Below are 70,787 nucleotides of genomic sequence, written 5' to 3' on the forward strand. Positions count from 1 at the left end.
AGTTCAGTAGTATTAGTGATTTGTTAGTATATTCACATTATTGGGAAATCAATCTCCAGAAGTCTTTTCATCTTGCAAAACTGAAACTCTATACCCATTAAACAACATCTTCCCATTTTTCTTTTTTCCATCCCCTTGCAATCACCATTTTACTTTTGATTTTAATGAATTTAACTGTTCACTATATCTTATATAAGTGGAATCACATAGTATCTATCTTTCCATGACTGGTTTATTTCATTTAGCCTAATGTTCTCAAGGTTTATCCACATTGTAACATGGGTCAGAATTTCCTTTCTCTTTATGCTTGACTTATATCCTATTGTACATATACTCCATATTTTGTTTATCCACTCAACCATCAATGATTACTTGAGAGATTACCTTAGTTTTTACCTAATGTCTTTTGGTCATTCCAGGATCCGATCCAAGATGCCACACTATATCTAATCATCATATTTTCTCAGGCTTCTCTGGTGGTGACAGTTTCTTGAACTTTACTTTTTCTTTTTTCTCTCCTTTATTTCTCTTTCTTCTTTTTCAGTCATTCATTTTTTATGACTTGGACAATACTGAAGAGTATTGGTCAGATACTGTATATAATATCCCTTTATTTGGATTTGTCTGATATTTTTCTCATGCTTTGAATAGGGTTCCGTTTTTTTTTAAGGAAGAGCACACAGGTGAAGTGTCATTTTAATCACATCTAGAGTACATACTATCAACATGACTTATCATTGTTTATATGGATCTTGATCATCTGGCTGAGGTAGTGTTTATTAGATTTCTCTAAAGTTACCCTTTCATCCCTTTCCATACTGTGCTTGTTTGGAGGGAAGTCACCATGCCAGCCTACATGTTAGGAGTGCTTATGCTCACCTTGAGAACACAGTATCTACATAAATTATCTGGGGCTCTTCTGCCTGAGTGATTTGTTAAGAATAGTTTTTACACTTTTCAAAGATTGAAAAATTCAAAAGAAGAATAATATTTTATGATTTGTAAAAACAGTTTGAAATTCAGATTTCAGAATCCACAAATAAAGTTTTATTGGAATACAGCTATGCTAACTCATTTACATATTCTCTATGGTTGCTTTTATATTACAACAGTAGATTTGATTAGTTGCAACAGAGACTGTATGTCCTTTGACATCTAAGATATTCACTATTTGGCCCTTTACAAGAAATTTTTGCCAACACTTTATCTAAGGTTTACAATATGGATCTTTAATTTATGGCAGTTTTCCTCCAATTAACATTATATCACTTTGTGTAAAAGTTAGAAACTTAGTGTAGTCCCATTTCCCCCTCAATACTTGGAGCCATTGTTATACATATCATTCTACATGTTGCAAGCCCTACAATAAATGTTATTCTTTTTTTATTTAAATAATCAATTGTCAGGGCACCTAGGTGACTCAGTGGTTAAGCTTCAGCCTTTGGCTCAGGTCATGATCCAGGGGTCCTGGATGGAGTTCTGCATCAGACTCCTTTGGGAGCCTGCTTCTCCCTTTGCCCCCCTCTCTGTGTCTCTCATGAATAAATAAATAAATCTTTAAAATAAAATAAAATGTCAATTGTATATTAAACAAATTTTTAAGTGAGAAAAATATATTTTATATTTAACCACTTATTTTCCATTTCAGCTTCTACTCATTCCTTTGTGTAGATCCAAATTTCCATCTGGCATCATATTCCTTCTGCCTGAAAAACCTTAACATTAGTTATAGTGCAAGCTGACAAATGATAAATTTCTTCACTTTTGTGTGTGTGGAAAATTTTATTTCACCTTTTTTAAAATATTTTCACTAAGCTTAGAGATCTAGGTTGATGGTAACTTTTTTACTCACAACTTAAAAAAATTGTATTCTATTGTCTTTTGGCTTGTGTAGTCTCTGACAACAAAGCTGTGATAATTTTATCTTTGTCTCTCTGTACATAATGTCTCTTTTCTAGCTTCTTTTAAGATTTAATTTTTTTTAATTTTTTAAAAATTTATTTATTTATTTATGATAGTCATACAGAGAGAGAGAGAGAGAGGCAGAGACACAGGCAGAGGGAGGAGCAGGCTCCATGCACCGGGAGCCCGACATGGGACTCGATCCCGGGTCTCCAGGATCGCGCCCTGGGCCAAAGGCAGGCGCCAAACCGCTGCACCACCCAGGGATCCCTAAGATTTTATCATTGTCACAGACTTTTAGCACTTTGATCATAACAGACCGCGCTATCATTTTATTGTGAGTGCTGAGATTCTTGGATCTTTGGGTTTCTAGTTTTTGCAAATTTGGAAAATTTGGGGTCACTATTTTTCCATTTCCCCTCTCTTTCATGGTTTCCACTACAAGTATGTTAGAGCACTTGATCCCTCTCGTAGGTCACCAGTTCTCTTATGTTTTCAGTGTGCTTTTTTTTTCTCTCTGTGCTTCCTTTCAGAAACATTCCACTGATATGTCATCATATGGTTTCAAGTCTACTGCCCTCTTCTGCAATGTCTAATATGCTGTTAATCCCATCTATTCAAAATATATTCAAAACACATTTAGATTGTGTATGTTTCATCTCTTCAATTTGTCAGTCTTAGGGTTGTTTCTTTGAAGTTATGTGACTCTTAAGATTTATCTGTTTTTAATTTTTAGCAAGTTAACGACAATGTGCCTAAGTATGGTTTCATTGTACTTACCTTACTTGGTTTGATTCTTATGTCAAGTATAGAGTATTTTTGGCTAGTATGTTTTTGCCAGTAATATTATTTCTACCCTATTATTTCTCTCTTTTCTTTTTTGGACTTCTGATATAAATATATGTTAAAACTTTTATTGTGTTGCATCTAACATCAGTGCTGTTTTCTGTGTTCTGCACCTTTTTGCTTCAATATAGGTATTTTCTACTGAACTCTCTTCCAGCTCACTATTTGTTTCTTCTGCTCCATCTGATGCCTTTAGATCTGTGTAATAAATTCATAATTTTAGTTATTGTATTTTTTCCATTCTGGGATTCTGTTTCATTCTTTATTGTTCATTAATCCCAATTCTTTTATGAAACTCTACAGCTTTTTATCTATTTTGTTACACAATATAATCTTCTTTTCAAACTGTGTCTTAATGAAAATAGCCAAATTTGGGCATCAGAAGACCTTCCAGCCTACCTAATGTATGATCTCTGTAGTTCTGAGAAGCAAATACATAATTTAAAACAATAAGGCTTATGTCTGGGGTGTGTGTGTGTGTGTGTGTGTGTGTGTGTGTGTGTAAAGGTGACAGTGGATAGCTAAGGACTTGCTGATGGATGAATGAGAATGGGGGGATATGTGTATAAAAATGCTAATCAGTTCTGAGCAATAATGAAAAGGTTTTACTACTGATCTTTATAATTGTGAAGGTTTCAACATTTGATCTGAGCTCAGAATTGAAAAAACAACAAAGTATTTGCTTCATTTGAAGCAATCTCAAACTTATATGGTCCCAAATATAGTTAAAGAACTCTTTTCCTGACTTATCTGAGAGTAAGTTGCCACCATCTCCCAAATACTTCTGTTTCCTATGAAGAAGGACATCCTCCTGGAAAACCACAATACCACCATCAAAGTCAGGAAATTAACACTTGAACATTACTACCATCTAACCCACACCTCTCATTCACATTTCGCCAGTGATCCCAGTAATGTCCTTGTAGTAAAAAGATCCAGTACAGAATCACATGGTACACTTGGTTTTCAGATATCTTTAGCATCCTTCAATATGAAATGGAGTTTCAGTCTATTCTCGACTTTGATGACATTCTTGTAGATTATAGGCCAATTATTTTGTAGATAGTCTCAACTTGGATTTGTCCAATGTTTCCTCAAGATTAAAGTTGAGCATATCATGTAGGAATGTCACAGAAGTGATACCATGTCTCTCTCATTGCATCCTATTGAGTAGTACATGATTGTTATTTGTCCTATTACCATGATGTTCACTTTGACTACTTGATTAAGTTGGCGTCTGCCAGCCTTCTCTACTGTAAAATTACCCTTTTCCCTTTCAATTGATAAATATTTTGCAGGAAAGCACTTTGGGAATATGTAAATACCCCATTCTTCAACAGACTTTCCATGTACTCATTTATTTATATCAGTATGGAGTCATAGATCCTATTTTATTCAAAATATTAGAATCTATTAATATCATTAATTATTTTGATACTCAAAAGAACCAAATCTAGCCAGTGGAAGTCCTTTCCAGCTGGCTTCCATATTCTTTTGACATGTCTCCATCATTCTTTGAATACCTATTTTTAGAAGGGCTTTATTGAGTATAATTCACATACCATACAATTCACCCATTTAAAGTGTACAATTCAGTGGTTTTTAGTGCATTCACAGATCCGTGACGCCATCACCACAGTCAATTTTAGAACAGTTTCATTGTCTCAAAAGTAAACCTTGTAATCTTTAGCTAGCATCCTTGTATCCTCCTGTCCCCACTTTAGCCCTAGGCAACCACTAATCTACTTTCTGCTCTACACATCTCCCTATTCTGAATGGAATCGTATAATATGTGGTGTTTTATAATTGGCTTTTTTCACTTAGCATAATATTGTCAAAGCTCATCCCAGATGTAACATGTATAATTATTTCAGTCCTCTTTATGGCTGAATAATACTCCATTGTACAGATATACCATGCTTTGTTTTCATCAGCTGATGGGCATTTGAGTCATTTCCATCTTTTGAGTTTTGTGAACAATGTTGCTATAAACATTCCCGCACAAGTCTTTGTGTGGACATGTGTTTTTATTTCTCTTGGGTATGCTTAGAAATGGAATTACGAGGTCATATGGTAACTCTATTTAATCATTTTCGAGTACTTCTTTATTTTCTGGCACGAGATGATTCAGGCTTGTCTTGTACTTTCCCTGCCCCAGCCCTGTAATCAGCCATTTCCTGCAAGGAGTCCTGGTTTCTTCTGGTGGACAACAGTATTTAGAAATCAAGACTTTAGCATAGCATAACCTATAGAGTTGTCGAATCACTGCGTTATACACCTGAAACTAATGTTAACTTTGTCAACTACACTTCAATTTATAAAAAAGAAAGAAATCAAGACTTGGGTGCTAGCTATGCTCACTGTTATTAAGACGTCACTGCTTCCAAACCCTCTCAGTGGGTTAGGAAACATATGCATGTATACACATAAATGTACATGCATTGACACACACGATATAAACACCTGTATACACACTTACATCAACATTTATTTCTATATCTATTTATTCTGAAAATCGCAAGTTCTCACCAATACCTCTAATCCCAACCCAACACTGTAGGGGTCATTCTAGTTTTCTTCTTTCCCATATTTGTAACATCCTTTGACAACATTGAGAAACATGGCTCATTCCCTCAACATATTCACTTACTGGTTTGGTCCCACTATGGATAACCAATGGCCCATTGTGACTGCTCCCTATGCAGACCTCTCTTCAGCGTTCCTGGGCTCCAACATTCTGCCTCAGGCCACCACCACAACCTATTCCCCTACATGGACATGCTTTTCACACCTCAACAGGCTCTGACCTCCCATGCTTTGGATGCCTTGCCCCCACCCCCTTTTCAAGCATGCCCTCATGCCCTGTGGACTCCATTTCCTGGTGCTTGGCCACTACCTTGGTCAAACGACCCTTTACCCGCTCAGGGTCCAACCCATCTCCCTCACCAAGCTGGCCCCCACGTGAATATCTTCCTTATCTTGTTTGGGCTTTGATATTTCACACCAGGTTGCCTTCCTCTTTGGATGCCCTCCTTTTTCTGCTTGAGCTCTGAAATTTGGGTGAGGCCATCTGTTTGTATGATTGAGCTTTGACTCTCTTCTTTCTTTCTCTTCACCCTCCCTCCACCCCCACCACTGTCTGCCCTGTGCTGGCTGTCCCCCCAAGCAGAGAAGCCCTCCTTACTTCACTTGAGCTCCAAAACCTTTGCTGGACCATGACATTCCCCACCTCTCACCCCCAATAACATCTACCTTGCTTGGCCTATCTTAAATCTTCTGGACTGAACTGTTCTTAAAGGAAAGGGAACCAAAGGGAAGAGGAAAAGAAAGAGGAGGGCAAGAAGAAGGAGAAGGAGGAGGAGGAAAAGGAGGAGGAGAAAGACAGCTGCCTGACAAGTTTTTATTGTAAGGTGGACGTTGCATGTGACAGGTTGTAGAGGCTCCGGTTGATGTCATCTTCTTCCACAGAGAACTTCAGTTCCTTCTGCAGACTGAGTCCCTTCCAGGGTCCCAAGGGTAAGCCAGATTGGAGCAGGTTGAGGCATGAGCTCACTGGCCACTGAGACAGCCCTTATAAGAAGTGTGCTGGGAGGGAAGGAGGACCAGGAAGGCGATGTGGGGCTTCAGGAGCGCAGCGTGGTGAGAGACACTAGCCTGTGTCTGTGGGCGGACAGAAAGGAGGCCTGTCCAGTGGGAGGTGTGGGCAGCACCCGGAGAGCCAGGGAGGGAAGCTGGGGCAGGAGTGTGGGGCCCTGAGCCTGGGGAGGCAGGCTTTGGCCAGGAGAGGGTACCACCTCATAGGGTGAGGAGAGGAAACGCTCAGGCCTGCCAGGTCTACCGGCCTTTGGCGGGGACACTGCACTCATCTCTGTTCATCTCTGTGCAGCTGCTACTTCCTGCAGTAGCTGAGGTGAGCTCACTGCAGAGAAGGGTAGCCCAGGGTGGGGGAAGGAGGGAGAGAGAGCTGGATGCATGGGGTGGGTGGGCATGTGAGGGGGTGTCATTGAAGGAGGGAAGCTTGGTGGCAGGAAGGAGCACAAGGAAGGGAAGGACCTGGAGGAGGTTATTAATTGGAAGGGGGCTTGGAGGTCCCATCTCTCTGTCTAGACCGGGAGCACCTGAGAGGGGTAGCTGTCCCTTCCCCTCTAATAATGGTCCCAGCACAGAACCTTAGAGTGGAAAGTGGCAAGGTGGCTACTTTTCTCAGGCTTTTCCAGGGCTGGGGAGGGGAGAAGCCAGAGTGTGAGCCCTTGGCTTTCTGCCTCGAGGCGGGTGTGGGGAAGTGAGGGTCCCTCCCCCGGGCTCCCCTCCAGTCCCCTCCTCTCTCCCCAGTTAGGCCTATGGCCCCTGGGATCCTGGAGTAAGCCAATGTCCTGGATGAGGGTAGGGCGGGGAGGAAGTAGAGGTAGGGAAGGGGCTGGGGGCTTTCTCTCCCCCTCCCTTCACATCCTATGGGTCAGGCAGGGGGACCAGCAGCCCCAGGCTGGATTTGTTTCCCATTTTGCTCTTGGCTCTTGTGGTGGAAAAATCGAAGCTCTCCCCCTGGTACAGCAGAGGCGGAGAGTAGGCTAGAGAGCGTGGCTGGGAGGCTGTCCTGGCGGGGAAGTTGAGGGGCAGGCGGGGCCTGGCTGGGAGAGACTGCCCGCCCCCCCCCCCCCGCCCCCATACCCCCCCCCCCCCCCAGTCCCCTCTGCTTCTACGTGGCTCTCCAGGCCCAGGCTTAGGTCCTGCAGGGCTGAGGCAAAGGGGGCGGGGCCTGGGAGGAGGCCAACGCTGGCTGGGGTTCAGCCTCAGGTCTATAGCACCCATCCCCAAGCTTATCTCCTAAACAGTCTCCAAAGAGTCACTTAAAGTCCCCTTGATGTCTTAGAAGGAACTACTGAGAAGCTGCAATAGGAGGGAGCTGAGTCAGGCCGGGCTGGGGCTTTATCCTAATGGGGAGGCAAGCTGTGTGCTCAGAGGGTCTCCCAGGCAGTCACTGGGCATTTCTGGACACCTGAAGGCACAGGAAGACTTTCTGTCCGTTATCCATGTCACCTTCATGACCATCTCAAGCAGCATAAGCATCCTCATTTTACAGGAGGGTAAATCGAGGTTCTAGGAAGTCAAGGTTTGCAGAGCCTCTAAGTGGCAGAGTCAGGATTTGAAACCAGTTATGTCTGGCTCATTGGATGGTGTTCTTTCCCCAGCACTGGAAACACTGGAAAACCTTCCTCCCCAGGGCCTAGAGTCCCCCGAACAGCTCTTAGTGGGCTGTCCCACTGGGGAGAGAACCTGTGGGAAGCCATAGGGTGCTTTGGGCCATGCCCCTGCCCCCGCATGGCCCTGCCATCTCTCCCACGGACCCCAGCACCTTATGTGGCAGAGAGGAGCCTGGGGAGATCTCCCACCCTCTTCTTGTGGAGTTAGCACCACCCCCACTCCATTTTTCCAGCCACCCCAGTCCCTCACCCAGGCCCCCTCTCCAGCCTGGTGGAAAGAGGAGCCCAGAGAGGAGCCCAACCACTTTCCCTCTGGAATCTGCTGCCTCGGCTTTCGGATGGAGAAACCATCTGGAGTGTATTACGGGCGGTAGAGAAAGCCGAGAGCAGGAAAATGTGAGTTGGCCCCCAAGGCTCCCGTCTACAGGAAGAAGGGGCTCAGGGCTCTTCAAAGGATGGGCCAGCAGCTGCCCCCACTTCCCCCCGGGGCAGATAAGAGATGTGCCGGGGAGCAGACAGCCTATGGGAGACAGCACCCAGGCCTCTGGACACCACCACGGAGCCCTGTTTGAACCTGCTTATCTTACCTACTCTCCCATTTCACAGATGAAACTGAGGTCCAGAGAGGGATAGTAACTTCCCCAGGATCACACAGCAAGTCATGAGGAACAAGATGGGAGTGAGAGCCCTTGCACATATATGTGTACCTATCAACGGACTGGATGTCCCCCCAGTTGGGGGTAGGGCAAAAGTTGAAACAAGGGGGCAGGCTAGAGACTGGATGATTTTTCTCTCCCTCAGCCTCAGATGAGTGAAGCAAGGGGTCTTCCCTCTTTCTGGGTGAGGAATATCCTCCACTCTTTCTGTATCTCTACTCCTTGCCTCCCAATCCCACTCTGGCCCCTCTTGCTGCCCTGCCCCCTGCCTGGTTCCGGGGGTCCCCTGAGTGCCCAGGTGAGAGGGTGAGGGCCCTTTAGGCTCTTCCTCTGGGCCCGGGAAGCCCCTCCCCTGCGCGGGCCCCAGCTCCAGACGTGGCAGGGCCAGCAGGAGTGAGGTTTCTCTGCTCCCTCCCAAGTGCTGCGCTGGCGGCTCCCGAAATAAAAATCAAATGTGGGCTTGGCAGAGGGACGGGGTGGGAGAGCAGCCGGCAGCGAGTGGCGGCAGCGCTGGGCTTCATTCTTTCCATTGTAACTTCACCTCCTAACCTCTGGCATTTTAATTATTCTCCTACCCGCTTGCTTCTGCACAGGCCAGAGGGTGAGCTCACCCTTTCCTCTAGCCTGTGAGGGGACAGCCGCTGCCTGGACCCCCAACCCCCAGCCTGCTCCCAGGAAGCTCGGGGGGGGGGGGGGGGGGGGGGGGGGCGGGCGGGCACAGGCCTAGATGCTTCGTTCTGCTTCTGCAGTCCCTGGTCCCCAGACACCCAGCCTGGCACCTAAGGTTCCATGTGTGAATCACTAGGTCTTCACACCCACGGCTCCACTAAATGGTGGCCATGGTCTTCAGCCAATGCCTTCCCGGCCCACCGCCCATTCTGTGGACGCCGCAGCCGTGCCCAGTGTATGTGGGGCAGGGCCTAGGACCTGGGCCGGGGCTCCCAGTCTGCGCTTTTGCCAAACCCACGAAGAGGGCAAGAACAGCTCAGCCCTGATCATTTGCCTCATCTCCCCAGAGTGTCCATTTTTTCCCCCAATGGTAAGTGATTTAAAGCATTATTTTCATATTAAAACATACAAGGACACAGTATGAGATAGGAAGTAAAATGGCCTATGAACTTTTTTGTAATTCTTGGAGAAGATCTCCACTTGGGACTGTCCACAGTCCCCTGTGCCTGGCCATGAAGCATGAGACACTGGACATATCTGTGTGTGGCCAGTTTGTTCCGCCCATGGGCTGCTGCTGGAGATGCTGGTGGGTGAGGGTGGGCAGCCTTGGCCCATCCGGGAGCCAGAGGCCTATAGCTGGAGGCCTCTGCTGCTTCTTGTTCCTCCTGAGGAGGTCAGGTGCCACAGGCCCACGGCAGCCTCACCTTGGACCCCAGGGCCAGCACCCCAACCAAGGCCTCCTGCTTGCCCCCAGGTCCTGGGAGCTCTCCCACTCCACTGCCTCATTGCCCAGCCCTGGAGGGGCCTTCTGCCTTCTTCCTTCTTGCCCTGTCAGTCTCCCTGGGATGAATGTTCTACCAATAAGGAGTTCCTGGGCACCTATCCTGGCTGTGCCAGGCCTCGCTGTGGGCAGTTACAGTTTCTGGCCCAGCAGAGCCTCCAGAAGCAAGGAGTGAAGTGCAATGCAATGCACTCAACGCAGGGAGTGTCTCATGGTGGGGGAGCTCCAGGCCAGGGCAGCCCCTGGGCGGGAACTCCAGAGAGGAAACTCCTGACCCAAGCTCAGGGAGCAGAGCATCAGGAAAGACTTCCCAGATGAAGTGCTGCTGGGGAAGAGTCCTGAGGGAGAGTGTGGCTGGTCTCAGGAGCAGCCCCTGCAAAGGCCCAGCGTGAGAGAGAACCCAGCATGGAAGATGCTGGAAGGTGCCCATGTAGAGGCTGGTGGAGAGGGAGGAAAGCTAGGGGGTGCAGGGGAGATGCAGGAGTACTCAGGGTGGTGGTGAGAGGCGGTACAATGGCAAGATGATCAAATGCATGTTCTAGGAAGATTTCAGGATGACCCATGGAGGACTGACTGGAAAGTGATCAGAATGGTGGTGGGGTGGCCCCTAGGAGGCTGCCACAGAGGTCCAGGTAGGAGGTGACAGTGGCCAGGCCCAGGCCAGAAGCAGCAGAGTGGAAAGAGGAGCCAGATGGACCGAGATTTAGGAGGCTGGAAGTCACAGGATTCTGCAACAGATGGGCAGAGGGATAAGGGCTGGTTCCTGGCTTTCTGGCTTGAACATCTGGCTGGGTGGTTTGCTGCGGAGCATGGTGACTTTCATACACCTGCACGCCATCCAAGGGGAGCTGCTCACCGGGTGGCTGGAGGTGGGAAGGGCCCCTGGAGAGAGTGCAGAGGGAAGAGGCCAGGCCCAAAGCCAAGGGAAGACAGAGTAGACACAGCCTTCTCAGGAGCTGGAGAAGGAGCAGCCAAGGAAGGGGCTGCCAAAGCCCCCGAAGGAGGTCTTCTTATAAGCCAAGATGTCAACGGCCACACAGATGAAGCAGGCTGAGGCCCCGAGAAGGGACACGTGGTCTAGGGACCAAGAAGCGTTTGCCTTTTTTCTGACCCTCTGTCATGCCTTCTCCCTGACCCAGCCTCCCTGACTCTCTGTTCCTGGTTCCCCTCCATCCTCTCCATCCCCAGCCTCCCCCACTCTTCAGTGCCCTTCATTCTTCCCTGGGCCCTGTTCCACCTCATTCATTCTCTCTCTCCCAAAGGCTCAACCTCTTTCTAAGAGGAACTCCATGCCACCCCTGCCCCACTTGGGTCGTGGCTGCTGTCCCTGGTTCCTGAAATCACCTACCTCCACCACCAACAATGACATACACCATCACATACACCTGTCACCAGAGAATCACCCAGAATCAGAAGCTGGGGCAGAGAGGAACATACACGCCTCCTCTGGCCTCCTGGGTGGCTCACAGTCTCCTAGATTAAACCCTAGTGGGGTGCCAGGCTCCAGGCCAGCTCTAGGCCAGCCTGGCCTAAAGGAGGGGGACTTCTGGCCAAAAGGAGGGGACTCTGGCCTAAAGGAAAGGGCTCTGCCTGGGATCTGAAAGGACTAGCAGGATTTGGTCAAGTGGCCATAGCAGCCAAAGGAACCATAGGAGGAGGGGAGGGTGAGAAAAGGTGTGCATGTGGAAAGCAGACCACATTTGCACCGCAGCCCCTAGCTCAGGGTGGCTGCTGACCCCCAAGAGGGGGCAATAGACTGCAAGGTGTTAGAGCCAGAGCATAGAGGTGTGGGGTGCTGAGGGAGAAGACCCCCGACTGTGTCCACCGCTGCCTCCTGACCTGGGGCTTTCTGACCTGGCGCTGTTTCCTTACAAATTCCCTCCAAATTCCTTTGTTCATTTGGGAAATATTTATTGTGCTTCTCTGTGCTAGGCAAGTGCTAAAGACACTGTGAGGGACAGAATAAAGTCTCTATGGCCCCACAGCCTAAGTTCCAGGAAGAGACATAAACAAATAAAGACTAAAAATGAAGATCATGATAGGGGTTGCGAAGAAAGTAATGACTGGCCACTGTCTGACATTAGAGCCTGTGACCGAGGGCTCCCTGTGGGTAGAGCCTGTGTCTCCTCCATCAGACTGGGAGCTCTGCGCCTCTGTGGAAGGGCAGAGAATGAAGCATCCTGGAGCAAGACCTGAGCTGCTCAGAGAACTCCCAGGAACAGCCGCTTGCTTAGCCCTGAGAGCCTTTCCTGGCGGGGTCCCCTCTTGCAGTGCCCACAGGCCGACTGCTGTGTCCACCACAGCCACCACCACTTCCTTCAGCAGCCACTGCTTTGGTGCCTGGTGGCTAGAGGAGGGCTGGCACCCATGGGCCGGAGCCCCCAGCTAGCAGGTGTAAGGGGGTCCAGGGAGGGCTCCAAAGAGGGACCCAGGGTCCAGGGGTGGCGGCAATCTTGGAAAGGAACCCCCCTCTTCGCAGATAAGCCTGAGGGGGAGGGCTTCTCTTCCCCCTCCCGACAACCCCCGCCCCATTAAGCCCTTAAATTAACCTCAGCCCCACCCAAGCTGGAGAGAGTGCCCCAGAATAAATCGTAAATTACATGCTGCCTGGGGGCAACCACAACTCTCCTTCTTCCCTCTCCAGCAAGCAGACCCACCCTGCCCACTGCTGGGGGGCCTCCCCCCAAAATGGCTATTTATACAGCTCCCCTCTTTGCTGTCTGGCCCTGTTGTCCTTGGGCAGGTGAGGCCCAAGCAGGCTGCACAGCTCTCCTAGGAGGCCGAAGTGGGTGGGGGAGGCTGTGAGACCCTCTAGGGTCTGACCAGTGTGTGGGGATATCATTTATAGCTCCTGGCAGGATACTTTGGAGGTGCTGTTCACAATCACACCCAGACAATGGCATAAATCTGGATCCTGGACACCCTGGGCATCTGGTCACCCAGGAATGGGGCCCAGACTGCACTCTTTCCGAGTGCAGGTTTCTCAGGAATGACAGAGAGAGAGAGAGAAAGGGAGGGGGGTGTGCCTTCACCCCATGGTTGCCAAATGAGTAGTTCTGAAGATGGGCACCCCCCTCCAACCTGGCAAGAGCAAGACTGCTCCAGCTCCAAGGACCCCAAGCACATGGGGGATCCTGGGGCAGGGGAGCGGACAAAGAAAGTGGGAAGCTGGACGTGGTTATTTTGGGACCACAGGCCCAGGCCAAGGACCTCCCTGGAAAAGCCACCTTGCATTCTGGGAACCTATTTCTGGACTGGGGCTGCTCCCCTCAAGGAGTACAGAGAAGGGAGGGAAGGGAAAAGGCAAGAAAGAAGGAACTCAGGGAGCCAGTGGGAGATCAAGAGAAACAGTGCACACACACAGGAACAGAAGGAAAGGGAAAGACCCAGAAACACCGAGGTGCTGGCACACAGAAACTGGGAGGAGAGGGTGGGCCCAGGCCTGGCATCACTCGGCCTACCTCAGCCTGGAACCCATGGGCCTGGGACGCCTGCCCCCTGCCCCATGGACCCCTCTGTGCGGCTCTCCAGGAGGGAGGGTGAAGGGCCTCCAGGTGGCTCCCAGAGGGAGACTCCCCTGCTGCTCCTCCATGCCCCAGCTCTGCCCTGTGCCCCCTCCCCACCCTCACTGCCTGGGGGCTTCATGGGGGCTGAGGCTTCTCCTGCCTCTTTGCTGCCCTGCAGGTGGGGGCATCAGTGGGTTCAGAAGGTGGATGGAAACAAGTGCCCCTTTCATCGTGGACTCAGCCGCAGAGGGAGGGAGGGGATTGGTGCTGAAGGAGGGGGTGCAGGGGTTAAGGAATTGGGGAGAACCTGCAGCAGAGGAGCAAGCTTCCCGGCCTGAGTCCCTAGGAGCAGAGAGTGAGAGGGCCCAGGGATCAGGCGGTGGGTGTGGTACTGCTGGGTCTGGAGGACCAGGTACCCATCCAAGTTTATACCTCATGTGTGTGATTTAGGGGACAGGGCTCGCCCATGGACTGTGAAGAGAGCAAACAGGACAGCACAAGAGGAGAGGCCAGTGGGCCACCACTGAGGGGACATTTGTATTCACAAATAAAGTGGGTGACAAGAACTGTGCTGAGAGCTCTTAAAGGAGGGTAGGTGGGCCCCGGCAGGGTGGGGGGCGGATAGAAGATTCCACTAGTGCTGCCTGGGAGGGGTGAGACCCCTGCAGCATGGGGGGTGCTAGTCACAAAAGCCCCCCCTCTTACAGGTGATGATATGTTGTCTCCCTCTTAAACTTGATTACCCGTCTGCTTACCAGGTCCCCATAACCACAAGCCTGCCCAAAAATCCTGTTTATGGGGTCTGGGGTATTGGATCTGCCATTCAGCTGGAGGAAGCAACCCAAACCACAGCAGAGCCTGGAGTGGAGAAGCAGTGCCCAGCGTGGCGGGCACCGGCTCAGACACTTAGTGCCCTGTTTATCCTGGCATGGGCAGCTGGCACAGGTGGGGCTCTCCAGGGAGCGGCCAGAGGCGCAGCCAGCAGACCCACCTGGAGGCCAGAAAGGAGGCCAGGACTGCAGAGCTGGGGGAGGGGTGCAGGGAGAGCCATCCAGCATAGCTGCAAACCTGGTCCTCGCACTGCGGCACACGGGGTGCTAGTGGCCCAAAGCTCAGCAACCTCTCCTCTGTACTATAAGAGATGATCTCACCAGCCAAGCCAGGCGGGGGCCCAGGGACTGGGGAGGCTGGAGGAGGTGGAGGAAGTCCCAGGACTCTGGAGCCCTGTTCTGTGTGCCTGGGCACCTCTGACTCCCCAGGTCCGAGGGACTGCCCCACAACACCCAAAGGCACATGGAGCTTCACTTAAACACATGCCATCACAGCCCCCCACCCTGCCAATCACTACACAGATGCTGTCCCCACATTCTTTCTCCATCATACAGACCTAGAAGCCATGCCCCACAGCCCACCGCACCTGACATGCACAGGGTCTGCTAACACTCAGCTCACAAATACAGCTCACACGTGTCAGATGCATGACACTCACTCCAATACCCCCTACCCCACATAGAACCTACACTCCTGCAGCAAGGTCACACACACACACACACACACACACACACTCTCTCTCTCTCTCCTCTCAGTACCCAACACCCCCAAATCAGCCAAGAGAGGTCTAACATTTCAGTCCTGAGCTTCTTCCTACCTCTCCTCCCCCATCTCCATCCTCCCTCCCACCTCCTCTACCTGCCCCCTCCCCACTCACTGTACCCCACCTTCTGCCTCTGCCTCTCAGTCTCTGGGCGACTTCCTAGCTGGGTCCCTTGCCCTGGAGTCTCTTTCTCGCCTCTCCCCATCTGCATACAGGTTGCACATCTGGGCAGCCACTGGCAGCTACCACTCCACCAGCTCAGTCTGGGGGCTCCAGATGAAGGGGAGCAGCAGCTGGCCTTTGTTGGAGGGGCCTCAATTCCCCCTGCCTGTCATATCCTCTCCTCCCCCCCTCATGGACCGCCCACCCCTCCCCATTCCCGGCTGAGTCATCCCCACATCTGGAACCTCAGCACATCTGGAAGAGCTGAAGTCTGTGCAGCCCATTCCACGTGGACACCCCTCCCCCCAAACTGCATTTCACTCCCACCCCTAACAAAAGCTGGGGTCTGGCCCCTCCACCCCACCTAGCCCAGGGCCCCAATCACCTAGAGGGCGGGCAAACAGCCCAGTGCCAGTCTCTGCAACAGGACATCCATTGAGCACAGGCTCTCTCCCAGGTGGCAGTAATAACCTTGGCCACTTGGTGCCCACTGCACTGGGCAGGCAGGACAGCGCTGGCTTCGGGGGAGGCCAGCCCCAGGCTGGGGGAGGCAGGCGAGCCAGGCAGTGAGGAGGCAGTGGTTTGGCCCAGCAGGCAGAGGGAGTTTATCCTGGCGCCAGGCCCTGAAGCCAAACATCCTTCACTAACCTCGCAGACACATCAAAGCTGGCCAGGAAGGGGCCCTTCGGTAGAGGAAACCTGCAGTCTTGGCGGCCTGACAGCCTGGCTCGGGGCATAGGACCACCCTGTCCCACTCAGCAGCCCAGGCTCAGGCCCTGGAGCTGCAGGCAGGTCACTTCTCCCGCCTCCCGCCTCCCCCAGTGCTGCGGACAGGGTGATTGCCCTGGTGAGGGTGGCACGGCTGGCACCGGGACTGAGCTCCGGTCCCTAGGACCAGGCTGCCTCCCAAACCTGACCCTTCCCACCCTGCGGGCAGGAGAGGCGGAAGGGCTCACTTGTTGCCCAGCCTGGAGGAGGGCATGCTCAATTGCAGGGGAATTGACTTCAGGCCCCAGGCCCCTTGTTCTGGAAAGGACCTCTCTCCATGGAGGAGGATGGATGGAGGGGGCAGGGGGCTTCGCCATTGGGAGAAGAAGGAAAAGAGCAGCCCAAGTGGAGTGGGAAGACAAGAACTGGGCTGCGAGCCACGGGGCCTCTCTCCAGGGACAGCAGGGGCTGGAGCCGGAAGAGGGGCTGGGAGGCGCTAACAAGGGAGGGAGGAGGTGCTAACAGGGCCACTGTGGTGAGGGGGATCCTGCAGGCCGCCCCTAACGGCTGGCCTGGCTCCCCTAAAGGCGAGGCGGAGGGGGAGGTGTGTGCACACGCCTGCACATGGGTGCATGCACACCACTGGGGCCGAGTCTGTCCTGGGACGGGGCCAGATGATGTGGCTGCTTAGAGGAGCTACGGTTTGGTTTGCAGAAGAATGTGGTCTCTGCCCACCTCACTTCCTGTGCCCTTCTGCTCGCCTTCATGCTTTGCCTGACCCCCAAGTTCTTAAGACGTGTGTGATCAGCTTCAGGGATGTCTCAGACTGTCTTCTCTGCACTTTAGTCTGAGCTCCCAGGCCCAGGAGAGGCCCTCTGGTTGGTTGCTGATGAGCCCAGATCAGCGCCCAGCCGTAGGAGGGGCTCCTTTTTCCCCTATTTGCCTCAGGAACTCCCAGCTTCTTTGGGACTGGGAAGTTCTTCTGAAGTCGGACAACAATCCCTGGTAACATCTGGATGTGCCACAAAGGCACCAACCAGCGGGGTGCAGGAGATCCCTCTTTCAAGGGGCCAACTAGGGCAGAGCTAGAAAGGGGGAGATACTAGGGGATTCCCAACCCCTTTTTTTCCTCTCTGGCTACAGGGTTCTCTCTCAAACAGCACAAGGCTGGGGGTGGGAGTGAGGCTGCAGAGAAGGGGAGGGCAGAGAGGGGACTAGGGCTGGGGGGCAGGTCTCACTTGGGGCCCAGACAGCCACAGCTTGCTAGCTCAACCTTCCCACCCCAACTTTCCACCCCACATCTTGGAGGTTTTCTCTCTCTCCACCCCTGGCCGTGCCCCGGAAACCTACACTTTGGAAGGATAATGGCTCCCAAATGCGGTTTTTGTCTCTGCTAAGCCTCTGGGAAGGTGTTGGTTGAGCTCCTCCAGCTGCTCATTAGGATAATAAGCTCCCTGAACCGTTAATTGTCAGGTGGCACGCCTCCCTCCACCCTCCTGGCCCGCAGGTTGGTGGCTCTGACTTGGGATCAACTCATGAAGTCACCTCCCCACTCCATGCCTGCCCATCACCCCAAGAATGAGTGAGGTGGACTTTAGTTTCCAAAGGAATGCCGGGAAGAAGGCTCAGACCCTGGTCCCATGGCCAAGAATTCCTGTTGGCAATCCAACTTGCATCTTGCCCCCTCCTGGAAGGTGGACAGTGAACCAAGCATTCCTTGCAGCTCGCCCTGTAGGAGCTGCTTGATCCCTAGGGAGCCATCTTACTCACTTAGAGGGTATGTGTACACTAGAGGGGGGCGGGAAGCAGAAGAGATGGATTGCCCAGAACACCAGCTGGTGGAGATAAGAAGCCCAGTCAGCCTGGGCGGACAACCCGCCCCCCAAGATGAGTGCCCCCCACCAAGGGTTTTGGGAATTCATTCCCTATCCCCTTAGAGAAATCTGGCCCCTGACCCTGGGAGGCCCCCAACCAGTTTCATTTCAGTGACAACAGAGCCAGTGTTTACTTGGAACAAAGCGTCATGGGGAAATGAAAGATGAATCAGAACTGGGCCAGCCCCCACAGCCTGGTGGGAACATTAGAACATGTATACACATCTTCTAGGGAGAATGGCCAAGGGCCAGCAGAGAGGCCCAGAGAAAAGGCCGGGGTGTGAAGATCCTGGAAGGCTTTCTGGAGGAGCTAGTATTTGAGCTGAGCCTTGAAGAATGTGTAAGACTTTCTTAGGTTTTGGGGAGGGGTCTGGGGACAGGTGTTCTAGGTGGGGGGAAACTGTCTACACAGAGGGAAGAAGGGAAAGAGGGGAGCAGAAGGGGTCTGCTGTGTGGCTGGAGAACATGTGGGCCGGACACAGAGAGCATATTACAAAGCAGGTGGGGAGCCACAGTGCGTGAAGACAGTGACAGTGAAGACGCCTGTGACAAGCACAGTCCATAGTCCCCCCTGGACTCTCAGCCTGAGGGAGAGGTGGACACCACAAGAAGGCCAACCCAGGCAGTGCTCAGTTGGCGGTGGGGGAGCAAACCAGGAAGAGAGAGAATCACTCAAATCTCTGGTCCCAGCACCACTGCTACAAACTGTCCCCTCTGGCTCTCTAGGAAGAGTGGTCAATACCAGGTCACTCTCCGTGTTAGGTCATGGGCCCTGCCCTCTCTCACCTGGCCCTTGGGTGGGACCCAGATTCACTTAGTGGACAGCAGAGGGGGCTGGATTTCAGGACCCCACCACCACCACCCAGAGAGGGTTCTCAGAGGGAAGCAAGGCCCTTCATTCCTTGGCATCTCTGCCTCTACATGAAATGGAGAAAAGGAGCTTTGGGCACCTTTCCTCTGCCAGGATTTAAATGCTTATTTCTTGTTATGATTCAGCTAACATTTATTTACGTCACGGTATGCCAACACTGAGCAGTTTATGTCATCCTCACGATGACCCCCTGTGACAAAGGAGGTACTGTTTATCCACCCCCACTCCCTCCACAGAGAGGCCAGAGAGGCAAAGAGGAGGTTCATCTCTTGACTAAGGTCACACAGCACACGGCAGTAAGTGGCACCCGTACCAACACAACACAAGACCGTCTGTCCCTCCCTGCAGGCAGAGCTAGGCTAGAGCAGAACATCGTTCTGCATTCTGTGGACTTTGAAAAGAAAGATCCTGGCCCAACGCCCTAAGTCATTATGGGAATTGGTGTCCGCTGCAGTCCAGGGGGGCACTAAGAGGAAAAGAGCTCAGCCTGGCTCTTCCCCCTCACCCAGGCCAGGGCAAGACCTCCCACCTCACTCAGGCTCCTGTGGAGTTCTTTCCTCCATTGCAGCAGCTCCCGGGCAGCTCCCTCCTCCCAGGCTGCTTCTGAGTGTGGGGTCTCCAGACCTGCATGGTTCTGGTCCTGACTCAACCCCAATGTCCCGTGTCACTTGGCCTTCCCAGCCCTCTGGGCTCCGGTTGGCTTCTCTGAGAAGGGAGCAAGTGGACCAGCTGACCTCCAAGACCCTTGCAGCTGGGCCCTTGCAGGACGCAGACAATCAGCTCCTTCTTCAGTGAATGGGCCGGGGAGGCAGCGAGTGAGTATGAAGACATTTGGACTTTGCTACTTTTGGGAAACCCCAGATGGAATTTGGCGTGGAATCTAGAGCGACCCACTGACTGCCTGCCGCCTCCGGCCTCCCTGCGCCTGTGTTCCTGCACGCCTAAGCACACACGTGCATGCGTACGGCTACTTCCCTCCGTGGCCAGACGAAGGGGCCAACAGAAGATGGTGTCCCCGTGCAGGACCCTCCTGCCTCCAACAAGAAAGGGCCCTGTCTGGGGCCCCACTGTGCCCCTACCCCAGCCTTCCACATCCACCCCTCAAACTCCTCCATCCCGTTCTCAGTTCTGCCATTTCATTCCCCAAGATACCCTCTTCCCCTAAACACACCCATCTTTCCATACCTTGGTGGGACTCCAGGTCTAGGCAGAGTGGCAGGGGGTCCGGGGCTTGGGTGTAGGAGGAACACGGCAGGGGCAGGAGGGAAGCCCAAGTTAGCAAGAACCTCACTAAGGAGCAGTGGTGTGGGTATTGCTGGGAGAAGGCTCCAGCACTCTCTGGATTAGGCCCCTCTTGGTAGAGGGGCTACCTAGGGCCAGAGCCAACTTTGTGAGCAGGAGGGCCGGAGCCAACTTTGTGAGCTGCCCCTGCCCATGACCTTCTCCATGCTCAAAGTCACCAGGAACTGGAAATAGAGGCCATTGTGTGGGGCCAGACCCCAATTTCACTTGGATTAGGAGACTGGAAGATTTGGTCCTTAAGAGCAGAGCAAAAAGGGCCAACAGATAATGAGAAACAGAGATAGGGAAAGAGGGGCCCAGAGAGACCCGGGAGTTGGTGAGAAACAGTCAGGGAAACACAGGACCAAATCAGACACAAAGGAAATAGAAACACACACACAGAGAAACAGACTCCCAGGGAGACAGTGATTCACAACCAGAGATGGGAAAAGGAGCAAACACGCAGACGTGGAGAGGAGCGTCGGAGGCAGCGCCGGGGAGAACAAACAGGAGGATGGACCGGGAGGGATGGCGAGGGACCAGGAGAGGTTACGGAAGGCAGAGATGAGGACAGACATAAAGAGCAAGCGGGGAGAGAAAATGAAAAGGCAGCCAGAGGAGGAAGTTCTGTGCGTCCCTACTACGCTGGGGATCTTTTTCGGTGGCAAAGTCAGATTGGAGACGCGGCAGGAGACGCCTAACAAGCTGGTTGCTGAGCCTCCCCGGGAGCCCTCCCCGTCTCCCCGGGGCCGGGAGCAGCACCCCACCCAGCATCTCCCCTCCGCCCCCTCCCCGGGGGTCCGGGCTCCATCTCTCCAGCTCCGGCACGGGGCCCCCGCGTCTCCTCCGTGTGCGGGCATCTGGCTGTCGCCCGGCGCCTCTGCCCCCCGGAGACGGCCTCCCACCCCGCCCACCAGCCTGCTCCCCCAGGGCGGGCGCTCGCGGGGCCCCGGCCCCAGGTCCCAGCCGCGCGGCGCTGGGCTCCGTGGGAATCCGGCGTTGGGCGATGCTGCCACCTGGCGGCCGGACCCGGGAAGCGCGGCGCGCCCGGAGGGCTGGGGCGCGGCCGCCGAGGGTCGGAATCCGGCCCTCCCAGCCGGGACCGCCTCCGCGGGGTCTTTCCAGGAATCCGGATGGGCCGGCTCGGCCGCGCCCCTGTTCCCCCGGCTTCCGCTTCGCCCCGGGGGCCGACCCCGGGGGCCCATCCCTGAATCCTGGGCCATAATTTCCCCTGGAGTCAAATAGAGGAAGTGCACTAACACGTGCCCCCGGCGGCGCGGGGGACCCCGGGGGGACACAAACGTACTAGCGCTGTGGCCCTGAAATCTACCAGCCGCCTGTCCCTCTGTTCTTGGCCAGAAATAACGGGGACACGTCCCCCCCACGCGCCCTACAGTGCCGTCTGCCACCCCCGGGCCTCCGCCTTCCTCTCCCGCAAACTCTGCCCCCCGCAAGCGCAGGTGGGAAGCGCTTGCAGCGGCAGCTCGCCCTGCCCGCATCCCTCCCCCAGCGCCCCCACCCGACTCCCGGCCTCCCTCAACCCCGGGGCCGCGGAGGGGTGGAGGAGCGACGACTGGCCACGAGTAGCTCTAGAACTGATCCCACTTTTTTTTTTTTTTAAACCAGTTAATCTCTCCTACCTCCCGGTTCCGGAGACCCAGGTCTCCTCTCCTCCCCTCCCCTCCCCGCCCCCTCCCTGCCCCAAGTCCGGCCCCTCGCGGGTGCATAAGCTCCGCCCCCACCCCGAGGCGGGGCCCCATAGGTGGAGAGACGTGGGAGAGGTCGCGGCCCCGCCTCCCCCCTCCTCCCCCTACACACGGAAGCTCCGTGGCCCCCATGCCAGGATGTCCGACACCTGGGTCCCCGGCCTCCTACCCACCTTGCTGCTTGGCCTGCTGACGGGCCCCCAACAGGTGAGCGCTTGGGAAGTGAAGCTGTAGAACTTTCGGGGCCCTACCCCTGTGGGGTCAGGGGCCTACTTCTGGAGCCCGGTCACCACCTTCCATTGTCAGGATTTCCTCGTGACCCGTATGCACTTAGCGACTTCCTTTCTCTTTTTGCCGGGGAGGTGGAGGTGGCGGCAGCGGAGGGAGGTCCCGAGAAGGCCTGGGTTCCTATCGCCTGTGGGGGACTGTGTGCAGGAACCTGGCCCCCGCCCACCACCCTCTGACACCTAGTGCTGCACCGTGAGCGGGACTTTGACCTTCCTATTAGTCTGGGCTCGTCCTTGCCGCTTCTTCCCGCGGCGTCAGGACAGGGACTAGGGGGACCGAGGTCTGGGCGCCTGGCCAGCCTGTCTCCCTAATTCTGTTCCTCCAGTGCTGGGTGACCTTGGGGGAAGCTCTGGCCCTCTCTGGGACTGTGTCTCTGCTTGTCCCTTAGGGGAGAGAAGGCTCCTTCCACGCCTTCTAGGAGTGGGCGTAGGATTCCAGCCTGTGCAGAATTTGATCTGGCTGCCTGACCCAGTGCAGGGCTGACCTCTGAAATCAGTGATTCTGAGCGGGAGGTAGGGTTTATGCACCCCCTCATTCCTCCCGTTCCTCTGTTAAACTCTGAATTGTTGGGCGAGCCCTGTCCAGTCCTGGGATGGGAGATTATCCTGGCAACTGACATGAGTCTAGTCTAGCCTAGAACAGTCTAGAATTTTTCACTTCTGGTAAGAATGCCAGCGACGTCCCAGGCCCCCTCCCCAGAACAGGGCCCCATCACACAACTGTGCTCACTCCCCAGCCTCTGCCCCTGGAGCCCGGGTGCTCCTTCCCAGCCGGAGGCAAGCCGTTTGTGCCAGCACTCAGCTGAGCATCCTCTTGATTTCTCCCAGCAACGTCAGGGGCCAGGTGCTTATGATGTCCCCACTGCGCGGCTCAGTAAGCTGAGGTTCTCCACGACCACACAGCCGCTCAATAAAACTCAGGCTCAACCACCTCGGACAAGACCACCCCCAGGTTAAAGGGGGGTAAGAGAACCTCTCCAAACAGCAACTCAGGATTCACTTATTTTACCTGTTCATTGTCTGTCCGTAGCTGGGGGCCAGGAGAGCAGGGAGAGGCGGGGTCTGGAATCTGAAGGGGGAAGAGGGTGCCTGAGTGTCTGGACACCTTGGTCTGCTCCCAATTCTGCATTTGCCCCTATGTGTGAAGTTCCCCCTCTCTCTGGGCCAGCCTTCCTGCTCTAGTCCCAGGGGTGCCAAGGTTTGTGGGAGGGAGGCTTCCAGGTGGAGCTGAGCCCAGAAATGGAGAATCAGCCCAAGTGTTAGGGGCTGGCATCAGTTTTCTTGGCTTTACTGTCGTTAGCAATTGAAAGGTGATTGAATTATTTTAAGTAAAGGTATGAAGACGCGGTATCTTGCCAGAGTCGGCATCTTACCCTTACGCTGAGGTTATTGGTCACCTGGAGGTTGGAGGGGAGTGACAGATAACTTCCCATTCCCTCCTGTGTTCCCACCCCTGCATTCCCTGCCCCCCCCGCCCCCACCCCCACAGTCTGGGAGCAGCCAGGAGGAAGTGAAACCAGGTAATCAGCGACTGCTCTTTCATTCATTCTGCCAATATTGTGGTGGTTGGATTTGTCACCAGTGATGACAGGCAAAAATCCCTGTCCTTCTGGGGTTTACATTCTTCTGATGAGACAAACAGTTAACAAGATAAAGGGAAACATATAGGATATTAGTTGCAGGTAGGAGCTCTGCAGAAAACTTAAGGAGGGGGAGGGGCAAGGAATGCTTTGGGGGACTAGACGTAATTTTAAATAAGATGGACAGAGAGGGAGGTGTGGGAGCCAGCCTCGCAGATACCTGGGCTAAGCATGTTTCAAGGAGGGTTTATACACATCATTGCTAATCCGGTTAAATTCTGGACCAATACCCTGGATGCCCTACAGAACTGGTGCAGAAAAAGGAGGGAGGGATGGTGAAGCTGGGTCCCGCAGAGGAGGGTCTGGGTGGCTTCAAAGAGCAAGGAACACGCCCCCACACACACCCCTAGGGAACTGAAAGATGAATGGGGTTCGGCTGACCATGCAGGCAGGAGGAAGAGGGCCTGCCCTTGCATGCGGGTGTAAAACAACTAGGCATGTTCAGGGAACTCCTACCAGCTGTGTGTGCAGGGGGTACAGCGGGGAGACACTTGTGGCTGGGGGTCCAGGCACCAGGGAGACACTGAAGGGGGAGCTTCCAGCATGCTTTTGGGTGATCAGATTTGCTGGATAGGAACTTGCCTTTAGTGTGGGGAGTGATTGGAGTGAGCAGGAGGAGAGGTGCTGGTGCTCTGGTCTGTAGAGGAGGCATGGAAAGGAGATAGATTGAAGGGGTGATCACAGGCACGTGCTTCCAAATCTGGGGGTGAGCAGGTGTGGTGGAGGGGTGTGATGTGGAGAGAAAGGAGAGCTGGGGGCACCCGTATAAGCTGGGGCTCCACTCACAGACCTTCAGTGATATGAAGAAGCAGGCTGGGGGAGGATGTTGATCCACAGGGGACCCGCTGCAGGCTCTCAGGCACCTGGCGGCATGTGCTGCATAGAGATGCCACCCCTCGGTTTATGACCACCCCCCCCTAACGTCCGCCTCTTTTCTTCCACAGGCTGCAGCCAAATGTGGGCTCTTCTTGTAAGTCTGGGATTTGGGCTAGAACTTCCAGTCTGGGGAGGAGACACCCCAAATCCTGCCCTGTCTGCCTTCATGGAAAGGGGGCCAGAAAGGCACCTCATCCATCACATTCCCCCCACTTCCCGCCCTCCTCCTGCCAAGCAGGGCAGAGTTGCACTTGTGGGCCTGTCTGGAGTCTAATCTCCACCCCTCTTTCCATCTTCTAGGTCTCAGGCTGTCTCTCCTCCAGGAGTACCCGCCCCCAGGGGATGGGGCAGGCAAACTGTGCCAACCTTAATATATAAATGCCCAAAGGCCTGAGCGAATGAGGAGGGACTGAGGGGGGCAGCCCCTGAGCAGGTGAATGTTTCCATCAAATCAGCCCTGGATGTTCCAGGAACACCGTTTCCTTCCCACCTTTTACTCCATGGGCACCAGCAAGGGCTCCTCGAGTTCGCTCTAGGACAGCCCCTACTGCCGGGGACTGTGGGCAGGAGGGCCCTGTCCCTCTCCTTAGAGGGCTCTTGCAGGCACTACAACATGCCATCCCCACACCTGCCCAGTGAGGTCAACAGGACATTCATCCCACCCATTTTATAGATAAGGAACGGAAGACCCAGAAAGAAGTGTGACTTGGCACAAGTAGTGAAGTGAGCCTGGAATCCAGATCCTGGGTCTCAGACCCAGCTTTGCCCCCAGAGCCCAAGGAGGGCTCCTCCTTCCCACCCTGCTGGGGCATGGCTTGTGTATGAGTGTATGAGTGAGTTGTATGGAGGCTGGGATCTTTTTGCCACCTTGGTACCAACAGCCTTTCTTTGCCTCCCTCCAGCACCTGCCCCAAAGGATTCAAATGCTGCGGTGACAGCTGCTGTCAAGAATATGAGCTCTTCTCCAGTCCTCTGAGGTGAGCCCAGGGCCAGGGCATAGTGGTTGGGTTGCCTGAACCTCCTGCCCAAGGGGTGGTGCAGGTTGGTGGGGGAAGGGATGACAGGGACAGCCCAGAGACTCAGGGAGATGTTGGTGGTTCCTTACTCCAGGATTTTTGTCATCACCTTCCTCATCATCATACCCCTTTTGTGCATCTGCTGCGTGGCTAAGCGGTTCTGTAGCAACTGTGGAGACCAGGAGCAGGACCCCCCAGTGGATCGTGAGGAGCCCCCGGATCCGCCCTCTATTGCCCCCCCAGAGAGGGTCAGGACGTCCACCTTTGAGCCCCCACCCCCCTACAGCGAGGTGAGTGTCTCTGTCCCATTCCTTGCTCTGTTCCTCAGCTGGCCATACCTCCCTATTGTCCAGATTTTTAGAGCAACCAGTGACAGCGAGGCCCTCCTTCCACCAGGCCTCTGGACCTAGAGAGGGCTCTGCGCCACCGTCGTGTCACCCCCCTCCCTGGGAAGGATGCACAGCCAGCACTTGAGTGGTGATGGCTGGTGCCTGGCCCTGAGAAGACTCTGTGTCCCCTCTTTTACCTGCAGATCATTCTGAAGCCTGTCCTGCCCCCCATGGAGCCACCCCCTCCCTACAGCTTCATGCCTGAGGAGCACCCTGGGGTGCCCAGGGGCATCGACAACCCAGCCTTCTGAGCCAACACCCTCCTGGAACTGCAGTATCAGCCCCTCCTCTGCAGTACCTCCTGGATTAAGCCAAAGACTCCTGGGACTCCTGTGACACCCCCACCCCTCCTGCCATGTCTCTGCTGTTCTTGGTTTTAACTTATTGTTTTTCCTGTCCTCTTCCACCTCAGCTGCCTCTCTTGTCCCAGGTGCTGGCCTGGAGTGTCAGCCTCCCCTCAGCCCCCATCTCATGCTAGAGGCTGCCAGGAGGAAGATATCGACACTTGAGGTGCCTTGAGGTACCCACCGGTAGGGTGGGCTACTCTGAGGAGTGGAGAGAACCCTGTTTCCGAGGGGTATACAAATCTCGAGATCTTGTAGAGGGCACTCCTGTTCCTGGGAGATTGCACTGCATGGGCTCTTCGCCACCTCCAGGTCTACTTGAATAGAGAAGACCCTGTTGTACCCTACCCCCCACATGTGTACTCACTAAATTTTACCTGGTTGTCACTGGGAGTCCGCCTCTGGCTGTGTAATTGGGGAGTGAGCCTAGGCACTGCTGGAGGACTGGCAGGGAGGAGGTCACTGCACCCCAAATCCTACCATTGATGTGTTACTGATGAGCCTGGGTGGATAGTACATCTGTGAACCACCCTCTGGGAGAGGATCTTTGCAGATGCTTTGACCCAGACCCAGGTCATGGTGCTAAAGAGCCTGGACAGGGAGCTGGGGATCCCCTGGGAGCGACTGTTCTGTTCTTCACCATCCTATCCTCCCACTGCTCTGCCCGGTGGAGCTCAGCTCCCTGCCATTCTGGCCACGGGGATGGGGAGGGGGTGAGGGGAAGGGGGTGGGGGAAGCTAGCCATCTGTGGGGTGGGGCCTCCCACATCTGCCCCACCCTAGAATCTTCTGGGGGAAGAAGAGGAAAGGGCAGATTCTCCCTCTCTTCCAGCCCTGTGTGTGTTCTGGGCACTCCCACCTCAGCTCATCTGTGGGGTTAACCCCTAAGAGGAAAGAAGCATTCCCCATTGCACCATGGGAGAGAGTCCTCTCGAGGAGCGTTCATCCCCATGGGGCCTGCAGCGAAGCGTGGAGCTGGGGGACTAGCATGGGGTCCACGGCGGGAGAGAGACCCTCCACGTCAGCGTCTCAGGGCCCAGGTAGGGCTGGACTCTGATGCCGTGACCCTGCCTCTGCCCTGCAGCCCGTGCGTGCCAGCCTTCCTCCGCAGATGGGCACAGCAACAGCACTGACTGAAGCTCCTGGGGAGATCGGAGGTAGGACTGGCCCTGCTGTGCTGGCTACAGGGCTCTCTCAATAATACCCATTCTTAGGGTGTCACAGTCCAGGCTGGTGGCAGAGCCAGGAGCAGGGAAATGGCACAGCCAGCCCCGAAGATGCTAAGAACAGGGGGTGCCTGACTGGGGCTGGGTACAGAGCTCCAGAGGGAGCACAGTAGTTGGTTGAGGATAGTATCGTGTCAGATGGAGTTGGCAGTTAGGAGAATGAGCACAGTCACAAGAAGGTTCCCATGAGTTTCAGGGATTGATGAGGGGGAGGAAAAAGAAGATATACGTGCTTTGTGCAAGGGTGGCGGCTGGCTCCAATTAGAGAGGTCACAGAGCTGATGTTGCCCTCTCTGGGTAAACACCTACCTGGGTGGGAGGATGTTAAAACAATAGGCTTTGCAGACCTGGAGGAGGTCGCCTTCAGCCCCGACGCCACCTCCTTTTCATCAAAGATGGCATGAGGCCTTTAAATCTTCCCCAGATGCAGCAGAGTGGCCTGAGGGAAAGTAAGTGGTCATCCTGAAAACTAGCATCGCTGGGACCTGGTGGCAGAAGTGGCCAGTTCTAGGTCTCTCTGCTTGTTGTTGTGGGAGGGGGGATTGTGTGACCCTAGAGGGCAATCTAGCAGCATCTTTTCGCCCCATGGATCGTTACAAAACTCCTACTCTGTGTCAGGCACTATGCTCAGTGCTGGGTATCCATTCTGATGGAAAATGCACATGACCCAGCAATTCCACTTCTGGGAATGACCCTCCAGAAATGCTCATACGGAAGAGCTCAGAAAGATGTCCATTGCGGCAACATTGTAGCTGGGGGGGGGGGGGGGGGAGGTAAATAAAAATACGCTAAATGTCCATTGATGGGAACCAATTAAATACACTGGATCCTTCCATATTGTGAATGCAATGCAGCCTTTTAAAAGGATGATGAAAGAGATCTGCCACAACCAACTGGCACAATGCTCATCATTTATTATCACGGAGGACAGGGAAGTTGTAGAATAATGGTCTATGATCTCAAATTGTAACTACATACTCGATCGTGCATATATATATATTTTTTTTTTCATTTGCAAATGTATAGAAATGATCTAGAAGGATACGAACCAAACCATACCCACTCCACTACTTCTAATAGTGGTTGGCAATGTGGGGTGGAGGGGCTGAGGTAGTCAATTGTAAGGGAGGTCTTTTACTTTGTATGCTTTGTCATATTTTTTACAATAAGCAAGCATTACTTTCAAAAAAAATTGTCATGGAAAAATAGACAGCTTTAGAAGTTCATGAAGACTCACCTTGTAGACTTTGATCAATAGCAGTTCATATATTATCAGCCCCACTATGAGGAAGAGGCGGGAAGAGCTCTGACATTTGGCACACACATGACATGTGCAGCCGAGGATGAGATCAGCAAAGGGCAGGAGAAAGCCTGGACACCTGCCAGGGGTTTGAGGACATGTGATACCCACATGTTAACCCGAGGCTGTTCTGTGACTGGCTGGCACTCCGGACATATCCGATGTCTGCCTGGTTGGTTGGGTGGGTATGCATTTTCTCAATGACTGAGAATTCATCCTTTGCGCTTGGTTTAAGAGCTTGAACCTAATGAAAGGATAATGAAAGATGGAATCATGGGAAGGATGGATGGATGAATGGATGGACGAATGAATGATTAACTGGGCAAATGAATGAATCAATGACAGAACAAGTGTACAGATCTGCCACCAGACATTTGTAAAGACACATGTGGCGTGGTTAACAAGAAGGTGCTCCTTGTGGCTGTAGACTTCCATCTGCAGGAGACTCTCCAGAGGATGGGGAGTACAGGGAAAGCTGTGGGGCAGGGGAATTGCTGGAGGATTGGGGGAGGGATGACACCAACAAGAATCTCCTTTTACCCCGGGACTGAGATTTAGAACTCTGGCTTCCGGCCTTGAAGTTTCTGCATTTGGCATTTCCGGGTCTTAGTTTCTCTGTACAGTGAAGAGGTTCACCCCTTCTGGCTCTGGTAGGATGTAGCTCTTGGACTCCCACAGGGAGAGGACTGAGGAAGTAAGAGAATTCAGGGATCCCCCTTGATTGTAATAGCCTCACCTCTACCCCTGTATCAGCTGCACACTCCAGTGTGTCATCCCTGGTAACCTCAAACTTCTCGTTCCCTATCCTTCCAGCTCACGCACCACAGTAGCCCCAAGGCAGCAATCTGAGCGTACTGAGACCTCCAAGCCTTAGCCCCTCTGCAGTGCCAGCCACCACGACGTCCTCACTGTCCTCCTTACCCAGCCTGGAGTCCTTGATCCAGCCTGATAATCACTGCCCTGCATCTAATCCCTTTACCCCCTTCTCTGTCCGTTGTGCTCACCTGGCAAAACCCCACACCAAAGATCTAACCAATGTTGGATCCAGCTCAAGAACCAGCACACCTGTGCAATTGGACTCACTTTAGAATCAAAACTTGCAGATCCCATGTGGGCCCCCAACTCTTCCAACATGCCTTAGAAGCTTCCCATCCTCATTCTTGAGATGACTAATTTATACTGTCTACTCTCTCATCTCCCACACTCCCAGCCTCAATTTCAGCTGGTGATGGTATCACCAGAGACAAAAATAGATACAATCACAGAAGAACTTGCCACACACCCTCCCTTCACCTCTGGTGATATCCCCCGGCTGGGCTCCACCCCTCGTGCCTTCTCAGACCTTGTTCCCGCAGTGATGCTGCATCAGCTATTTCTCCCACACTGATGAACCTTGGTTATTATCTTCTGGGCATAAGTGCCTCATCACCCATCTCAGAGAAGCCCTGCCCTGATACCCTCATTCCTGCGTCTGCTGTTCCACGCCTTTTCCTCCACCCCCATCCCCAGCCTATGCCATCCCTCTCCAGCCAGCCCTTTGTCCCCATCATCACCTGCAATGGCTCTTGTCCACAGCACCAGTGACCTACATTTTGCCAAAGCCGAAAGTCAATTCTCATTTACTCAGTCTGTCAGTGGCATTTGACACACTTGGTTGCTTCCTCCTTGAAAAACTTTCTCTTCTGGATTTCTCTGACACCACCTTCCAGGAGTTTCCTCCTATGTGCCCACAACTCCCTCTCAGGCTCCTTCCTGTTCCCCTCCTCCTCCACCACCTCTGAATGTTAATTGGCCTGAGGGACCTGACTTGGCTTTGGCTCTGTCTTTATCTTCATTCATTCCCATAGTGACTCTCATCTGGTTGTGTGCCTTCAGAGACCATCTGTTGTCTGATGGATCTCAAATCTTTATCTCTGGCCAGGGCTTGTCCCTTGAACTGTGGACTTCTGTCTTTAACTTCTGTTCAACTACCTGACACCTCCACTTGGATGCCAGGTGAACAAACCACAGCCACGACTAGGCTCTAACTTCCTTCTATCCTGCCCTAAATCTAAGTCCTTCCTAAGTTGTCCCATCCTAAATAGGTGGCAGCTGGCCAGTTGTTCAGGCCAAAAACCAGTGATTGTGATTTCCCTCAGTCTCTTCCCTTCTCATCCTGCCTCCAGATTAGACCATACGATTTTTTACCATTTCACTGTTTCAGCCCTAGACCAAGACATGGTCAAGTCTAGCCTAGGCCATCTCAGTGACATTCTAATTGGCTTCCTGCCTCTGCTCTTGTGTCCATTTTGCCCCTGCTGTTCATCCTACGCATTGAAGTCAGGGAGACCTTTCTAAAGCACAAATAAGGGATGCCTGGGTGGCTCAGTGGTTTAGTGCCTGCCTTTGGACCAGGGCATGATCCTGGGGTCCCAGGATCAAGTCCCACAACAGGCTCCCTGCGTGGAGCCTGCTCCTCCTCCTACCTATGTCTCTGCCCGCCCCCTCTCTCTCTCTGTGTCATGAATAAATAAAATCTTAAAAAAAAATAAAGCACAAATAAGACACATCGTTCTCCTGCTTGAAAGCCTCTGTTGGTTGCCCATTGCAGTCAAAATTAACTCCAAATCCCTGACTGGAGCCTGTAGGACTTGGCAGGTGTGGCCCCTCCCATCCCCTGTCAAATCACCTCCTACTTCTCCCCTCCCTCCTCACTGTATTCCAGCCCCAGTGGCCCTCTCTCTGAGCCATGACTGTCCCAAATTAACCTGGCTCAGGGCCTTTGATGGCCTTTCTGCTTGGAATTGTCATCCTCCAACTTTGCCCACAGTCTTCACATGGTGGTCACCTTTTCATCATTCTGGTTCCAGTTCAGCCATCACCTTCTCCAAGAAGCCTTGCCTGACTACCCCCACTCTATTCTTCACGATGCTTCCCAGTGCTGGAAGTCCTCTTATTTATTTGTGTGCTTGGGTGTTTACAATCTAGTTCCTCCCTCTGGACCCAGACTCCTCAGGGACAGTATTTTGCCAGGTTCACTGTCCCATCCAAAGTCTAGAATAATGCCTAGCATGTAATAGGCATCATTCTTCATTGGCTGACTCACCCGGTGGCCATAGTGGTCATGGACACCTTGAAAGCAAAGCTCAAACTTTCCTGCAAGAGAAAAGGAGAAAAACCCAGGTTAAGGACCTGGTCAGGTGTCATTTATTTCACCCTAAAACCCGTTTTCCTTTTTGTAATCCCTGTGGAACTTCAGGATCCTATCATCCTATGGGAATTTGAGAGAAATGTTGATATAGTCCAACCTCATCTTATTATAGATGAGATGGATAAAGTCCAGAAAAGAGAAGTGACTCATCCAAGGTCACACAGTTGGCAGGGTCAAAAGTTGGATTTAAAACTCAGTCTCCTTAGGGCACCTGGGTGACTCCTTCAGTTAAGTGTCTGACTCAATTTCCCCTCAGGTCATGATCTCAGGGTCATGAAATGGATGCCCACATTGGGCTCCACACTCGGTGGAGAGTTGGCTTGAGATTCTCTCCTCTTCTTCTCCCCCTGCCACTGTGCATGCACTCATGCTCTCCCCCTCTCTCTCTCTCTCTAAAATATAAATAGAGGGATCCCTGGGTGGCGCAGCGGTTTAGCGCCTGCCTTTGGCCCAGGGCGCGATCCTGGAGACCCGGGATCGAATCCCACGTCGGGCTCCCAGTGCATGGAGCCCGCTTCTCCCTCTGCCTGTGTCTCTGCCTCTCTCTCCCTCTCTCTCTGTCTCTCTGTGTGACTATCATAAATAAATAAATAAAAATAAAAGGAAAAAAATTTAAAAAAATAAAATATAAATAGATCTTTAAAAAGGTAAAAGTCTCTTCAAGGAGATAGAGATGGAGAATGAATTAGCAGGTGCCAATGGTCACAGGTGACATGGGGATAAGAGTGAGAGGGAGTGGGTGTCACAATCAAGGAGTGGCAGGAAGGATGTCTTTGCCATGGGCGACGGGCTCTGTACCCTGTTTGCAGTGGTGGTTACAACAAATCAACATGGGTGATAAAGTAACACACACACACATTGTCCCAGTGTCAGCCTCCTGATCTTGATACTGTGGATAAGATGTAGCCACTGGGAGGAACTGAGCAAAGGGAACTTGGGACCTCTTTCTACTGTTTTTGTCACTTCGAGTGAACTGGTAATGATTTCAAAATAAAAAGATTATAAAAAAATCGGTTTCCTGCCTCCACATTCAAGAGCTTTTTTTTTTTTTTTTTTTTTTTTTTTTACATTATTAAAGACCATCAGGTCAAATTTAGGTTCAGTTTATGTGCTCAAGGTCCAATACAGAGCCCCATTAATTGCTTTTTATAATTTGCAGTTCATATAAACTAGTAATTTGGGTGTAGAGGGATGTAATTTGCAGATGCTCCACTGCAATGGCAAATGCAAAGTTGAATGGATGGATCTTCTCCCTCCTTCATACCTGACCATGACTTTTCTTGTAGCCAAGTTCCTGCTCACACTGAGACACAGATAAGAGGAAAAATTCTCAACTTCAGGGATGAGTTTCCTGGTCATCTGGGTGCACGTCCGTGGGGCATGATGTATGCATATATATACATGCAGTTACCAATTTATATAATTTGAAGACTTCTGAACTATAACATAAGTCTTACTCTTCCATCTCTTATCCCTACGCATCTTGTTTGTGCCATTTGGTTGTTTTTCTTGTGGTTTCGTTTGTTTTCCCACTTTTGTTTCCAATTTTTAAAAATTGTGGTAAAAGATACACAAAATTTACCATAACCATTTTTAAGGGTACAGTTCAGTGGTATCAAATGCATCCATGATGTTGTACAGCCATCACGACATCTGTGTGGGGACTCCATCCATATGCATAGCTCCTGTCATCTTTAAAACTGTATCCACTAGAGAGTAACTCTCCATTCTCTCGCCCTCTCCCCTCCCCCAGTCTCTGGCAACCACCATCCTGTTTTTTGTCCCTGTGACTTTGACCCACTCATATGTGACTAAGTACTTCATATAAGTGGAATCATATAGTATTTGTCTTTTGGGTCTGGCTTATTTCACTCAGTATAACGTCGTCGTCGTCAAGCTTCATCCTTGTTGTTTAGTGTGTCAGAATTTCCTTCCTTTTCAAAGTTGAACAATATCCCATTGTATGTATATACCACATTTTGCATATCCATTCATGTGTTGATGGAACTTGGGTTGCTTCCACATTGCAGCCATTGTGAATAGTGCTGTACATACCGCTCTTGCTGTCAGTTCTTTTGGGTATATGCCCACAAGTGGAATTATTGGATCATATGGCAATTCTATGTTTAGCATTTTTTTAAAAAAAGATTTATTTATTAGAGTTTCTTGGCTACAAGAAACTCAACCACTGAGCCACCCAGGCGCCCCTCCTTCTGTCCATTTTAAAATCAGGCTGTTTGGTTTTTTTGTTTTAGAGTTTTAGGAGTTCTATGTATATTCTGGATATTAATTCCTTATTAGATATAAGATTTGTGACTATTTTTTCTAATTCAGTGGGTTGCCTTGTTACTCTTGATATCATCCTTTGATACACAAAAAATGTTAATTGCCACAAAGTCCATTTTGTCTATTTTTTTTTCCTCATTTTTTGTACCATTGGAGTCCCATCCAAGAAATTATTACCAAATCCAAAGTCGTGAGGCTTTTGCCTTCTGATTTCTTCTAGGAGCTTTACAGTTTTAGGTCTTACATTTAGGTTTCTGACCCATTTTGAGTTAATTTTTGCACACGATGTTAAGTATGGCTCCAACTTCATTTGTTTGCATGTGGATATACAGTTTTCTCAGCACCATTTGTTGAAAGACTGTCCTTTCCCCTATTGAATGGTATTGGCAGCCTCGTCAAAAATCATTTGACCTAGGATGCCTGGGTGGCTCAGTGGTTGAGCGTCTGCCTTCGGTTCAGGGCATGATCCCAGGATCTGGGATTGAGTCCCACATCAGGCTCCCTGCGAGGTGCCTGCTTCTCCCTCTGCTTGTGTCTCTGCCTCTCTCTCTGTGTCTCTCATGAATAAATAAGTAAATCTTAAAAAAAAAAAAGTCATTTGACCCATATGTGAGGGTTTATTTCTGGGCTCTCTATTCCATTCCATTGGTCTATGTCTGTCTTTATGCCAGTACCACACTGCTTTGATGACTATAGCTTTGTAGTAAGTTTGGAAACGAGGAAGTGGGAGTTCTAGGCTTGTTCTTAGTTTTCAAGACTGTTTTGGCTCTTTAGAGTTCCTGAGATTCCATGGGAATTTCAGGATGGACTTTTCTATTTGAAGAAAAGATCATTGGCATTTTAAAATTTATTTGAGAGAGAGTGAGCATGGGGGGAGGGGCAGAGAGAGAGGGAGAGAGAGTCCCAAGCAGACTCTGCACTAAGTGTGGAGCCTGACATGGGGCTCCCTCCCTCGACCTTGAGATGCCTTTTATTTCTTTTTCTTCCCTAATTTCTCTGGCTAGAACTTCTAGTACTATGTTGAGTAAAAGAGGCAAAGGCAGACATCCTTGACTTCTTTCTTATCTTAAAAGAAAAGCTTTCAGGCTTTTACCATTGAATATGATATTCCCTGGGGGTTCTTTTTCTCAAACCCAACTGATTTAATAAAACTATTTGACAACAAAAGGAACAAAAGCATCAGACTGAATTTCAGGATGCAGCTATAAATTTAAACTAATTCTGTGTTTGTGATATCACCATCCATGCTTCAGTATAAAGAAAGACCCAATGTAATAGTGGATCTTTTTGTACTCTTAATCCCTTTCACCTATTTTACCCATCCCTCTACCCATTTCTCCTCTGTTTGCTCTTTTCTGTTTGCTCAAAACACCAGTTTGCTCTTTTTGTTTAAGAGTCGGAGGCGGGGGGGGTGTATTTGTCTCGTTTTTTTCTTTGTTAATTTGTTTTTTATTAAATTCATATATGAATGAAATCATATGGTATTTGTCTTTCTGACTGACTTATTTTGCTTAGCATTATAACCTCTAGATTCATCCATGTTGTTGTAAATGGGAGGATTTCATTCTTTTTTATGGCTGAGTAATATTCCATTGTTTGTCTAAACCACATCTTCTTTATCCATTGATCTATCGGTGGATACTTGGGGTGCTTCCATAATTTGGCTCTTTAAAATAATGCTGCAGTAAACAGAGGGGTACATATATCCTTGTGAATAGTGTTTTTGTATTCCTTGGGTAAATACCCAGTGTGAGATTACTGGATCCCATAACTCTATTTTAAATTTTTAAAAGAGCCTCCGTACTGTTTTCCAGAGTGGCTGCACTAGTTTGCATTCCCACCAACAGTGTACGAGGGCTCCCCTTCTTTTCTGCATTCTTGCCAACATCAGTTGTTTACTGACTTGTTCATTTTAGCCATTCTGACACATGTGAGGTGATATCTCATTGTGGGTTTGATTTGCATTTCCCTGATGATTAATTATGTTGAGCATCTTTTTATGTGTTGTTGGCCATCTGTATGTCTTCTTTGGAAAAATGTCTCTTCATGTCTTCTGCCCACTTTTTAATTGTTTTTTTTTCTTTGGTATTGAGTTTGTATAAGTTATTTATACATTTTGGATACTAATCCCTTATTGCCTATGTCATTTGCAAATATCTTCATCCATTCAGTAGGCTGTCTTTTGGCTTTGTTGCTTGTTTCCTTTATTGTGCAGAAGCTTTTAATTTTGATGTAATCCCAATAGTTTATTTTTTTTTGTATCCCTTTCCTTAACAAACATATCTAGAAAAACATTGCTTTAGCTGTTGTCAGAGAAATTACTGCCTGTGCTCTCTTCTAGGATATTTATGATTTCAGGTCTCACATTTAGGTCTTTAATCCATTTGGAGTTTATTTTTGTGTATAGTGTAAGAAGCAGTCCAGATTCTTTTGCATACTGTCCAGGTTTCCCACAACCATTTGTTGAAGTGACTATCTTTTTCCCATTGCATAGTCTTGCCTCCTTTGTGGAAGATTTTTAAAAAATATTTTATTTATTTATTTGAGAGAAAGAAAGCACGTGTGTGTGCAGGCATGTGCATGCATAAGTGGGAGGAGGGGCAGAAGAAGAGGGAGAGGGAGAAGCAGATTCCTTGGTAAGCTCAGAGCCCAATGTGGGCCTTGATCATGAGACCCTGAGCCCAAGTCAGATGCTTAACCAACTGAGCCACTCGGGGGCCCCTTCTTTGTCAAAAATTAACTGACCATATAATTGTCAGTTTATTTCTGGGTTTATTTCTACCCTGTTTCAGTGATCTATGTATCTATTTTTTTTCTGTGTGTCTATTTTTGTGCCAGTGCCATACTGTTTTGATTACTACAGCTTTATTATGTATCTTGAAATCTAGGATTATAATACCTCCAGTTTTGTTCTTTATCAAGATTGATTTGGCTATTTGGGGTCTTTTGTGGTTCCATACAAATTTTATGATTATTTGTTCTAGTTCTGTGAATCCTGTGGGTTTATAATATATAACTTTTATTATGCTGAGGTTGTTTCCTTCTAATTCTAGTTTGTTGAGGCTTTTTATCATGAAAATCTGTTGAATTTTGTTAAATTCCTTTTCTGTACCAACAGAGATGATCATGTGTGTTTTTTCCCTTCATTCTGTTAATGAGTGTATTACATTAATCAATCTTCATATGTTGAAGCATCCTTGCATTCCAGGAATAAATCCTATTTGATCATGGTATAAAATCTTTTTATTCTGCTGCTCAGTTAAGTTTGCTAGTATTTCACTGAGGATTTTTTAAAAAGATTTTATTTATTTATTCAGGAGAGACAGAGAGAGAAGTAGAGACATAAGCAGAGGGAGAAGCAGGCTCCCTATGGGGAGCCTGATGTGGGACTCTAGCCTAGGACCCCAGAATCATAACCTGAGCTGAAGGCAGATGCTCAACCACTGAGTCACCCAGGCATCCCTCATTGAGAATTTTTGTATTGATGTCCATAAGGGATGTGGGTCTGTAGTTTTAGTATCCCTGTCTGGCTTTAGTATCAGGGTAATGCTGGCTTCATATAATGACTTAGCAAGTGTTCCCTCCTCCTCATTGTTTTTGGAAATTCTTGAGAAGAATTGGATTAATTCTTGGAAGTATTGAATAGAATTCACCTGTGAAGCCATCAGGTCCAGAGCTTTTTTTTTTGCCTAAAGATTTTGATTACTGATTCAAACTCTTTCCTAGCCTAATAGATCTATCCAAATTCTCTACTTCTTCATAATTTCATCTTGGTAGGTTTTGTGTTACTAGGAGAGGCCCTCCCCTTTGTGCTTCTGAGATCAGACACAACCATCAGCAGTCAGTGCACAGATTTCTGATATTTGGATGACAGGGTCCTTTTTGCCCACCAGTGTTCTCACAAGCTATGTACAAGACTCTCTAGGAACACAGGCACAGCTGCCCGCCACCTGGCTGGGGGGTGGGGGATGGGAAGCTGCTATTGTGCTTAATGCTGAAATTGACTGAAATTAACTGTAATTTACTGCCCAAGCCTTCCCCTGGATCTTGCAAGCCATTAATGGACTCCAGAGTTCCAAAGTAGTTACATCAACAGTCATTGCCAGTACAACTGTTGTCTAGGTGAGGAGATAGATTCCTGCTGCTTCCTGCTCCATTATCTTCAGAGAATCCTCTCAGCAGGATTATATTTTAATCGTATCTGTTTGAGCAAATCAATTGTGTTAGCTGAGATTTGACCAATAATTTATTCAAAACTTGCTTTAGTTTCTGCCAACATTTTCATAGAACAAAAGATGTTAAGAACTTTGATCAGAGACTCAAAAAGACAATGTTGACTGTTTTGACACAGCAATAGCAGAACTTTCATTAACAATTAAACCCCAAACTTATTATACTGCACAGTTTCCCATATGTCCTGTCCCCTAGATTTTCTTGGATCTGTGTGCACCTGCACCCCACTCCCCACTCACATAATCACCTAATCATAGGATTAGGGAGCAACATTTTTTACTACGTGGCTCTACAGCTGACCTGTTCAGGGTGGACACTCATCCAATCTGGGCCCATCAGAGAGCCCTTGCATGACAATTTTGGATCTGGAACTCAGTTCAGTCTGTCTAATCACTGGATTGCTCAGGGAGCACAGCTGTTAGGTGGAGGACCTGGGTCACTGGACCCACATTGGCCACTACACGAAGAAACCTGGTGAGTGGGAAAGAAGCCCACATTCAAAAGAAAGTGGACACAGGGATCCCTGGGTGGCGCAGCGGTTTGACGCCTGCCTTTGGCCCAGGGCGCGATCCTGGAGACCCGGGATCGAATCCCACGTCGGGCTCCCGGTGCATGGAGCCTGCTTCTCCCTCTGCCCCTCTCTCTCTCTCTCTCTCTCTCTCTCTCTCTCTCTCTCTCTGTGTGTGACTATCATAAATAAATAAAAATTTAAAAAAAATTAAAAAAAAAAAAAAGAAAGAAAGTGGACACAGGAGACAGAAAGTCCCGATGACCATCAAATGCCTGGCTCCATGTGTTCCTGAGGTCCTGCTGGCTTCCCATAGTCTGGCCACACCACTCTTCTTTGGCAACCAATAACTAATAGTCCCCCACTTTGCTCAAGCTAGTGGGAGTTGGTTTATTGTCATTTGCAACCCTAAGAGCCCAGAGTAACCTCCTAGACCCACCCTCTCACTTTACAGAGGAAGAAACAAATTCTGAGAAAGGCTCTGACTTCCCAAAGGCTACGAGGTTAGTGAGTGACTAGGCTAAAATTAAATCTTGAGTTTCCAGACTGCTGCTTCCATGTGTTTCTAAACAGCTGCCGCTACTGCAGTGCCATGTGACATTTCTAAAGCCTGTAGATTTCCAAAGTCCTCAGTTGGAGGGAAATGCCTCTGTACTTCCTCCTATCTGCAAAATAAAGGGAAAAGGATAAAAATAGGAGACCACCAAAACATAACTAGAGACCTAGGACCTGGAGGGTTGGCACAGGAAATTGAGAATGGGAAGAACAAAGTCAACCTTGTTAGAGGTAGAAACTCAAAGGACACCACAGTATCTGTGGCTGAGCTCTCACACAAGGAGGATGGGATCAAAGGAGATCTTTATCTCTTTGCAAAACTCTCATGCAGGATTCAGATGAAACTGAGCCAATAAATATCCTCCTAACCAAGGCTAAAGGGAGACTCAAGACCCATTCCAGGCTCAGCTCCCAATCCTTCCACTCTTTGAAGTTCATCCTTTGTAAAATAAGATGGCTTGGTGGGGAGGTCCAGATGCCTATCTCGGCAGAGTTGCACAGCCTCGCCAGCCCTGTGAGGTCCTATAGTTGAAGATCCCCTGTTCCCTCACCCTACCCTCCACAGGCCTCTTTCCTGCTTTCCACCTCCCAAGCACCACTGACAAAGTTGTATGTATGTGACTTTCCCTGAAGGTTTGGGGTAACAAGGGTGATGGGCCCTGGAAGGTCACATGATACATATGCAGGAGCAGAGTGGTCACTGCTAAATAGATGACCTTACAGCCTGGACTGGATGTGCATAGCAAGATGATGTGTGCAGACAAGCAAGAACTTGTCTCTGGAAATCGTCTCCCTGTTAGTCCCATCTTGCTGGAAGAGGCTTTGACAGCCCCAGGAGGTAATTTTGTGGGAGCTGCAGGAAGAAGTGGCTAGGAAGACAGGTTGCTTGGTGAGCCCCCACTTACAGCTACCAAGGACATGGCATATCTTTGCCCAGGACAGACAGAAGCGCTTGGTCAACACTCCAGTCATCCAGGGTGACCCAAGACACCGCAATCCCTGACATTTCTCAGCCCACTGCCCTCTGGTGCCCTCTGAGCCTGCCACAGTCACATGGTGCTTTGGTGGTTTCCTGGATTAGAGGGCAAGTTCTGGGCAGCCCCAAACCCCCGCTCTCTGCAGAACCCACCTTTCAAGGGTTACATTTCAAACACGTTCATGATGTGTGTTAGTCATCCCTGACCTCGAGACTCCAGCCCTCCCAGCCCAGCTCCACCTCATGCCTCACCTGGAGTTTCCCTGGGCCCTGCCTGCAGCTGGGTTTCTCTTCCTCTCCTTGCATCCCCAAACTGCAGCCCACTCTGAAGAGCATTTTAACATTTTTTTAAAAGATTTTATTTATTCATGAGAGACACAGGCAGAGGGAGAAGCAGGCTCTGTGCAGGGAGCCCAATGCAGGACTCGATCCCAGGACCCTGGGATCGAGTCCTGAGCCAAAGGCAGACACCCAACCACTGAGCCACCTAGGTGCTCCATCATTTTAACTTTTTTATCCAAGACTTTCCATTACTCTGAGGTCTTGTTTTCATGAACAAAAAATGTTAGTGAAGGTGCTTTTCCTAATCCAGGGAGTAGCTATCTCCATGAAAGTGATTCTGCTTGATTCTAGACCAACAAATATAATTCACAAACACTTGCAAAAATTTTCATACAGCAAAACAAATGTCCCCCCATCTCCAAAACACTAACCTGATCCCCGTGTGTGGTTACTGCACTTCCTGTACCCAAAACCGGGACATAAATTTTAAAAATGTATTTAATTTAAAAATAACATATTATTGCTTTCAGAGGTAGAGTTCAGTGATTCAGCAGTCTTACATAACACCAAGTGCTCATTACATCAAGTGCCCTCCTAATGCCTATCACCCAGTTACCCCATCCCTCCACCCGCACCCCCTCCAGCAACCCTCTGTTTTCTACGGTTAAGAGTCTCTTATGGTTTGTCGCCCTCTCTGATTTTGTCTTGTTTTATTTTCCCTCCCTTTCCCTATGATCCTCTGTTATGTTTCTTAAATTCCACATATGAGTGAAATCATATGATAATTGTCTCTCTCTGATAGACTTATCTCGCTCAGCATAATATCCTCTATTTCCAAAAATGAAATAGCAAGATTTCATTTTTCTGATGATTGAGAAGTATTCCATCACATATACCACATCTTCCTTATCCATTCATCTGTGGGACATATTCTGATAACGGCACAAAATCTGCACCATCGGATATCCTAGAAAATCCAGGATGTGCTGTCTTATTTATTTTTCCATGTATCACAACACGCTCATACCAGTTATGGGAATGGATCGATTGTATGATTCTCCTTTACCCAGCAAATATTGGGACTGCCCAGGGGAGGTTCTCAGTCTCAGACACAGGAGAAAGCTCTGGGGAGCCTCTGGAATTCTAAGAATAAGCTGCGAGAATTGGATGGGTTCAATGTGGAGAGTGCTTGGCAGCCCCTCAGAAGTCCTCAGTGACCATGATCTGCTCCAGCCAAGTTCCCGGGAGCCCCTGGACACAACCTACAAGGCTGATGACATCCCTCCTTGGGCTTTCCCTTCTTTTTTATCTATTAGATATCACTCCCACCAGGGCCTCTGCACTAGACCCACAGGGCTCATGGAAGATTCTAGCTCCACCTCTGTGGGGAGGCCCCTTCTAATCCTGGCCACGAGGGGTAGAGGGATAGAGGGGTAGGATGCCCCCACTGGCTCTGGCCTCCTGCGGTGATCAGTGTCCACAGCTTCAGAGCAGATGGCAAAATGCCTGCCTGGTGATGAAGACCTTCTGTTTCTTCCTCCTTCCAGACCCAACCGAAATTAAGCCTTGCCAGTGTACCACTCTTCTTCACTGAGATTTAAACATTTTACCTCCTCGATGGAAAAGAGTCTTTTTTTTTTTAAGATTTTATTTATTTATTCATGAGAGATAGAGAGAGGCAGAAACATAGGCAGAGGGAGAAGCAGGCTCCCCACAGGGAGCCCAATACAGACTTGATCCCAGGATCACCACCTGAGCAGAAGACAGAGACACCCAACCACTCAGCCACCCAGGTACCTCAAAAAAGAGCATACAGCTGAATTCCTACAGCCAGGATAGACTGTTTTCACAAGCTGTCCATAGTTTTGTATGGTGGCTGGAAGGCAGGTTTGAACAATGAGGTCCATGGACGACCCCCTCCCCCCCAAGAGTTTCCTGAATAGAATTCAGGGAATCTGTGAACTGAAATGGGAAAGCTATTATACTTGATTTTCACAAACCTCTAACTGAAATTTGGCACGAAGGGAGGCAACAAGCCATGGCAATATTAGCACAGTAGTACCTATGGATATGTCTCCCCGAAACCACAGATGTTGTGTCCCGCCTTACAGACATTGCCAGTGTCTTGAAATACCATTTACACTCAGAACTACTTTAAGATTATGTCAGTTATTAGACTCACGGCGAGATCTCTTTATTTAGCATTTTTATAAAGAAGCACATGCATTATTTTATCACAATTTTCCCAAATATTTTGATTATTGCATTTTAATACAATTTGTTTATTTGTCCCAATGTCTTTAATTTTATTTTTATTTTATTATTATTATTTTTTAAAGATTTTACTTATTTATTCATGAGAGACACAGAGAGAGGCAGAGACAGGAGAGGCAGGCTCCATGCAAGGAGCCTGACATGGGACTCGATCCTGGGACTCCAGGATCACTCCCTGAGCCAAAAGCAGAAGCTCCAAACGTCTTTTATTTTATACAAAGTACATTTCTGTATTTTTCTGAGAAGGGGTCCATAGACTTCAACAGATTGCCAAAAGGCCCAGAGCAAAAATAAAATAAAATAAAAATGTGGGCAGCCCGGGTGGCTCAGAGGTTTAGCACCGCCTTCAGCCCAGGGCGTGATCCTGGAGTCCCAGGATCAAATCCCACATCGAGCTCCCTGCATGTAGCCTGCTTCTCCCTCTGCCTGTGTCTCTGCCTCTCTCTGTGTGTCTCTCATGAATAAATAAATAAAATCTTTAAAAATAAATAAAAATGATGTATCTCTGAACTCTGGGAGGAGGGTCGCGGCATAAGACATTTCGGAGGGGGAGGGGTGGAATTCTATTTTTTTAAGAGAAAGTAGAAGCTGTCTGTTTGGGAAGGGCATTGTTTGTGCAAGGTAATGAAGAAGGCTCGGGAGGTATGGGTAGCAGCCTTCCTATGGGGCTGTGATGAGTCTCTCTTTCCATGTGTTTGCCTCCTGTACTGTTTGATTTGTCATGTGTCCCTCAGGGGACTCGGCCTGGGCCACCACCTTCCCCTCCCATGTCTTTTGTGTCCTGTCACTTGATTTACATGTGTCTACACATGCACTGCATATTCCCTCTGTCACATTTTGGTGCAGTGCCTGCAATGATGGGTTACACATCCTCCACGTGTCAGCCACATGCACACATGAATTTCACATGTGAGTCACTTGTTCACTGGGGAGCATTTCCCTATTGGGAAATCCCTAGTGTGTCTGACATGTAACTGTCAGGGTAGCTTATGTATTCATTCATTCATTCATTCATTCATTCTTGAGTTCCTACTCAACGTGGCTGTCCCTATTTCAGGCTCCGTGGATACAACAATGAACAAAAACCCAAAAGCCCTGCCTTTCTGGAGGCCAACAGTAAATGTCAGAGGAATAACTAAAGATTCTATTAAAAATTATTATTCAATATAATCGTAACAACACCAACATAGTAAACATATATACAAATAAATAGGTAGAGTATGTAAATAAATGATGTAGTATGCTACCTGGTGATGAGTACTGGGAAAGCATAGGGCAAGGGAAGGGGGACGGGGGTTGTGGAGTGGAGGGGATACAACTGTGACCCAGAAGGTCAAAGCAGGCCCCCTGAAGATTCATTTGAGCAAAGACTTGAAGCAAAGGCATGAGCTTTGATGTTATCAAGGAAATGTGTTCCCAACAGAGGGACAGCAGGTGCAAAAGCCCAGGGGTAGGAGTGTGTCTGCTATGTTGGAAGAACGTCCAGGTGGCCAGACTGGAGGAAAAAACAATAGGAATTCCAAGTTGGCTTGTTATCCTCCACCCTTGACGCGATGTGGCACACGCCCATCTGTGTGACACAGGGCCTAGAGCCTGCGCAACCGTCCTGGAAACCACCACTCATTGTGGTGCTGGGTCATTCGACACAGTCTGATGAGTGTGATCTCAAGGGATAAAAACAAAAGACAAAAAAACCTTTCTGCCTTGGTGGGTAAGGCAACTGGACCAGAAAATGAAAATCCTGTCACTAGAGGGAGGTGGAGGGAGGTAAGGGAAAGGCCCCAGCTAAGGGGTAGTGGTCACCAGGCTGGCCTCGCTGAATCTGTTTCCACATATGCAAAATGGGGCAAAAAACCCCTGGATCTGTGAGGCTAGAATGCAAAAATAAGCCTCCAAGTCCCAGCCTGGCTGTAGCTTGCGCAGCTCAGCACACAGTCACCCCCTCCATTCCTGGCCCCAAGGCTCCCATGGGGCCTCACCTTCCTTGAATTCGAACTCGAGGACCTGAGGGTCAGCTCAGGTGCAAAGTAAGATCTCCGAGTGGCTTCTGTTCCGCTTTTTTTTTTTTAATTTTTATTTATTTATGATAGTCACAGAGAGAGAGAGAGAGGCAGAGACATACACAGAGGGAGAAGTAGGCTCCATGCACCAGGAGCCCGACGTGGGATTCGATTCCGGGTCTCCAGGATCCCGCCCTGGGCCAAAGACAGGCGCTAAACCGCTGCGCCACCCAGGGATCCTTCTGTTGCGTTTTTAATCCTGAATTCTCCCACTTAGCATAATGCTTCAGATCTTCTTGGGGAAAAAGCTGGAGCCTAAATCCTAAACAAATAAAAATGTGAATTAGAACTGGCACAATTAGTCTCCTAAACATTTGAGAGTACAAGGCAGGGGGGAAAAAAAGCTTAAAAGCCCTCCTGTCACCTGCTGGCAGGCCGCCACCCTCTGGGACTCCTTGTCCTCTGCCGCCATCGTCTGGAGAGAGGAGGGACTGCGGGGACACAGAGGGATAGAAACAACGGCAGGCAAGGCTGGGTGATGGGGTGGGCAACGGGACCGAGCCTCCTTCCAGTAACTAGGAGACACAGGGCCTACCCCAGAGAGGCTAGCGGGGCACTCACATGGAGAGGCAGGGAGTGCTGCTCGTTTCTAGGCCCAATTCAGGGCACAGAGAGGGCCCAATGTCAGAGGAAGGAGTCCCAGTGATGACAGGTGTACTTTCCTTTCCTTCTATGAAAGAGGAAAGCAAGATAAGACAGTTTATGTATTTATCTCAAGGCTGAACCACACCTTAGAGTCAGCATTCAAACGCAGAGCCCTGAGCCAAATCCAGGTTGAGCCCGGATACTCAGAGTATTGTCCTTGGACCAGCAGCCTCTGCAGCACGTGGGGGAGCTTGTTAGAATATTGCAGGATCTCCTGCCCCACTGGAAACTTACTGAATCAGGCTCAGCATTTTAACAGATTCCCCCTGGGCAACCGGTAATACGTGTCAGAGCGTGGGAAGCGCTGATTTGAAACATGCTGGCTTCTGACCTTCCTAGGAGGACACATTCAGATACTCCTATTTCCCCATGTTCTACACGTTCACTGTAAAGAAATTCAGACAATATAGGAAAATTTAAAGCAGAAAGCAATACACACTGTGGTCTGCAAATAATCCTTCTAAATAGGGATCCCTGGGTGGCGCAGCATTTTAGCGCCTGCCTTTGGCCCAGGGCGCGATCCTGGAGACCCGGGATCGAATCCCGGGCTCCCGGTGCATGGAGCCTGCTTCTCTCTCTGCCCCTCTCTCTCTCTGTGTGTGACTATCATAAATAAATAAAAATTTAAAAAAATAATCCTTCTAAATATTTTCTGTGCACATCCACACATTTTTATAAAAATCAGTATGTATTCCCCATGCTATCCCATATGCTTTGCCTTTTACTTAAGGTACTAAATATGATTTCTGTGTTGAAATAGTAATTGTTCAATGAATATTTGCTATACAAAAAAAAAATGCCTAAAACAATAAGGGTGTATTTGTCATCTATTGCTGCATTCAAAATTACTCCCAAACCTAGCAGTTTAAACCAACAAATCTTTATTACCTAACAGTGTTCCTGAGAGTCAGAATCTGGGAGTGGCTTGGTGGATAATTCTGGCTCAGAGTCTCTCTCATAAAATCTTCAACCTGTTGCAGGAGCAGCCACCTGAAGGCTATGTCACCTCACCTGCTACAAGCCAGCATTGTTGCTTACCTGAACCCATACAAATGCCATTTGCCTTTTCAGGGTTCCCTGCATCTACTCCTACACTGCTCTCAACCATCCATTCATTTACCAGCCACAGCGGACTTGGAGAAAGGCAAATCCAACCTTGTTGCCCCCTGCTTCAAATCCACTCAGGGTTTAACATGGCTCTTCGAGCAAAGTGTAAAAAAACAAAACAAGGAGCTCCTGGGTGGCTGAGTAGGTTAAGTGTGAGACTCTTGGTTTTGGCTCAGGTCCTAATCTCAAGGGTCAAGGAGATTGAGGCTCCTGTGGGGCTCTGATGTCAACAGGAGTCTGCTTGGATATTCTCTCCCTCTGCCCTTGCTCCACTCATGCTCTCTCTTCTCTCTGTCTCTCTCACATAAATAAATAAAATCTTAAAAATAAATAAGTTAAACAGAGGTCTACAAGGCCCTGGGGGTCTGGTCCCTGCTGGAGGCCCTCTCTCCTCCTGGCCTTACCCTTCCCCCGCCACCCACCCAGCTTATTGTCCCCCCGCTGGGCCAGGTCCTTATGGATCTCCTCCCAGCCCCTCCTGACCAAGCTCTGTCCCACCTGGATTTTCTGTAATCGGAACTCATTCCACACACACTCAGCACACACACATTTACATAGGTGCACATATACCCACACGGCAGCTTCGCAAACTGTGCTCCCGCCTCAGTTCTGTCTCCCAATGCCCAGCAAGTGCTAGGCCCTCAATAAATATTTGTTGAACACACTATCTTTCAGCCCTTGTATCGGTGGCAAATGTTTTCCCTGGATTGTGGTTTGCCTTTAACTTATTGTTTCTTTAACCGCCAGAAGTCTTAACATTTGACATAGCCAAATCTGTTGATCTTTCTTTTGGGATTTCTCTGTGGCTTTGTGCACAGAACATTCCAGAGTTTTGTAAGAAGAACAGGTGCCTGAACAAGGGCCCCAGGTTGAGGAATTCAGCTTAAAAGGAACAGGGAACAGACAACCTTGATGAAAACTGGTGGAGGGAGTTAAGAGACCAGGCTCAGTGGCATCAGAGACAGGGCTGAGTGTGTCCTGGGCAGGGGAGTCTTGACCTACAGGTCTCCATGGTGCTCACCTACTCCCTAATGGACTGGGAAAGTGTTGACACCCTAGGACATGTCAAGAGAAAACAGGTCAGAGCCTACCATCTGCTAGACATTGACTTTTCAGGTAAGAATTGAAAGACCAGGGCAGCCCAGGTGGCTCAGTGGTTTAGCACTGCCTTCAGCCCAGGGCCTGATCCTGGGGATCCAGGATCGAGTCCCGCATCCGGCTCCCTGCATGGAGCCTGCTTCTCCCTCTGCCTGTGTCTCTGCCTCTCTGTCTCTCTGTGTCTCTCAGGAATAAATAAATAAATAAATAAATAAATAAATAAATAAATAAATAAAATCTTTAAAAAGGAAAAAGAATTGAAGGACCAAGTAGTATTTATTAGGTACAGACTCTCTGTGTGTGTGTGCATGCATGCACACTCATGGGCACACACACATAAACATTTGTGCATGTGTGTCCACATGCATAAGTGTGTCTGTAAGAGCTTTCAGACAGAGAACAGTATCTTTGAAGAACCCAAGTTGGGATGTGTTCAGATGGTCTTCATTAGGTCTCCAAAAGAGGTCCTCATTAGATCTCCGGAGGTCTTCATTAGGTCCCCAATCACCTGCTGTCCCATCCAAAATCCACCAATGGGGCAAGAAGAGGATGTTACTGATCAAGATGTATGGCCATGTTCTTTAGGGCCTCCACTTAGCCTCAGTTTCCACTGAGGACAAGACCAGCCAGCTCGGCTTCTCCCCTGCGTCTCCACATCCCTGCTGTGAGAATTATGGGCAAAACTGTCAGTGCAACACAGCAGTTGTCCATGGGAAGCCCTTGTCCCCAGGCATCCTTGGCTCCTGGCTGGCTGGCTGGCTCTCCCTTGGCTGTGAGAAGGGGCTGCCTTCTGGCGTTCAGAAAAATGCCTGCCTACTGCAGCCATCTGGGGACAAGGTGCAGCATGTAAGCTAATGGGGTGGGAATGTCAATAAAGGTGCAGCTTAAGCTTGCCCAGCCCTGAGCCCAAGGCAACATGCAGAGGGGAGTCTCTAGAACTGTCTTCTGGGGACAAGTTAGAATATAATGGTGATTCTGTGATTCCTGGTTGTTGGCAGGAGCCAGACCTTGTGCTTTCCTTACTACACCCATGGGTAGTAGGTGTAACTCATATTCCCACCTTACAGATAAGAACCAGGGCTCAGAGAGGTTTGTAATTCATTCAAGGTTACTCAGCTGTCCCTGGAAGAGCAGGATCCAGGTTGCTTAGCTCTAGAGCCCATGAGGCAAATCCCAGTGCCCTGTGGTCTCTCAGATCATTGTGGGGCAAAGGGTAGGAGCCTGATGCTGGGGGAGGGACTTTGATTCCAAAAAGGGAGAATTTCTTGGGGGAGGTGGGGATGCAGCCATTCAGACAGTTCTTATAAGATGAGTACCTCCTAAAAAAAAAAAGATGAGTACCGCCTTTGCCCCATTGTGGAACTGGAAGAGGACTATTTTAGTAGTAGCAGAGCTGTGTGGGCCCCAAATAGTTGGCAGGGAGCCAGCTAAGCCAGGTCCGAACAGAGCTGGGTGGGAAACACTGGAAACCGTGCCTGTTAGAACAAAATGTAACCTGCAAGGAAGGCCGATGGGGTTTGGGCTGTGTGGCAGTTGGCAGCAGGAGGCCAGCCCCCAGAAGGACACAGGGCAAGGTGCCGACCTGGGCTGTGAGAGGCACAGACAAGTGATGAAGAATGGAGGAGGGCTGCCTCCCCCTGCAGCAAGACCCCAGCTGCCTGCCTGGAGGAGGGGAACCTGCAACGTGGGCTTGAGGCAAGAGGGGAAAGCAGTGGAGTTAAGCAGCTCAAGCAAAGACCTGGGAATGCAGCAAGCACCCCAGACTCCTTCTCCAGTGATCCATTCCCTCCACCCCCCATTCCAGGAAGCCGGTCAAAAAGTTTCCTCACTGACAACTTCAAAAAAGCAAGACTCCAGGAAGCATGTGTGTGTCTGGGCGTCTGTACGTGTCTATAAACTTCCCCACTCCCACGTTGGAATCTAGACTTATTTGGCAAAGAATGTCATCTTCGGGGAGGGAGACTGACTGCCCCGAAACAGGGACATGTAGGTGGATTCATTTCTCAGAGCTCCAGATATGGCTTATTTGTCCAAGGCTCTGGTATTTTTCTAAGATAAATAATGGAATTGTTGAAACTGTGAAAATGTGTACTTGTGCAAACTTTGAGAGATTCTGAGCGTGTAAGTCCAGGGTCTGTGTCAGTTAAAGCCTGTGTATATATAACTGATGTGAAGTGTGATAAAACTTTTTGATTTTTTTTTCTTTTTTTGCAGAAAATAGTCATGTGCTATGAGTTTTAACTGGAAGGAATTAGAAATAGGAACTTGTGTTAATGGATTTGTTTTGTTTTAATTAATAGATTTTATTTTTTAGAGCAGTTTTAAATTTACAGAAACAGGTAATGGAAAATACAGAGTTCCCATGTACCCCTCCCTTCCACTGGCACACACTTGCCCCTTTTATTAATATCTTGCATTAGTGTGGTATGTTTGTTACAGTTGAGCCAATACTGGTGCATTATTATTAACTAAAGTCCATATTTACATTAGGGATCACTCTGTGTGCTGTACATTCTATGGGTTTTGGCAAATGTATAATGACATCAATCCACCATTATCGTATCCATTATAATACCACACAGAATAGTTTCACTGGCCTAAAAACGCCCTATGCTCCCCCTATTATTAATAGATTTTTTAAGGAAGATTTTATTTTTTTACTTTTTATTTTTTTAAGATTTTATTTATTTGAGAGCTAGAGAGCATGAGCAGGGGGAGGGGCAGATGGAGAGGGAGACACTCCATCCCAGAACCCTGGGCTCCTGACCTGAACCAAAGGCAGACACTTAACCAACTGAGCCACCCATGTGTCCCTAATAGGAAGACTTCAGATTTAAGTGATTCCTTCTGCACTTTCTTCTAAAAAGTAGAAGTTATATTGTGTTCCTTCCCTCCCCATGCCCACCCCCTCTGCATTCCAGAAAGCTCATCAGAAATGGTTCCTCCTGACAAACTCAGAAGAGGTAGCCAGGAAATGTTCTGGTACCTTAGTTCTAGGTGGCAATGTGGGGGGCCTCTGAGGAACTAAGGGGACGTTCGCACCATGGTGCCCTGACATTGCAATGAAATGTGGTTACTCACAGTCCTAGCTCAGGAGCTCCTGGGTGGAGCCCATTCAGTTCGTCCACATGCCCTGTCACTTCTGGATGGAAACAACAGAAACCCAACTTCAGCTAAGAAGCAGAAGAGCTTTAAAAACCATAACAAGGAAAGTACTTAGAGCTGGTCCCAACCAGCTAAACTCTCAGTGGTGTCCAGCATTTAGTGATCGTCCCCATAGGCCCCGCGATCCTGCTGAGTGGGATGATGGGGGGCAAGGGGGCTGTCTTAATTGGAAGGGGGGTTGCACTCCTCTCCAGCTGGGGTTGCCTCCAGGTGTGCAAATACAACGTCAGGTTCTTACATCCCTCCTTCCTCTTCTTCGCGCTCTAGTCCCGGGCACAGCCCCTCCCCGGAGCTCTGTGGGATGCCAGCTGAGCCGTCTTACAGGGAGGGGCTGGTTGGCTGGCTCCAGGGGCACGTTTCTCCAGGGGCACTGGTGGCTTTGGATCCCAAGGCCTCACACTCGCCACAGGGATACACTTTAAACTGGATGGGCGGGGTGCCCGTGGGACCAGCGCTCTAAAGCAGCTCTCTGGTGGTTCCCGCTGCTAAGAGCAGAAAAACCCACTCAGGCTGCCTGGCAACTCTGGTCATCCCTTTCTCCACAGTGTCACGTTAGTCATGAAACATCTCATTCCAAAAAATAGTGGAAATACTGATCTTCCTTTGGAGGAGGTGGCTCTCCGAGCTGGGGTGCAGACCTGGAGAAAGCCATGAGGGGGTGGAGGCCCACCACCAGCTCCTGCTTGCTTCAGGCAGGGGCTTGTGGCCCAGCTGCTGGGAGCCTGCTCATGTCCCGCAGGGGCTGAGGCCTCACCAGCAGCAAATCCCCACTTCCAGTGACCAGCTAGAGGTACACAGGCCCCCTGGGAGGCATCACACCTCACCTGACTCCTCTGCCCTCTCTTGCTCCTGCTCTTGCCTTAGTCAGGCATCCTTCCTTGATAAACTTCTCTCAGAAATGTCCCACAGGCCAAACTCCCCCACAGCCTCTGCTTCCAGAGAAGCCACCCCGAGAAGCCCTCCCCACCTCTCTGTATCTGCTGGTGGCGATTCCAGACTGTCTAGGGCCGATGCTCAAGGAGGAAAGAAAGGGAACCTGAGGGCTCCTTCACTGCTGCTGTCACGCTGAGCTGGCCACTGCACTTTCTGGACTGTGATGTATCTCAAGACACCTCTCTCTCCCTGGCACATAACATGGGTTTTCAGGTTGGGGCTCTACCCACTTCCCCATCTAGGGGAATCTCCCATATCAGTGTCAAAAGTTGGCTCCCCAAACATTAGCATTACCATTATTGTTGAGCAGACAAAGCTAAGATTATTGCTCATTGTAGTTGCATATCACAACCAGATCACCACCTTGCAAAGCTTGGTAGTATCTCAGAAGGAAAGATAAGGTCAGGAGGTACTGAGTGGTAAGCTTGGTTTAAAGCAGACCTGGGGGTGCTTCATTAAGAGTGGGTAAGGGGGCACCTGGGTGGTGCAGTCGGTTAAGTATCTGACTCTTGATTTTGACTCAGGTCATGATCTCAGGGTTATGCGATCAAACCCTGAGTCAGGCTCCACTTAGCATGGATCTGCTTGAGGTTCTCTCTCTCCCTCTTCCTCTGCTCCTCCTCACTGTGCTTCCTCTCTCTCTTAAATAATAAATAAATAAATAAATAAATAAATAAATAAATAAATAAATAAATAAAATTTTAAGATTATATTTATTTTTAAAAAGACTGGGTAAGAATCATGATAAGAGTAAGAGTCCAGGATTGGCGGGGATGGCCAGGAATGGATTTTGAGCCATGGAATCTTAAGGCACAAAAATTGATGTTTCCCATTGGAGAGGTAAAAGGTCTTTCTGGAATCTCCTGTAACAAATCAACTATTTGCTTGGGCAGGACAGTCCCAGGAGTGCAGAGAAATACAGATTAAGGCCATGGATAGCCATGTCCTATTAATGGAGATGATGAGGCATGCTTTCCACTTCTTGGCATCCACATTGAGTGTGGGGGAGATAGTTTGGGTTCTGATTAGCTCCCTCAACAAGGCAAATGCATCTCAGCCCCAGCCCTGGGCCCTGGCTCTACCTCTAGAGTCTCTGCCAAGATGTGTTTGCCCCCTTGGACTGGACTGCAACAACCCCTTCTCACAGCTTCATCTGATCCATAGGAAACACTCACCCTTCCTCCCCACACCCCCCTCCCCAAACCCTGCAAGCTGCCACCTATTCTTGGCCCCACCCTTTAGGTCTTCCATCCAGGAGTCAGATGCCCTGGACTCCGAACTCCAGGGGACACATACTAAGCATTCAAAGTGGTTGGCCTCTAAACTTCAGGTAAGAGGCAGGCACCCCCACCTATACCATCTTTGTGGGGGTGTGGTGAGGGGGACTCATGGCACACCAAAGCTTTCTCTAAAGTACCTTTCTCATTCAGCTTCCGGCATTTTCATATATATACTCTCGGAAACCACGCTGCCGTGTTGGTATCATGGTCAAACACCTCACTCTGAAGCGAAGCATCTATTTGCTTCAACCAGAACTCCCTTCCAGTAACCTTTTAATGGCTTCAGGATCTTGTGCCTAAATGGCATGAAACTCATACTAACTCTTTTACTATGGGTTTTGTTGAAGGCCTCTCAGCCCAAAGATGCTAACACCTGCCCTCAACCCTCTCTCACCCAGATGCCCACCCTCAGAGAACCCCTGGAAGCAGGGTCCAGAGAAAGATTCACAATGTCTACCATTTTGATGGTAATATCTACCATTTAGCAAGACATTATGCTGGTCATTTTTATATGTATCATTTCAAACAGTCCTCAGAGCAATGCTGTGAGATGGATACTATTATTATTCTCATTTTACAGGAAAGTGAAATAACAGGAAAATAACAGGAAACCCAGAGAGGTTAAGTAACTTACCCAAGATCACACAGCCAGTGATCAGAAGGTCAGGATAGGAAGCAGGTCCATAGGACTGTGGCAGACATGCTTCCTATCATCCTTTCTCTTCTCCTTCCAGCCCCAGGCCCTATTTTCAGTCAGCCCTCATGGTCCTGGTGGGGACTGCCACCAGCTACATGGGAGGAGCACAAGGCCATCAAAGTGCACTCCTTGGAATTCAATCATCGGACCAGGAGACAGAGGTGTCTGAGGCCATAAAATCAGAGCACTTCCTGGGACTCTGCTGTTTTCAGCTGGACTTGAGCTTGCAATATAGGGTCTGGTTGCTGCTGGCAGCCACCCTGAAGGGAGAGCCTGCCTGAGAATGTGGTCAGCACAGAGGAGAGAAGCATGGTGACCTGAAGAGGGGGGTTGGTCCCCGCCAAGCTCCTGTGCCCCTGAGTTCAGCTCCACCCACACCGGTCAGACTCAGCCCACACTCTCCTTAGCCCACTAAACCCAACTGACTCAAGTTTTCTCCTATCAAGAGCAAATGAAGAATCCTGATGCCTTAACAATGGGCCAATGCTCTTAATCCCATTGCCCTACTGGGCATTTGCCTGAAGGGGCTGGAGGCAGAGAGCAAGGCTCCAGCAATGTTCGAGTGTCTGTTGGGATTTTAAGGATTCCAATAAATTATACTCCGGGACCCTCCCTCCCCCAGGTCTGAACTGGATGAGGGACTGGCAAAGAAGTTAGGCAGATGGTGACCAACACCAGCTTTATGACTGTGGCAGCTGGCGGACAGTGTTGTAGATCAGTAACGACAACCGGTTTTCTCATGCTGCACCCCAGTCATGGGTGGCGCTGCTCAAGGTCCTCCCCAACCAGGGGCTGAGCCTGACAGCATGTAGTGCAGAGCCAGAAGGAATTAAGCAGAGGCATGCTTTCTGCTTCTTGACATCCAGGCTGAGTGTTGGGGAACTGAGTTTGGGTTATGGTTAGCTCCCTCAACAAGGCAAATGCATCTCAGCCCCAGCCCTGGGCCTCTGACTGCTGGCTCCCAAGGAGAAGGGAAGGAGCTGAAGCCTCCTGCGTGCCCCACCCCAGCCACCCACCCCAGCAATCAGAGAAGTCACAGCTCCTCCCTCGGAAGTTTCTCAACCTTGGAACTATTGATATTTTGGATCAAATAATTGAGGGGGGGGGGTGTCCTGTGCCTTGGAGGAAGTTTATTTACAGTAGGCCCCTCACCACCCCCACTTCCAATCATGACCATCATGAATGATTCTAGACATTGCCAGCTGTCCCCCAGGGATGGAATTCCCCAGGTTAAGAACCCCCATGTTACCTGATCACAAAAATAAGGAAGAACCACCATCCTGGATGCTCCAGCCCCAAGAGCTAGGGGAATGCACTGAGACTGAAAAGGTAGGGACCAGGGGCAAAAGGAGAGTGAAGATTGTCTATCCCAGAAATGGTTCTGGTGGCCGGGATTTGGGGGCGATGTAGGAGTCCACAGCAAGTGGAGCAAAGAGGAATAAATGTGGTGAGTACATGCTGAGTCAGGCATGATGCTGATCCAGCAGGGCAGCTGGGGGGACTTCGATGATGGATGGGCAGCATCCAGAGATACCGACAAGGGGCCGCAAAGCACCTTTGGATTAGCAACTGCTGGGAGCTGTTATCTCCCTGATATCTCCTTCGGTGCCTGAAGGAGCAAGGGCGGACTCAGCCTCTGGACATGAGCTGTGGACTGTTGCTGTAGGTAAAGGAATTCAGCCACTGGTCCCCCAGCGCATCAGATCAAATAAACATCCTGACCTCTCATCTCCAGATGGTGCCTCCCAAAAGGCTAAAGCCAACTGGAAGCTGGAAGAAAAGAGAACATGGTAGCTACAACCCATAGAGTTCCACTCTCCAGAGCACTGAGCAAGGTGGAAAGTGGATCTGGGGGCAAGTGGGGAGTGCCCAGCACACACATCATGAGGAACTTTTCAGGGTTCAAAGCGATAGGTTAGATGCACACAGACCTGCATGAATAGATCTTAGAAACATATAGACATATAACCTAACGCTGTTTGTGAACATTTAAAATGTATGCCTATAAAAAAACACAAAATCCAAAGCAGCAATACTCTTTTTACAAGGACACCTACAAAGAAAAGATTCACTTCTGGAATATTTGCCTGTGGCAGGAGAGGAGGTACAGAATGGAAAAGGAGAGTGTGGATAAAAGAGAATAAATTACCACAAACAAAAGAGGGGCTTTGCATGGACTAGAGATAATAGAACAATATGAATTAGGCATACGATTAACTCAAATTTTTGCACAGGAAGTTGAAATGGGGCAGGGTGGAAAGGGGGTGAACATAAAAGCAAAGAAGGGAGGAAGGGGGATGGGAGGGAAGCAAGCTGATCCAGGAAGGGGGGAAGTGGGTGTGAGCAGGAGCTGCCCAAGAGTGCCCACCCTTGCTCCAGAGAGGCCTCAGCCCAGATGGGGAAGCAATTGTCTCAGGAGGCCTCTCAGAACCTTCTTCACATTTCTTTGAAAATGGAAGTCACATGAAGAGGTTGTACAAGGTCCTCATTTCCCAAAATGATTCCAGAATTTTAAGGCCACTAAGCTTGACACCTTTGATTTTGGAATGAATTCAAGTCCAAAGACCCAAATCGAGCCCCGACTTTGCATCCAGCCAGGCGTGAATCATCCAACAGATGGTGGGTGTACATTTAGAAATGAGCCCGGCGAGCCCTGGGAGCTAGAGAGGCTCCTGAGACCAGCCCTGCCAAGGTAAGCAGCAGTCTTCTTCTGACAAGGGCAGTGGGATCAGGGTCGTGTGGGTCCCATTCTTTCTGGCTGCAAGGAGCTGTGACTCTGCACGTTCAAGCAGTGGGTGTGGGGGAGAGGGGTGGCATCTGTCAGACGAGGAAGGCAGGGCTGGTGTCTAATTCAGCTCCTCTTCCTTTTCCCAGTCTCTCAGGACCTTCCCCAGCACCTCTTTCTGTCCACTTCTCACCTTCAACCAATGAGAGAGGATTTCATTGGCTCATCCAGTCACCATCCAATATGGAGACTCCTGATGGGATAGCTTCCACTGGCTCTACCATTGTTAGCTCATCCAGCAAGAACTGGTTCTCTTGGAAAACAGTGCAGGGTTATTTTCTCGTGCATGGCTGGGTGGCCCTAGGGCTTTGCACCTGCCCAAGTGACAGGTGATAGATACAGTGGGTCTTAATTTTGCAAACATCGCTACAATTAGACCTGTGCCAGATGCTGGGACACCACTCCTCTGGAGGGCCAGTTAGTACAGATGACCCTTGAACAACACCCATATGGACTGCATGGCTCCATTATTTGTGGATGTTTTTATAGTACAGTAGTGGAAATGCATTTTATCTTCCTTATGATTTTAATAGCATTTTCTTTTTTCTGGCTTACTTTATTGTTGAGAACACAATATGCAATACATATAACATACAAAATATGTGTTAATCAACTGCTTATGTTATCAATAAGTCTTCCGGTCAAGAGTAGGCTATTAGTAGTTATGTTTTGTAGGAATCCAAAGTTATGCGCAGATTTTCAATTGTATGGGAGTCCGTGCCCCGAACCTGCACATTGTGCAAGGGTCGACTGTACAAGGTAAACATAAGCTCTTTGCCCTGTGGGTTGGCCCCACCGAGGTGGCCACACACCATCCCCTCCTGCCTCTGGCACCAGTCTCGGAGGGGAAGGCTCCCAGGTTCCTCCTGGTCCCCACTGGGGGCAGAGTTTAGTGGCCAGACCCTTCTATTTTAATCCCCTCTAGACTGAGCCAGACTGTTCCATCTAATGTTTCATATCAGTAAAGGTTCGGGCTTTATTGATTCCCACCCAAATACCATCCTCTAAGCCACCAGGGGAAGAATAAGGTAAAGACATTCGTGATGGTGACAATTTTGCCCAACAGTGTCCAGAATGATTTGGCAACCAGTACCCTTCAGACTGGTCTCTCTGGAGGGGTGGGTACAAGCGTGGAAACAAAAGTCAGGCCCTCCCCAGAGGGGCATGGGACTTGGTGAGGCTTTCCAACCCTGCCAACTGTGCCACTCTCTTCAGGGCAAAGATAGGATCTCCAGAACCATAGCAAATAATAACAGCAAAAAATCCCCTTTACACATGGCATTGCCTGTGGCTTTCAAAGGGATGAGCTTGAGAATGTTAAGAAAGGAGACTTCTGGTCTTATTCTTTCCATGCTAGAGGTTACTGCAGAGATATCCGCTGCCCCTGTACACAGTTTCTGTTGTTGCACCCTGCCAATCTCGCATGCTCTGGCAGTCGTGAGCCGTGTGGATTTTACTGACCATCTCATAGAGAAAACTGAGAGGGTGGGGGTTGACGTCACTCCCTCCATAGCAAACTCTTCAGATTCCTTGCCACCCATGTCTCTTCCCAGTCCCTGGTCAGTGGGTCCCCAGGGTGCTCCTTTGACCCTCCTCACACAGCCCCTGGCGATGCCCAGCCCCCCACGTTCTGCTTTCTTGGTCCTTTCTTGTTTGTTTGTTTCTCTAATCTTAAATAAATCTGGGTCCTCATGCTGACCCATCTGGGGCAGGGCACCAGGGGAATGCTAGGTGGGGACAGGCATGGGGCCAGGGCATGGCCAGGCAGGGTGAAGCCTGAGATCACCTGAACCCTCCCAGCCTGAGCCCTCCTAACCTTCTGAAGTTTCTGTCTCACAGGAGAGGAGAGAAACTGAGGACAAAGAGAGCATCACCCAGCCTTCCTGATGCCCCCCTGAGACCCCTACCCTCCTCACCATCCCACCTCACCCAATTACCTTACTGACTTTTATCCTACCAGTCCTGACTCTTTCCAAGGACCTCTCTCTAGTGCTCTCCTTCTTTCTGTGGAATAGTTTGGCTTCTCCCTGGGCTTCTAACCACAATCCTGCCTACTTCCTTTTCCATCCTACTTCCTTCCATCACATTGCTCAGGAAACCCCACTTATGAAGATCAGCCTTTAAAGCCAGCCCTTAGGTCTCCAGAGGGAAGGCCTCTGATTGGCCAGTATTTGTCACAGGTCCACCTCTTGGAACAGTCACTGGGTCCAGGAGGATGTACTGGTAAGTTAGGGACAGCCTGAGACATTTGTCCACCTCCTTTGCAGGAGTAGGAGGGGCCCAGTGATTGACAGCACCCCACCAGGAAGACAGGGAATCAGGTTCATTTGCTCCAAAACAAAGGGGTGCTATTATTAGCAGGAGAAGGCTGGTAAGCACACAAAAACAGTAGTTACCTAGCCCTGGGGGTCCCCTTGGAAGTGGAAGTAGGATATGGGAGAGGGGAGAAAGAATTCCCCTTCTTACTTTCCGCCCATCACCTTCACTTGCAGTCAAAAAAATCTATACTGTTGCAGAAGCATTGCAGGAAAAAAATATCATTTTTGCTTTTATTTTTAATATCTATCTGCTTTGCTAAAAATGTTTTTTACAAATTTTAAACTCTGTTAAAGTTCATTTGTTTTGAAATTCTGCAAGTTAATTCTTAACTTGACATGCATTGGAAGACACCCAGGGCACCTGGGTGGTTCAGTTGGTCATGTCTGAACTTTTGATTTTGGCTCAGGTCATGATCTCAGGGTTGTAGAATCAAGCTCCATGTGCTCTGTGCTCAGAGGGTGTCTGCTTGAGATTCTCTCTCTCCCTCTCCCTCTGCCCTTCCCCCGCCACCCCAATAAATAAATAAATAAATAAATCTTTAAAAAAAAAGATATGCTTTCAGTGGTTTATCCTCTCTCATGTCTTCCACATAAAACTTGAATTACTGCAAATGTAACTTGCTTAAAGAGTCAACTTGGTGGTTTTTTAGGACGTAGATAGAGCATGACAGCCTGACCACAGAATTATCAACCACCTGAAGAATTTAGGTCCTTGTCATCCTGGCAAACATGTCTTGCCCCGATTCCCACAAGGAAACTTCTTGCTTCATCTGATGACCTTGCTTCTATAGTTTCATTTTAGCTGCAAGCACTTGTCTGAGCAAGCCTGTTTTTTCATGGATGGCTGAAGACCCTTTATGAAGAGGTACACTTTACAAGAGTTAATAACGGAAAGCATTGTGTCAAAATCCAAGACATGAATATAATTAAAATCACACTGTATTTCCTGTTGGCTGCTGAAGCAGACATTAAGAAAGTCTCATCTTCAATAGTACATTTAGAATACCCTGTCATAGAAAATTAGTTTAAAATGATAGCTCAGAAAAGAAATATAAAAAGCTCTTATAAAAAAAAAGCTCTCATGCCATTTATTATTAATGTGATTTACGTTAAGTCTCTCAGTGGAATGCTGAAAATATGCCAATAAATTAGTTCAAGAAATGGTGCAAAATTAAATATTAATGAAGTGCTCAAACAAACACCAATTATACTACAGTATAAGTTTGTAAATATTTCCATAAGTAATTCCCCCTCCATATACAGGTAATACTGCAGTCCAAAAAAAAAAAAAAAAAAAGAATCTTCATTCATTTATCCTAAAACCTTTCTTCTTATGAATAAACTTTCCAATTCACAAATTAATCTTAGCTTCTGGTATCTAAAAAGGCAATAAAACGTTAGCGTGTGCACGTGGATCCATAGATCATGGATAGGCTTTACGTTGCCTGTAACAGAAAGCTCAAGTCACGTGGCTTAAACAAGGAGAATTTGCTTGTATGTTTAATTGAAAAGTATGAAGGAGATGTGACTTCAGGCAAGGTTCCATACAGCGGCTCAAAGGATGTCACCAATAATCTGGTATCTTTCCTCTCCTCAGGGTTGCGATACTGAGAGCTCTACCTCTCACTCCAGGACCAGGGAACTCTGTCCCCAGATGTCAGGTGCCTTGATCCCTGATGGCTCACAGCTGAGGTATTGTTTCATACTAGTAAGCACTCATACTTCCCACCCAAATACCATCCTCTGCCTTGCCCAAGGTTACATGGCCTCCCAAAGAGTGGTTAGGGCAGGGCTACAATGCCAAGTCCTCCTGCCTAAATTTGGGGCAGCTGACAGGCCCCCTCAGCTCCAGAGCTCCCTGCGGGACCAGCTGAGCCCTCTGCTACAACCCTTTGGCAGTTTGTCTGCTTCTTCTGCTCAATCCTTCCTGGTTTACCTTTTCACTGTTTCCTGAGACCAGTGTGTTTTCCTGATACCATGCCTCACTCAGTTTCTGGCATATAAATTTCCACCACAGAATCCATTTCCAGGGACCGGACCTGTCCGGGAAGATTTGAACACCAGTTTGGAGTTGGAAGGTAACGCATAGCATGCTGAAGTGGTGCAATTGTTAAAATTCTCACTGGGGATGCCCTGGGATGGGAAACTAGAAGCATTTCCCAGATATTTCAGAGGTAGGAGGGAAGTAAGAATATAAATCACAGGGCTGGAGGCTATCAATGGTTAAAGAAAGGCAATGAAAGTTTGAAGACTTAATCATCAATTTAAGGCAAAGTGTGAAAGTCTTCTTGGCAGCAAGTAAAGAGAGATTCTTTTATCTTCTACAGCTGGAGGGCAGAAAACGCTAAGAATCTGGTCTGGGAATTCACAGTATGAGTAATGGAGCAGCCACAGTGGAGACAAGATGGCTGCAATGGCGACTTCTCACCCACTCCTTCAGGACTCGACACTTTCCTCAGGGATGCCTGGACCAAGGAGCCAGTGCTAATTGTGTCCTTCACCCCTGGGGCCCTTGCTATAATTCTGCCCCCACTCAGCCCCTACACCAAGTATGCCATCATTATCAACCAGGCTACGCCCTACAGCTACCCAGCACCTACCCAGAGCCCCTTTGAAGTGATGGGAACATGTCTGAGATGCCCAGCCCCCCAGGGCCCAAGTTTGAAGAGGCTAAAGAAACTGTGAGCTTCTCTGTTGACAGTGAGGAGGACCCCTCTGTGGTCCCCAGTAACAATGTGAAAACCAACCCCAGGAGAGGAAGGGAAAAAAAAGAAAGAAATGAGCTCTAGAGAAAGTAAAATTCTCAACCAAGACAAATCTGTTCTGCCAAGGGTCATGCTCAAAGTAGAGAAGGATTGAGATTCAGAGACTTGATATGCTAACATCTGGGTCAATGCACTCAAAAATCTCGAGTCTCCAGGCTCCACTGAACCCTCTGGCCCTGCAGAAGGGCTCTGTCCTCCTGGTGTAGGGCTAAAGATCCCTCTTGCTTGAAGATGGTGCAGGGGCCTCTCCTCTGCATCACAGCATGCAACCCCTCTCCTGGGCAGGCAAAAAACACAAATCAAGTTACCATAAAACCCAGCCAGAAGTGCTGGGCCTCCTGGTAAGGGAGGAACAAGCCTGTGCTGTACCCTGCAAAAGCTACCACAACTTGCTAACATGTCCTGGCAGGAGTCTGGAGAGTAGATGTGAGCCTGGGTCCCAAGGATGAGGGCCACAGGGCAGAACATAAAGTTTGACTAGAGAAGATTTAATAATATGGGAACACTTTGCTGTGATACAAGAGTTTGCCCGCTGGCAAGGACCCCAAGAGAAGGTGCCAGCATGGCTTTTGAGAGCCTGAAAACAGCAATGGCTCAAACTAAGCGAAGTAGAAAAGCCGGAACTGCCGTGGCAGGTGGTAGAAGCAAAGATCAATGGCTCAAAGAAGAGGGCCTGTGAGGCTGGATTATCCTGCAGGGAGCCCAGAAACTCCCCAGGAAACTGTTCTCAGGAGACCCCATAGGACACGCTCAGCTTCTTTGAGAAAGTCATTGTTGTCTATATCCTCCATTGGCAGGGCTGAGGGTGAGAGAGCCTGCTATAGAACAGGCTCCCTGAGACTAGCAGGAAGAAGAGGAACCTTCCATAATAGAGACCAAGTGGTAGGTAGCACTTAACTATGGGAAAGGGGGCACAATTCGCATATGAGCAGCCAGGCCAGAGAGGCAGCCAGAGGTCCTGACTCTCAGAGAGCCACGGAAATGGTTGAGAGGACATGGTGTTCCTAGAGGCAAGAGAGATGGGAAGACAGAAAGAGCACTGCCTAACTTATTTAAAAGTAATCAGCCACCCTAATAAAAAGTTATGATCCTTTATCCAGTTTTCAGACTAAGGTAAGATCTAGAACCTACTGAATAAAGAAGAACCCTGCATCACCTGGCACACGTGTAGGGTGAGGATCCCCCTGCCCTTCCATTGCAAGAACTTGGGTGATTTCTTGAAAAATCATACACTGGGGAAAGGGGACTATGCAGGCATTTTGGGAACTATTGGACACAAAGTCCAAGTAGACATTGTTACTCAGGGACTTGAGACATCATCATAGCCCCCTGGCAGAGGGGAGACATGGAGGTCAGGTAATAAGTGTCATCTTAGCCCATGACCAGCTTTACAGTAGGCCCACCAAGTCCGTAGACCCACTTCATGGTCTTTTTCCTGGTCTCTTAATATATAATTGGGATCAACATAGCTGAGAGTTGACCAAATCCTCACATTGAATCTTTGGCCTATAGGGTAAGGGCCAAGATAGGGAAAGCAGGAGAAGGTGAAGCCAGCCAACCAATAATCCTGTCTCACTGGGGCAATGGCAGAGATGAGTGTCACCCTTAAAGACCTAAAGGACAGTCTCAGTATTTCTCCCATGTAGTTTCCCAGTGTGACTCTCTGCCATCGACCACTGTAAGATCCGTGCCTCCCCCTTTGACCACATCTATAGCCACCATGGGGTGGAGACGGTGGGCTTACGAGCAGCTGATGGAAGAAGAAGATGCTATTCAGTTCATGGATGAGTTGGATTGGCATGTAGGGGGAACCCACAAGGGACTACAGCTGCCCTGGAGGTGGCCCTGGAATTGTAGGGGGTAGAAATCCTCCCCATTGTCAGACCTTCGGTATATCTAGTCATCCATAAAGAGAAGTGGGCTGAAGTAGGGATGTATACGGAGTGACACATGATTTGGCTGATCAGTCAGGGACCTAGAAGGAGTAGCATTCGAAGATTAGGAGAAAAGAGGTCTTTGGAAAGGCATGTGGATGGACCCATGGGAGGGGGCACAAGGTGTGAAAATTTTCTATCACTCATTAATGTGATCACCAAGAGCCACATGGGGGGACTGGGGTGAAGCCAATCCCTCTCAGGCCAGAGAGAAGGGATAAAGGGCAGTGGGAGGCAGAAACAACAGATGCCCACTACAGTGACAGATTTGTTTGGGGTACAAGTGGCCAAGAAAAATTTCCCTAGATTCTTCCTTCTAGGAGATCGCTGCATCCAATCTCTCACCAGAAGTGTAATTAACCCGCCTCCATGTGAACACTTTCAAGCAGGATGTTCATTACCTCTCTGGCAACCTATTTCCCTTTTAAGACATCTACAGCCATTCAGTAGGTTTTTTTCCTTATGTGGCCAGTCAGGGTTTTCTCTTCCTACCTTCCAAGGAAGCGTATCCACCCTCCTCCTTCTTTATGCCCCATGCCGAGCTAGGATACATAAGAAAGTATTTTGGTAAGACAGAGGGATGACAGATACTTCATCAGCAGAATAACTCAGTGAAGTCCACTACAAGAAGTGATCCATTTTAGCCAGAGAAAGGATTGTTTCACTGGTCAGTATTTTGCTCAGAGGAAACTAAAACCTTCTCCCTTACACACAAACCACCTCCACTTCCATTAAGAGAAAAACCAGAAAGAACCATTTGACTGAGAACCTGGAATGGGGAAGCCCATGGATAAAATAAAATGGCCCCGGGAATGGCTGGGGTGGGGATAGGGAGCGAGGGGAGGAAGAGAACAAGGAGAAACCAGAGAGGGAGTTTTTAGATGTCCACTGGTTTGGGCTCACCAAAAAACAGAGTAAACTCTTTTTTTTTTTTTTTTTAAGATTTTATTAATTTATTCATGACAGACTCAGAGAGAGAGAGAGGCAGAGACATAGGCAGAGGGAGAAGCGGGCTCCCTGTAGGGATCCTGATGTGGGACTTGATCCCAGGACCCTGGGATCACAACCTGAGCCAAAGGCAGACGTCCAACCACTGAGCCACCCAGGTGCCCCCAGAGTACACTTTTCTGAACCATTCTTGAGGTTCGGACTGTAGGGTTGATTGTCTAATGATATGGTTTTTCTTTCCCATCCTTTCAAATTTGAAGCTCCCTTCAAATTTGAAAATACTTACCTTTAGCTTAAGCTGGTACCAATTATTTCTGAGTATAACCCAATTTCTCCTGCTAGGGCCAGTATAAGAGGAAGACCAGCATGGCAATTGTTGGCGGGGGGGGGGGGGGGGGGGGGGCTTGGCCTTAATCAGAAAAGCGGCGCCAACTAACTTAGATTTCCTCAAGTGACTCCATACCGTAGAGGCGGGATATAAATGCTCCCCTCTTCTGCAAGAGTGGGCAATGCCCTTGACGCAAATTTTAAAATACTGTTCATCCGCCCTAAACAATTTCTGTTGAGTATTTCTTCCAACATGTAAATCTCAAGGTGTCGCCACGGGCACGTCACCAACTCAAGAGCAGCCGGCTTCAGGGATGTGCCTCCCTGAAGACAGCAGCTGCCGTCAGCTGGAATTATGAAACCAAATCACACAGGGGAAGGCGGTTCACCCAGAAGGCCAGATTTATTTTATTGTCTAATATTTAAACAGTTTAATATGCATCCCAGTGCATTATCTGAACAGTTCAGAAAAGAGCGTGTAGCAGATACATGCTCATTTTTAACATAAAAGAATTCATATCCAGATTTTTTTGACAGAGCATCTATTTCTCCCCAGCTACAATTATTGTGTTTAGAGGATGGCGGTCTGAAGCGGCACCCACCTCCCTCAGGCCTCCTGGGTCCTGGCCTCAATAGCCAGGTACAAAGGAGGCCATGTCATCATTAACACCCAAACTGCAAAAACTTTGTGCTCTTGGCCTGCAGCACCCCAGATGCCCGGCTGCCCCTTCCCAGCGTCTCTGAATGAGGGTCCACACTGTGCCCAAGGACAAGCCTCCCCATCTGAGCCTCCTCCCCAGCTAGCCACTGGCCACACGTCTCCTGGAAGGTGGGCCGGGCACCATGTCTACTTCAGGAGCTCTGCAGGCCTTGCCCTGAGCCGGCTGGTCTTTGCTGGGGCACCCAGAACCCTCCGGCTGGGAAGGGCCGAGGCCTGGGGAGACCTGGAGGTGGATGAGGAGAGACAGAAGGTCCCCTCTGCAGCTCTACATCACATCCTGTCCCCCAGGCTCTAGAAGGACAGAGGCATGTGCCACCTCCCTGCATCCTTCAGCTTCCAACCCTGCACCTGTCACCATCAAGGTTCTAAACCAGTTCCTCAGCCTGGGCCAGGGTACATGGACAACTCTATTCCCTCCCTTCTCCTCCCTCACTTCCTCTCTCCTGGATTGCCTCCCACATAGTGTATGCATGCATGTGTGTGTGTGCAAACATGACACATAGGCATAGACACACAGACACACACATGAATGTAAGCTCCACGAGAGCAGGTATTTTTGCCCATTTTATTCACCATTGTATCTTCAGTGCTCAGAATAGTACTCAGCACATAATAGATGCTCAAGAAATTTTGTAGAATAAACAGGAAAAGGTGAATCCAAGAGGTCATCCTCCTTCAGCACAAAAGCCCATGCACCTGTGTGTACCATACCCGCCCTCCAACCCTGTGGCTCTGCTAAGCTCACCTGGGACACCCAGTGAGGAGGGAGTATCATAGGTTATCGGCCTACCCCAGCCTGAGCATGCTGGGCCCACAAAATGAGCACAAGTCACCGGTCTTCCAGCTCCTGTCCCACTCAGCTATGGGAAGTCCAGCCTTCCCAGGTGCTCCTGGGATCCACAGGGAAGTGTGGCATGTTCATTTCTGCCCTCCTATGCCCACTACTGCCTCTCCAGCCTTCTGCCCCTACTGCTGCTCCGCTCTTGCCACCCACCTGAGGCCTGCTCCAAGGCCCCTGTCAGCTGCCTCCCTCAGCTGACCCTCCCTCCTCACCCCCAGCACCGTCCCAGACCCTCCCAGGAATGTGACACAATAGTAGGAGACTAGGTTCCACCTTGTAAACACTTTAGTGAAAGTGTGAGGGAAAAGAAAGCCAGCAGGATACACGCTTTCTACTGCCTCTCCATGACCTGGGGCCCATTCTCCAGGGCCTCTAAGCTCTCTGACCCACTGCTGGCTGCTGTGGGTAGGGCAACTGCCCTCAAGTCAATGATCTGGCCTTGGCCGCCACGTCTATCTCATTTCCTCCCCTTGCCCATCAGCCTGCAACTCTTTGCGCCTTCATCCTGTTCCAAGAATGCACCAACTCCCACTGCAGGACATTTGCTTGATCCTGGGTCACCCCTCCAGGATCTTTGCCCGGCTGGCTTCTTCTGATCTTTACTTCCTTTCTGAATGCCACACCAGGAGGCCTCCTCTGAGCACACCTTCCATGGTAGCCACCCAGCCCTCACTGTGACCTCTGCCTGTTTCATGGTCCTCACAGTATCTGTCGCTATCCAAATCAGATTTACTTATCTTGGCTCGCGTATCATCTATCTCTCTTTAATAGATAGTAAACCCCCTGAGAGCAAGAATTTTATGCTATTCACCACTGCATCCCAACCCTGAGAGTGGTGCCTGGCACATAGTAGGTGCTCACGTAAAATGCACTGGATGTTGAATGTTGAATACCCTCCCTACTTGGAGTCCTGGTCCGATAACCACCAAGCCAGAGAGAGGAGAGGTTTTTCCTCCTCCCAGTTTCAGGCCCACCTCAGAAGCTCTGGTGTTTTACGAGGGCATCTAGCTCTCCCCAGCATGTCAGATGGTGGAGCTGTTGACCCTCCTCAGGGAAGATGCCCCGAGGGGTATGGCCTAGCCTTAGCCCCAACCAAACCAGGCAAAATTCCCCAACATCAGGACATTTCCTAGTGACCATGAAGATTGAAGACCACTGTATGAGGTATCAGGCAAAAGTTAAGTCCTGCCAGATCCAGGCCAGATCCAGGCCAGTTTTTTTTTTTTTAGCCAACATCAGTCAAAGTCAGGCCTGTGTGAGCTTCCTCAGAGTCTAGACGCTCCTGTTCCATGAGTGTGTGAACAACACACACACACACACACACATCACAAAGCACAGACTGCTGAAATCTATTCTGAGACGGTTCTGAGTCTGTAAACTGAGGTTTGTTCCCAAACATATCCCACTGACATTTGGAAGCAGACCACTTACTCCATGTTCAGGGACGGTATGGTCAGTGACTCAAGGGTCCTCCCCAGGAAGGGCAGGTGGGAACCTGCTGGCCATCCATGTAACTCATGTCTCTTCCTCATGTTCTGCTGAGAGTAAGAATCAGCCTCGGTGCAAAGGAACTTCAAACATCCACCACAATCACTGCCAATTTTCCAAAGGTGGTTTTGTCAGGTCCATCCAGCAGGGTTTCAGGAGGTCTCAAGGCCCTCCACGCCACCCTGCCACAGCACTGCCACACATCTTCCTCCCTTGAAGTGCTCCTCACCTGCAGTGTCCCCCCTGCGTGCACAAATGCCGGGGGAGTCTTGATTAACCGGGATGGCTTTAGCTGTCTTAGCCTCTCTGTGAGAATATTGAAAATGTTAAAAGCACAGAGGATGACTCCTTTGAGTGTTTTCGCAATCAGAAATCAAAGGGGAGGAGGAAAGCTTTAAAAATCAGAAGAGCCCAAGAGCGGACCACATGGCCAACAAATGCACAAGCACACACTGACGGGAAGGGGTAAGTGCACAGAGTCGGGGATGGGGGTGCGATCTGGACACATGTGGCCACTTCTGCCTGGGGAAGGGGGAGGGTCCAAGAAGAGGACTGTAAGCTGCACTTAAAGATGAGGTAGTGTTGGGGCACCTGGGTGGCCCAGTGGTTGACCATCTGCCTTTGGCTCAGGTCATGAGTCCCCAGGGTGCTGGGATTGAGTCCCCACTAGGGAGCCTGCTTCTCTCTCTGCCTATGTCTCTGCCTCTCTCTCTCTCTCTCTCTCTGTGTGTCCCTCAAGAATACACAAATAAAATCTTAAAAAAAAAAAAAAAAAGATGAGGCAGTGTTCACAGCTGGCCAGCAGTGTGAAGGCCAAGCAGGCCTGTGTCTTTTCCATCTGATGCCATTTACAGGCAGAAGCCTCTGGCCTCAGCGCCTGACTCATGAGAAAATCCTATCACAGTAATTGAGGGGAAAGGATCCAAAAAGCTTGGACTGTAGAATGTTAAGAATAGGAAAACATTGAGTTTTCTGGTTTTCAAATATGAATTATGAGGAAATAAGTAAGACGTGGCTGGGAATTCCTGGCAGGGGGCTAGCATAGACATTGCTCTCTGGATATTGTTCTCAGCCTCCCCTCTTCCTGTCCCAACAGAACACTCCTAAAACGCCACCAGAAAAAAGGGAAGATTTGCAACAGCACTTAAAAGTAGCCATCCACACTGAGGAAACCAGAACTTTCTGTCAGACTACACTGTGTGGGGCCAAATAGAAGGAATCATGAGAGAAGCCAGCCTGCTACCCCATTGGACAGGGGGCATGTGTCCAGGACAAAGGGGATGCTGGCTTCCCCCCCCCACCCCCCCCCCGGGATGGGGAGGGGGATTCTGCCCTCACTCAACAGGCCAGGGCTGGAGGCCAGGGTGGCCCGAAAAATAGTGGGGTGTGGGTCCACCCCTAAGCTTCCCTCCCACCTCTGCCTGCCTGCAGCTTTCTGAGCACCCCAAGTGTACCCTGTGCGCCTGGCTGGTCACACCTGGACACAGCCACTCAGAAGCCCTGAGAAGCATCTGGTGGCTCTATGAAGCGGAAAAGCATGCTACCATGCTGCCAGGAATTCCCCCCAAACCTTTGATTAACTTATTTGCAAAGGTTAGGTCTTCCTGAGAATTTAAAAATAATAAAACTTCATTTTTTTCCTTTTCTAAGAGTTCATCCGTGGAGGTGTCACTCACTCAACCGGCAATGGCTGCCCAGCCTCTGCTTGCTGCCTCGCCTCCTGGGCTGCACCATGTCTGACATGATCATTCTCGCGGCCCATTTGCCTGGATTCCTTTGGTCTGAACCTGATGACCCTCTGAGAAAGATTCAGGCAGGAACTCTTACCAACCTCCCACTGAATGTGGCTTCTTTTTTTTCCTGACTTGATTCATTGTTGGACAGGCAAAAAAAAAAAAAAAAAAAAAAAAAAAAAGTATCCCTTTCTTCCCCTTCCCTCATTGAAGAAACAGGTCACAGAGATTAGGCAACCAGAGATCAAAATGCCAGGTTTATCACTGACCAAGGGACCCGCAGAGTGTGACTTTGGCTCCTTAGACAAATGGGGTCCCTAAGGGTGGACGCTTGAACCGGACAGACGTGGCCAGGCAGTCCCTGATACAGTGCCCCCAGCAGGGCCAAGCCGGATATTGCAGGCACAGAGCAGCCCAGGAAACACCCCCTGAAGGACCTGAGCCCCGGTCACCAATGAGAGAAGACAGTCCTCTGAAGAGTGGGGCAGACGCTGCCCCTGCCTCCACCCTTCATCTCACTCCCACACGGAAAACAAAACCAACAGATAAGTAGTCTAGCCTGACTGCCATGCTGGACAGACTCCCCTCTGTGAGGATGAGGCAAATGGAAAGTCATAGATTCTAGGAAGTTTCTGCAGCTCAAAAGATAAACATCCCCTGAAGGTTCTGAGGAGGAAACTGCCTCTCTGGGGGTAGCGAGGAGGGGGAGAATTTACTGAAGCACAAGTTTTTTTTTAATTTATTTTAAGATTTTATTTATTTATTCATGAAAGACACACAGAGAGAGGCAGAGACACAGGCAGG

At 49.5% G+C, this 70,787-nt stretch overlaps 1 protein-coding gene, 1 long non-coding RNA gene and 2 other non-coding genes across 4 annotated transcripts; 3 read left to right on the forward strand and 1 right to left on the reverse strand.

Moving 5' to 3' along the window:
• The first annotated feature begins 3,095 nt into the window (after positions 1–3,095).
• LOC112918203 (small nucleolar RNA U2-19) lies at positions 3,096–3,175 on the forward strand. Its single transcript, XR_003234635.2, has one exon. It is a non-coding gene; the product is annotated as a small nucleolar RNA U2-19 (small nucleolar RNA).
• A 159-nt stretch (positions 3,176–3,334) lies between these two features.
• LOC112918202 (small nucleolar RNA U2-30) lies at positions 3,335–3,404 on the forward strand. Its single transcript, XR_003234634.1, has one exon. It is a non-coding gene; the product is annotated as a small nucleolar RNA U2-30 (small nucleolar RNA).
• Positions 3,405–21,848: 18,444 nt separating this feature from the next.
• TMEM92 (transmembrane protein 92) lies at positions 21,849–31,385 on the forward strand. The gene is made up of 5 exons (XM_025996235.2): positions 21,849–21,964; positions 24,629–24,654; positions 25,463–25,537; positions 25,671–25,866; positions 26,109–31,385. Exons 1-5 carry the CDS (start codon positions 21,896–21,898, stop codon positions 26,214–26,216), a joined length of 474 nt encoding a protein of 157 aa, XP_025852020.1. The 5' UTR covers positions 21,849–21,895; the 3' UTR covers positions 26,217–31,385.
• Positions 31,386–45,275: 13,890 nt separating this feature from the next.
• LOC140596009 (uncharacterized) lies at positions 45,276–47,196 on the reverse strand. The gene is made up of 5 exons (XR_011998031.1): positions 46,732–47,196; positions 46,078–46,228; positions 45,760–45,868; positions 45,563–45,629; positions 45,276–45,460 (listed from the first exon to the last, which is right to left on the reverse strand). It is a non-coding gene; the product is annotated as an uncharacterized lncRNA (long non-coding RNA).
• Positions 47,197–70,787: the final 23,591 nt, after the last annotated feature.

Source organism: Vulpes vulpes, chromosome 2 (assembly GCF_048418805.1).
Source record: "Vulpes vulpes isolate BD-2025 chromosome 2, VulVul3, whole genome shotgun sequence".
Lineage (NCBI taxonomy): Eukaryota > Metazoa > Chordata > Mammalia > Carnivora > Canidae > Vulpes > Vulpes vulpes.

Excerpts from the sequence above, each read along its gene's own strand:
- TMEM92 (XM_025996235.2), top strand. The coding sequence starts at position 21,896 with ATGTCCGACACCTGGGTCCCCGGCCTCCTACCCACCTTGCTGCTTGGC. Across the intron at positions 25,538-25,670 it reads CTCTTCTCCAGTCCTCTGAG|GATTTTTGTCATCACCTTCC; the intron begins GTGAGCCCAGGG and ends TCCTTACTCCAG. Across the intron at positions 25,867-26,108 it reads CCCCACCCCCCTACAGCGAG|ATCATTCTGAAGCCTGTCCT; the intron begins GTGAGTGTCTCT and ends TTTTACCTGCAG.